We start from the raw sequence: 72,089 nt of genomic DNA on the forward strand, positions 1-72,089 counted from the left end.
ACACATCCAGATGTGGAAATTATTTTTCCAAGATCTGTTGAATAAATTGTTCATTGTTCTTGAGAAAACCCCTTTATGACTCAACACACTTTGCACCATCTCCATGTTGAAACCAGGCTTTAAATGAACTAGGAAACATTAGGATCCAAATATACTTTGCTCAAATAAAAAAAGTCTTGGAAAGAAGCAAGGATAGGGTGCACCTTGGAGGTAGCCCCTGCCCCAAATCCACAATGCAGGTGTAAAAATTGACCAGCAATACTCATAGGTCCCGATTCAATAAGCAGTTTTCAACAGTTTTCTAGCATAAAACTACTTGAGATGTTGCAGCAGTTTTGCCCAACTCATAATCAAGCGAAATTTAGCTCCTGTGCATGTCCGATAGATTCATCATAATTTACGCCAAAAAGTTGTGTAAATTATGACAGAATTGTATTCCAGTGCCCGATTAGAGTACATTCCTTGCGGCAGAGAATACCAGCTGAAAGATGTGCCAAATTCATTAAGCGATGCGCACCCCTAATGAATTTGGGGCCACTTACATCAACGTACTCTTCATCAACAAGACGTGTGTGCAAAACACCAGCCTTGATGAACCGGGGTTATAGTGAGCAAGGTCAAATGAATTTGCAGGTGGAAGTTTGCATCTCCACATGACAATCTAGATTGTATTGTTTGTGATGAGTTCGCTATGTCAAAAGGTAGCTCAACATTAGAAATAAACAAAAGTCTTTGTAATAGCTATCACAGCACCAATATATGCCGGAGAGGGGACCAGCCTCCGAAGCGCCGTCTCTGTGTGGCTTGCATAGATTGGCTGTTTTATATTGGATGTATAATATAAACTTCTGCTTTTCATTTCTACATGCCAATACTTGGATATTGGACATGTTGCTATTGTTTTGCAGCTTTATAGGGCAGACAGTCTGACGTTTAGTCCACACGTGATTGGTACTAAACGACCAGTGATGTACTTGAAAGGAAAGAAGCAATAAGTAGACATAAGTATAAAACATGTAAAAGCAATAGTGCATATACAGTCATATGTAAAAGTTTGGGCACCCCTATTAATGTTAACCTTTTTTCTTTATAACAATTTTGGTTTTTGCAACAGGTATTTCAGTTTCATATATCTAATAACTGATGGACTCAGTTATATTTCTGGATTCAAATGAGGTTTATTGTGCTAACAGAAAATGTGCAATCTGCATTTAAACAAAATTTGACCGGTGCAAAAGTATGGGCACCCTTATCATTTTCTTGATTTGAACACTCCTAACTACTTTTTACTGACTTCCTGAAGAACTAAAATAAAAATTACTTTTTATGTGCTGATTGTAGCTTCAACAAGGGTAAAGCCAACCAGATCAGGCACAACACAGCTGAAAACCGCAGCATACCGCGACTGTTGTGATTTTACCAAGCAATCACTTTATTTTGTTTTTTGTAACTAAAGTTTCATGTGCTTTAAAACAACATGGTTATTACAATTATTTGTGGTGTTTTGCTGGTGAAACAGCAGTTTCCTTGCAAAATTGTTTGATTATATAAAGAGCAATTTAAAAACCACATTACTTTCATGGTCACGCCGTTAGGCCTTGCCTAAATTTTTAAGCACCGAATGATATGTTGGTACAATATAAAGTTTATTGCTATTAGCTGGAGACTTCCTCGTGCATTATCAGCTGTTGTTATTCTCTTGTGAATCCACTGGAATGAAGGAAATGTTATTCTTTAAAGTAAAAATATATTTAAATCTTCATAATATTTTTTTTTTATAGCTTCAATGCCTGATGTACCAAACCAAGGTATTATACTGATCTTCATATTTTTAAAACATGATACTGAAAACCAAGCAATCCTTGACCTTTGAAGTGTCATTAAAAACTAGTTACCCAAAAGTAGGCTATTTTTTTCTTATTTATGGTAGATATACTATATATATTATGATTGATAATAAATAAAAACAATCTCTGCTCATACAATCTCAACCAAAATTTTCCAGACACAAACATTTTAGAAAAGTTTATTTCCATGTAAAATAACAATTGCATTTTTTCTTAGAGGTATTCATTGTGCTGTTCATCTTTAATTGCTCCTGTAAATTCATGAACACATTGACAGCAGACTTTCCGATTTGCACTTTCACACTGACAGATAAAGTGCTATAAAGTGCTATAAAGTGCTAACAGCCTGTGATCTGGATACACTTTATAGACTTTTGAAGAGTGAATTTTATGGACAAACTATAGATCTCATCGTTCCAGGAGGTGTCAACTCAGACACACTGTGGCCAGTTTCAAAGAAAGCCCTTCAGCTTAACAAAGTTTATTGCAATGATGTAGAATTTCCTTAGATGACAGCTCTAGTCATCTGCTAGAAGATGAGGGTAAAACACTCAAGACACGTGTCTGCAAAGAGTGTCTGATTCTGTTTTCTCTAAAGTCATGTGGCAAGGCTCCAGAGGTGTATCTAGGCTTTCTGGCACCCAGGGCAAGAATTCGGTTCGGCGCCCCCACCCCCGCCCCGCACACATGCGATTTCCACACTTAGCCATGCTCTCCCTAATGCTCTCAATGTTCAGTGAAAAACTGAAAAAAGCAGGAAGAGAAGCTCGTTGTCACAGGCCCATAAGTATTAAAATCGCACATGAGTGAAGTGTCCATGTGATGACTACTGGAACCTGCAGAGCTGAATCCTGACATTGCAGCTTCTGAATTCTCACAGTTAATGCACTGCACACTTTTAGGATTCTCCCGTACTGGTGGTAAGAGTACACGGTCATATGTCAGCACAAGCATGTGATTTGTATACTTCTGGCAACATTCCGACTAGACGTGCCCGGCTTCGCTCCGTTCATTTTCATTGAGTGAGGTCACACATGTCTAGTCAACATGTGACCGCATGTAAGTAAATTACTGGCATGAGAGAATCCTAACAGCGTTCAGTGAGCACTGTGAGAATTCAGAAGTCTGCAGTCACATAGAATATCTGCAGACTCAGCACAAACCTGGTCAACCCCTTTAATGTTCCTAACATAAATAAAAGCATGAGAAAAAGTCAGTATCACAAATAACATTTACATCCAGGTACCTTATAGATGACGTCGTCTCTGGAGTCGTTCTCCTTCTTTTCTTCTTCTTGTCCAGAACCCATGATAAGTTTTCTCATCCACATCTCATCTCTGCAGACTTCCATCTTCTCCACTTCTGCACCAACTCTCCACTCGATGCCCTTAAAAATGGAAGTGTCATTATAATGCTCCTAAATAAAAATATCTGCAATATACTGTCGCCTCACACTATTCCCCTCCCTCCTCATACTGTCTCCTCTAACATTCCACCTGTTGACCATACTGTCTCCTCATATATTTACCCCCTCACTCTCTATACTGTCTGCTCACACATACCCCCGACTCCCCATACTGTGTCTGCACACATCCCATCACCCTCACTCCCCATACATTTTTCCCATCACTGCTCATATTGTGTCCACATACATTTACCCGTTTCCCCCATACTGTATCATCATACATGCCCTCATACATACTCTTCATTTTGTGTCCTCAAATCTCCCCACACATATTAAATCCCCCATCTCCACTCCAAATACCACCACACATTAAAACCCCACACACATTAAGTACCCCTCATCCTCACTCCAAATCCCCCCAGTCATGAAATCCCCCCAATCCCCACTCCAAATCTTCCCACACATTAAATAACCTCCCATCTCCACTCCAAATCTCTCATTATATATCCCCCACTCCAAATCTCCCCACACATTATGTACCCCCCCACTCCAAATCCCGCCCCCCCATCTCCCATCTTCAGTGGTTTCTTCAGCTCCTCAGTGGAGCACACTTAGGGCTCACTCTCACTTGCGAGAGACTCACACGATTCTCGTGCGAGTCTCTCACATGAAAACCCGCACTGCCACCGGCATGTTCCTCATATTTCTCCCCCCTCACCCCCCCATATGTTCCTCATATTTCTCCCCCCTCGCCCCCCATATGTTCCTCATATTTCCCCCTCCTCGCCCCCATATGTTCCTCGTATTTCTCCCCCCTCGCCCCCATATGTTCCTCATATTTCTCCCCCTCACCCCCCATATGTTCCTCATATTTCTTCCCCCTCGCCCCCAATATGTTCCTCATATTTCTCCCCCCTCGCCCCCAATATGTTCCTCATATTTCTCCCCCCTCACCCCCAATATGTTCCTCATATTTCTCTCCCCTCGCCCCCAATATGTTCCTCATATTTCTCCCCCCTCACCCCCCATATGTTCCTGATATTTCTTCCCCCTCGCCCCCAATATGTTCCTCATATTTCTCCCCCTCACCCCCCATATGTTCCTCATATTTCTTCCCCCTCGCCCCCAATATGTTCCTCATATTTCTCCCCTCATATTTCTCCCCCCTCGCCCCCAATATGTTCCTCATATTTCTCCCCCCTCACCCCCAATATGTTCCTCATATTTCTCTCCCCTCGCCCCCAATATGTTCCTCATATTTCTCCCCCCTCACCCCCCATATGTTCCTGATATTTCTTCCCCCTCGCCCCCAATATGTTCCTCATAGTTCTCCCTCCTTGCTCCCCCATATGTTCCTCATATTTCTCCCCCCTCACCCCCCATATGATCCTCATATTTCTCCCCCCTCACCCCCCCATATGATCCTCATATTTCTCCACCACATGCATCTGTCTGCACCCTGGCCTTGCTCCTCACACACTGTCCTCAATTTACTCCCCCTGCTCCCTCCCTATCCATGAGACTGCACCCATCCCCCAATCTCACACATTCCCTTGCGCTGACTCCATATAGTGTCCCCAACCCCAACCATCCCTTCCTAGCCCCTAGAGCATGTCCTTACATTTCTTAAATCTTCTTTGGTGTCTTCAGCTCCATTGCCCTGTATGGAGCTGGAGCACTTACCACCAACCACAACACAGCCTCACTGCCTGCCTGCCCTGTGTCTTCGCCTCTGAAGAGCCGGCGAGTGACGTCAGCAGCGTGATCATGTGACCTGATCAAACTGCTGGCGCTTCACTGATGCGGAAGTGCAGGCGGCGTCAGGGCTTAGAGATCAACAAGTGAGTGTACTAGTGTCTGAAGACGCTAGCTCAATCCTTGGGAATCGACGTGCAGCACTTTTTCTGAGCCAGTTGTCAGTTTGATAGCTGGCTTAGAGAACGGGAGAATCTAAGTGTGGGGGGCGTCAGAATGCCGCCGACGGGGAGCCTCCTTCTGGACCGCCGCATCAGACGGCCTGATGGTGCCCCTCTGTGGGCTGCGCCCTGGGCAAATGCCCCGGCTGCCCCCCCCTGGATACGCCCCTGCAAGGCTCATTAAAGGGTCAATAGTGGCTGATTGCTACGTCCAATAGTTGGCCCTAGAGTTCCTTTCTGAAGAGGCAATTTGCATATTTAATTTCCCAAAGCAGCATTGCATGACTTATAAGACTCCTTACATCGGCATATTATGCATGAAAATTGCTTTTCATCAGGATTCAGGAGTCTAATGGCAGTTATTTCGTTCATTTAGTTGCATGGTTTAAATTTACACCACCCAAAGTGCATCAAACGAGCACCAAATGGTAACTATTTACCAATCGGCAGTCATTTGAAAACCAATTTACCTAGGCAGACAATGCTTCAGATGCGCTCTGATCAATCTGTAAATGATTGCTCAGTGCACATGGAGCACTCACCAGGGCCTAGCCCGTTGATCTCGATGGGAGTTGTCACGGAAGCTGTGACCCGGTCCGTTGCCCTGGGGATCCATGGCAAAAAGGGGATGAATGAACAATGAAATAAAGTTTATGAATAGTTCGTGGCGCCACCTGTGGTGTTCGGCAAATGAGGTGTTAGGCCGACGCTGCATGCAGATCCTCTGGGACTGGTGGTGGGTTGCAGCCAAGATGGTGAAGCTCCCCACAGGTGGAGCTGTAGTCCCAGGGCAGTGTAGATGTAGCAATGGAGGAGAAGCACAGGCGGTGTAGAGGCCGGTGCCCGGATGTAGTAGTGTGGGGTGTAGTGATGCGGGAATAAGTGGAGGACACCAGGGCATGTAGTTCCAAAGCTTTACTCACAGTCTGCAGTTCACACAGATGCCTGCCTCCGTGCGTGTCCTCTGGGTCCTGGGCTCAGTCAACCTCCAGGCAAGATAGGATGCTCCCTTCCAACACTCCGCCAACATGTACCTTTCTGAACGTCTCCTCTATAGCGCATTTAAGTGAAGTACTCCTAGTACTGAGTTACACTGGAGTGCCTCCTCACAGATGTTCCCAAGAACTCTACTTGTACGGCAGACAGCTGTAGCCTGTTTCGGGGACTCCTTACTCCTGAGTCCCGGCTCACTATCCAAGTTGCTGTTGTGCCCCCAAGTCTTAGATGGGAGTAGTGCATTTACAGCCTACTACTCCACCGGTGTCTGCTGCAGGACCTTCAGTATCCATACAACCTCGGGGATCGGGCCCCGGCCTTGCGCTTAGAACTTCTAGGCAGGGTTCTTCCTCTAACCCATGTCCTCTGTGTTCCCTTTTTCTCCTTCGTTCCGTACTAACCCTCTCTCTCATAGAAGGTCAGGTTTCAGTCTAATGTCTTTCTCCTTCTTTCCTTTCCTGTGCCAGCTGGCTCAGATCACTGACTCTCTCTCTCTCGCACTCCCTGACTGACTGACTGAACCTTCCCGCTCTTTATGTATTCTAAACTCCACCCGCCTCCCAGCACGTTTCGTGTTCCAAGCAGGGAAACACCAAAGGTGCTCTGCTACTCTCTAAGCAAGGAGCCGCAATGTGGCTTTGCTACACTACTTTGTGGTGAGGGGTGCAGGTGTTGGAGCGTGGTTAGGAGTTCCCACCTAACCTGGATGGTGGGGCACTACACCTCAGGAGGAGGTGCAGTACCTCTGTGGCGACTGAAGCCTCAGGGGCGCCACACACGGACTGACGTTTTTTCCAGGCAGAGAGAATTCTACTATGCAGCACAATAGATCATTTCACCTAATGAAAGAGCGTTTTGCTCATTCATCATTGCAAATGGATCCTATTCTGATTTGCAATTTCTCATTACTGTTCGATAGCCACAACATATGCAGGGATTGCGGCTGTCGAACAGCCATGATACGTGCAGCTGTGGGGACTCAAACAAATTTTTGGAGCACGCCGAAGACACTCGGTTATCACCCGAGAATGCTCCGATGACACCTTATCCCAGCATGTTTGGTCATCACTAAAGAAATGTACTTTTACATAGTCATCACCCACATCTACTTTACTTGAAAACATTTAGTCACCGCAGGATGATTGCACAATAGAACATCACAATCAGGAGCTCACACAGCACAGACATGTAAGTCTAAACGACTCATATAAAACTACATATAAAATTCATCAGACAGCCTGACTCATTTCATTTTTACTACCAGAGTAAATCAGTGTAAAAGTACAGGTACAGACTGAAACGAAGTAGAGGAGCAGCTTGTAGTTTTAAAGGGGTTGTTTGGTCTTAAAGGGAATCTGTCCCCAGGCTTTTCCCATATATCCTACGGTCACCACCTTTCAGCCCTGTGTTACAGCATTATGGAATTTTGTATATACGTTTCTAAACTGCCCTGCAAAACAAAAAAAGACCTTTTATTATACTCACCTATGGGGTGGTCCAGTCCAATGAACATCGTCGGTCTGGCTTCGGAGCCTCTTCTCTCTTTGCAATTGCTGTCCTCATTCTCCATCAGACCAGATTAACCCGTGGTGAGTATAATAAGGTTTTTTGTTTTATTTTGCAGGGTTGGATTGGAGACTTATATACAGCATTCCACCACAATTCTGTAAGGGCCCATGCACACATTGAGTATTTGGTGAGCTTTTTACCCCAGTATTTGTAAGCCAAAACCAGGCGTGGGTGAAAAATGCAGAAGTGGTGCAAATGTCTCTATTATGTTTTTCCTCTGAGCGCTCCACTCCTGGTTTTGGCTTACAAATACCGGGGTAAAAAATTCACCAAATACTCAATGTGTGCACATGGCGTAACACATAGTTGAAAGGTGGTGGTTGTAGGTTATATGGGAAAAACCTGGTGGCAGAATCCCTTTAAGCTACAAGTCTGCAGTCAGTCATGGGATCGCAAGTATGCAATTTGCATACTTTGGCCACCTTCCAACTAGACTGTATCCAGCTTCACTCAATTCACTTACATTGAGCGAGGCTGCACCAATCTAGTCGGCATGTGACCAAATGTATGCAAATCACATACTTGTGTTCACACTCCCACTGCTCCTGGCACCAGCACCGGAGAATGCTCACAGCGCACAGTGCGCCCAATTGACCGAACAACCCCTTTAAGAAAGTGGTATGTAAAATGCATATAATATCTCAAAATGAATACTTCACTATGTCTCATTTAATATGAACTTTCCATGTTATCCAACACGTCAATCTCCAGACAAAAAAAAGATTCAACTTCAACTTTCACGTTTTGGTTACAGTTCCAACACTACCCCGCTTCAACATAATCCATTCCAAAGTAAGTACAACTATAACCAATCAATTTGTCCACTTACAGCCTCCAATTTTTAAGATTGGTTGAATGGGCACATATGACACCTGCATGTATCTCGAGAACAGGGCACTATCGCCTACTGCACAAACGGACACTGCATTTGCACGACAATTTTCGTCTCTCCCATAGGAAAAAAAAATATTAAGAGAGACATTCACGCACGGCCACCTCTCCTTTCCTGACAGCGCATTAGAAAGAGCCACTGTTGAACCCATTGCTATCTGACAATTTTGGCACAGGCTGTTGATATGCCAAAAATATACTAGACATACCAAACCCCTTTAGCTTATAATTATCTTAAAAATGCAAATTCAGCAAGGGGAGATAGATTACATCCATTGTGTGCGGTGCACTAGATAAGAATAAAAAAAAAAGATTTTTTATTTCTTTTTAAACCAAGTAAACACTTCAGGTTGGCATTCGTGGGCCCTGTTTTTCTGGACTTTGTTGTGCTCTTACCTCTTGTATGCAAAGCCTCTATTTGCTTGTTGCACTGCTCCCTGTTTACCATCCTCTCTATGCGCTGTTGTCAAGGTCAATTTATCAAGACCTGTTCTTTGTGACCTTTATATTATACAATGTTATTTCCATGAAATGCTTCCCAAGAAGCAGCACTGTGCATTACTTGGCACCAACAAAGCTTTTTACAGTCTACCACGTACAATCGGTGACTACATGTTAGATTGATTTTTCCCATTGTTCCTGCTATTAGTCATACCTGTTGACATGTTTCACCTTGTAAAATGGGTTTCATCTCTGATGTACTGAAGAATCTTGCAAGCAAAAAAAGGGGGAGAAGCCAGCGCTGCTTGTGGTCAGAACGCAATACATAAAGTACACACTCTCCTGACCAGCAATCACAGATGAAGGGCAATACAGGCCCAGATACAGGTGCACAATTAAATAGACCCTGGGGCAGGGCTGGGCTGCTGTGTGTGCACAGCAGCCTAATCAATCACATTGAATACAGAAAAAATGGCGAACATAACCCAGCGTGCACGGCAACCGTGGTGGTCAGCCACAAACCAACATCAAGAAAAAAAAGGGGGAGAAGCCAGCGCTGCTTGTGGTCAGAACACAATACATAAAGTGCATATGCACATATTAATTCCACCCTGCCATGCCAAGGCAGTCTCATATGGGGCAGTCCTACTCTACGTTTTTCCAGATGTGTCCGGATCCCAGAATTCCAAGTGGCGGAAGTTCACGGACCGCCATATTGGGACACCCAAGTGATGGGTGTCTCAATATGGAAACTGCTGGTGGTACCAGCCTCTTGCGTGGTACCACCAGTGGAACACCATCGCACTACACACACACTCTGTATATGCTGTATGCACCACACACACACACTGTGTATGCCGTACGCAGCCTCTTGCGCGGTACAAGCAGCGGAACATCGTCGCGAACACACTACCACCGGGATCAGCCAAATGATTCACTGACCGCCGCCATCTTTGTAGAGGAGGAGCGCATGCGCACTTTTAATGTGACCACTGCTATCTGTCTGCACAAAGTTGGTGGCGGTCTGATTTATTGCGCCTGTGCAAATTCCACACAGGCGCAGTGAATCATTTGGCTGATCCCGGCGGCGGATGTGCGATGTGTCTACAGGCAGAGGAAGCCGGTCACATTAAAGGGGGTTTCCCACGAACAAAGTTCATTTTAAAAATTGTGTCTGACCGTGTACGGAGCATACCACATCTCCTGTGCAGGGGAGGAAGCAAAAGACAATGCTGACATTACAGCAGGGGATCACAAAAGATTCATTTTGTGAGGTAAAATATTTCACTAACTGTTTTTAACCCCTTTCTGCCATATGACGTACTATTCCGTCCATGTGCCCTGGGACTTAATTTCCAAGGACGGGATAGTACATCATAGCGATGAGCGGCACCCTCCGGGGGAGCACCGCTAATCGCGGCTGGGTGTCAGCTGATTATCACAGCTGACACCCGGCACTATGTGTCGGGTGTGGTCACGGACCGCCCCCGACACATTAACCCCTGGCACACTGCGATCAAACACGGACCGCCCCCGACACGTTAACCCCTGGCACACTACAATCATCCCTGAGACCCCCAGCACAGCGCGATGTGCTGCGCTGCTCTGGGGGCCTCCTTCCTTGCAGGTCCCCGGATCCAATATGGCCACAGGGGCCTGCAGAGAGGCAGCTTCCTCAGTGCCTGCAGAGAGCAGGTCGTGAGGAAGCCTACTGCAGTGCCTGTCAGATCGCTGATCTGACACAGCGCTGTGTGATGTGTCAGATCAGCGATCTGACACATGACAGTGATGTCCCCCCCGGGACAATGTAATAAAGTGGAAAAAAAAATGTGAAAAAATAATTTATAAAAAAATCGCAAAATAAATAAAAAAAAATATTCCCTAATAAAGTCATTTTTTGGAAATAAAAAAAACCAATAAAAGTACACATTTAGCATCGCCGCGTCCATAACGACCCGCCCTATAAAACTGTCCCACTAGATAACCCCTTTAGTGAACCCCTTAAAAAATAAAAAACAAAGCAAAAAACAATGCTTTATCATCATACCACCGAACAAAAAGTGCAATAACGTGCGATCAAAAAGACGAATATAAATAATCATGGTACCACTGAAAACATCATCTTGTCCCACAAAAATCAAGCTGCCATACAGCATCATCAGTGAAAAAATAAAAAAAAAGTTATAGCTCGCAGAATAAAGCGATGCAAAAATAATTATTTTTTACATAAAATTGTTTTTATTGTATAAAAGCACCAAAACATAAAAAAAGACAAATGAGGTATCGCTGTAATTATACTGACCCGAAGAATAAAACTGCTTTATCAATTTTACCGGACGCGGAATGGTGTAAACGCACCCCCCCAAAAGAAATTCATGAAATGCTGTTTTTTGTTTATTCTGTGTCCCAAAAATCGGAATAGAAAGCGATCAAAAAATGTCACATGCCCGAAAATGGTACCAATAAAAACATCAACTCGTCCCACAAAAAATAGGACCTCACATGACTCGGTGGGTCAAAATCAGCCTACTCAGGACAAATTGCAAAACAACTTTAAAATAAAAAGTTGGGGGCAAAAATATCATTTTTGTGGAAAAAAAAACATGATTTTTTTATTTTCACGCCCGGGCGTTATAAACTTCTGTGAAGCCCTTGGGGGTTCAAAGTGCTCACCACACATCTAGATAAGTTCCTTAGGGGGTCTAGTTTCCAAAATGGGGTCATTTGTGGGGGGTTTCCACTGTTTAGGTACATTAGGGGCTCTCCAAATGCAACATGACACCCGCAGACCATTCCATCAAAGTCTGCATTCCAAAACGTCACTACTTCCCTTCCAAGCCCCGACGTGTGCCCATACAGTAGTTTTCTCCCACATATGGGGTGTCAGCGTACTCAGGACAAATTGGACAACAACTTTTGGGGTCCAATTTCTCCTGTTACCCTTGGGAAAATAAAAAAATGGGGACTAAAAGATGATGTTTGTTGAAAAAATACGATATTTTTATTTTCACGCCTGGTGGTTATAAACTTCTGTGAAGCACTGGGGGGTTCAAAGTGCTCACCACACATCTAGATAAGTTCCTTAGGGGGTCTAGCTTGCAAAATGGGGTCACTTGTGGGGGTTTCCACTGTTTAGGTACATCAGGGGCTCTCCAAAAGCAACATGACACCCGCAGACCATTCCATCAAAGTCTGCATTCCAAAACATCACTACTTCCCTTCCAAGCCCCGACGTGTGCCCATGCAGTAGTTTTCTCCCACATATGGGATATCAGCGTACTCAGGACAAACTGGACAACAACTCTTGGGGTCCAATTTCTCCTGTTAGCCTTGGCAAAATAAAAAAATTTGGGGACTAATTGATCATGTTTGTGGAAAAAAATATGATTTTTTTATTTTCACGCCCGGGCGTTATAAACTTCTGTGAAGCCCTTGGGGGTTCAAAGTGCTCACCACACATCTAGATAAGTTCCTTGGATGGTCTAGTTTCCAAAATGGGGTCACTTGTGGGGGGATTCCACTGTTTAGGCACATCAGGGGCTCTCCAAACGTGAAATGGCGATCTGAATTCCAGCTAGTTTTGCATTTAAAAAGTCAAACGGCGCTCCTTCCCTTCTGAGCTCTGCCATGCACAGAAAACAGTGGTTTCCCCCCACATATCAGGTATCAGCATACTCAGGAAAAATTGCACAATAACCTTTGTTGTCCAATTTCTCCTGTTAGGCTGGTTTCACACTTGCGTTTTTTTTCGCGGTATTTTAGCGCTAAATAGCGCATGCGTTTTTTTTCCTATACTTTGCATGGGATGCGCTTATGTGCGCATACACATGCGTTTGTACGCGTTTTTCCGCGCATGCGTTTTTTTGCGGTATGCGCTCGGGCGCACAAAATGCATCCTGTTGCATTTTTTGGGTGTCCGACTTGCCTCAAAAAAACGCATGCGTGCGCAATGCGTTTTTTTACAGCAAGACACCCATTATAAGTCTATGGGTGCGCATATGTGTGCATTGGCATGCTTATGTATGCGTTTTTTTGCACATGCGTTTTTTTTTGTTAACCATGGAATTTAGGGGTTTGGGTTAGAGTTAGGGTTAGTTAAGGGGGGTCAGGGTTAGGGTTAGGGTCAGGGTTAGTTAGGGTTTGGGTTAGGGTTAAGTATGGTTTGGTTAAGGGTTAGGGTCAGGGTTAGGGTCAGGGTTAGGGTTAGGTTTAGGGTCAGGGTTAGGGTCAGGGTTAGGTTTAGGGTTAGGTTTAGGGTTACGGTCAGGGTTAGGGTTAGGGTTAGGGTTAGGTTTAGGGTTAGGGTCAGGGTTAGGGTCAGGGTTAGGGTTAGGTTCAGGGTTAGGGTTAGGTTCAGGGTTAGGGTTAGGTTCAGGGTTAGGGTTAGGGTTAGGTTTAGGGTTAGTTAGGGTTTAGGGTTTGGGTTAGGGTTAAGTATGGTTTGGTTTAGGGTTAGGGTCAGGGTTAGGGTCAGGGTTAGGGTTAGGGTTAGTAAAGTCATGGTTTGGGTTAGTGTGAGGGGCCACCTAATGTTTGGAAAAAACGCAAACGCGGTAAAAACGCACTAAAACTCATACAAACGCATAAAAACGCTGCGTTTTTTTCATGCATGCTCATAAAAATGCTTGAAAAAAATGCAGCAGTTGTATGCTTTTGTATGCGTTTTTTCAATGCGTTTTTTGCGGGAAAAACGCGCTGCAAAAAAAAGCAAGTGTGAAATTAGCCTTACCCTTGGTAAAATAAAAAAAATTGGACCTGAAGTAATTTTTTGTGAAAAAAAGTTAAATGTTAAACATTCAAAAAATTCCTGTGATGCACCTGAAGGGTTAATAAACTTCTTGAATGTGGTTTTGAGCACTTTAAGGGGTGCAGTTTGTAGAATGGTGTCACTTTTGGGTATTTTCTATCATATAGACCCCTCAAAGTGACTTCAAATGTGATGTGGTCCCTAAAAATATGTTGTAAAAATGAGAAATCGCTGGTCAACTTTTAACCCTTATAACTTCCTAACAAAAAAAAATTTGGTTCCAAAATTGTGCTGATGTAAAGTAAACATGTGGGAAATGTTATTTATTAAGTTTTTTGTGTGCCATATCTCTGTGATTTAAGGGCATAAAAATTCAAAGTTGGAAAATTGCGAAGTTTTCAAAATTTTTGCCAAATTTCTACTTTTTTTCACAAATAAACGCAAGTTATATGAATGAAATTTTACCACTAACATGAAGTACAATATGTCACGAGAAAACAGTGTCAGAATCACTGGGATCCATGGAAGTGTTCCAGAGTTATTATCTCATAAAGGGACAGTGGTCAGAATTGTAAAAATTGGCCCGGTCATTAACGTGCAAACCACCCTTGAGGGTAAAGGGGTTAAACAATACAGCTCAAACAGGACAGCACATGAGGGGAGAACACAGCACAGGAAGGAGAGCGACAGCAGACAAGGGGGATAGCACATGGGGTAGACAGGTCAAAGAAGAAAGCACAGACGGGAGAAGTCAGCACATGGGGAAAGAGAGAGTGGATAGGTGGGTGAACACATGGGGGGGGGGGGGATTCTCAACGCTGCAAAGCCTGCCCCCATCGTGACATTACTGCCCTCCCGATGCGATAGCATCGGGCCTCCATCTAGTTGTTATATAAATTTGTGATTGAGGATAATGTCACATATGCATGCATCTGAAAAGTGGAGTTGGACACTGGTGGGCCCTTGGCATCCCAGTCTGACACTGGTCACAACACCTGCCTTAATTTTATTTAAGCTAAACAACAGAACTCAAAAAACTTTACCTGAATTAATTTGTCAAGATACAGTGCATTTTTTTAATAGAGAACTCACTTTAATATGTTTAATATTTTAATCTCTATATGTATAATTTCTCTATATCTCTATATCTATATCTATATAATCTCTATATATAATTATCTATCTATATATATCCCTCCGTCAGGCGCAATAGATCTGACAGGCACGCAGTAATTAGTTTCACTTCTCTCTCCTTGCCCACTTATCAGAAAACCCCACCCCTCCTAGTTATCTCCTGACTCTACAGGCTCTGTGAAACCTGATATCACAGTGACTCAGCAGACCTTCTAGTGAGCAGATATCAACACTTTGGCTTCTCAGGCACATTGCGCCTGATTTCAACACAAATTGAAAGGTTAGTATTTTCTTTTTTTATTCATCACGATTGTGTATTTAGCTTGTTTTATGAAGGATTAATGCTAAGTTAGTGTACATAAGTACTGTTTTCTTAGACAAAAGGAGGGTGGCTTCTAAGGCACATTGCGCCCTAACACATACTCTTTCTCTCTTGCTTCAGATTTTCTGCTGCAATGGCCAGAAAACAGTATGATTCATCTAAACCCCTTCATTTAGAAGAAATGAAGATTTTTTTGTTAGAAGATGATGAGGAAGAACCAGCAGTAACTGAGGATTTAGAGGAATCTAGTGACATTTCATCTGAAGATGAGGTAGCAGAATGTAACACTGATTCTGGAACAGAGCAGGATGGTGATGACACTGATACAGAGGAAACAGACACAGATCTAGCTTATAATTTGGGCAAAGATAAAAATACAAAGGACGTCCCAAGGACGTTCCAGAACAAACACCGACTCTACCACCTTCTAAAAGACGCAGTTGTACTACCTGCTCATTTGTATCTGGTTTCAGAAGGCTTTCTAAATATGACTGCAAAATATGTAAAGAATCAATCTGCCTTTCCCATGCAACTTTCGTCTGCCAGCCTTGCTTTTCTAAGTGTACCTGTGCTGCTTCTGCTGCAATTGAAACCACTGAAGATGAGTAGAAAATAATTAAGTAACATCTAAGTGCAATATCCTTTAAGTTTTTTTCCATAATTTTATTTTTAAGCAATAGTTAAGTAAAGATAACTGGAGCCTATTTGGCGGTACTACCGAAAAGTGGTACTTTTAGTTTTAATAAGTTTATGGTTAATAAATGGGTTTTTTTTGCATCTGATTTGGTGTAATCTCTTTTAATACATTCCTATGAAGGTCACTGACTACTTCTATAGTCCTGAAATTGAAATATGTAGCTACTATAGGTGGTTTTCTGACCTGTGCTTGTCAGGCACATTGCGTATGAACTGAGGAGAATCTATATTGCGCCTGATGGAGGGTTAAATATATATATATAGATTGTGTGTGTGTGTATCACCAACTAATCACGAAGCAGCAGAGTGGGACGCGGAGGGAGAGCAGGGCTGAGGACGGATACAGCAGGACAGTGCATGGAGAGCGGGGCTGTGAGGAAGACAGTCTTCAGTACAGGGGCCGAATAGTGCCAGCACCCTCCCAGCCCAGTCCCGGCTCAGTCAGCGCTCCCCGTCACCAACCTTGCTATTCCCCCTCTCCCCTGCAGCTTCCCGGCCTAAATTTAGTCCCCGGTTTCTACTGCGGCCTACTACAGCGCTAGGCCACGCCCCGCAGGCCACCCAATCACACGCGCTGCAGCTCCGCTCTAGCTCCGCCCACTCCGGCAAGCTCCGACGACGCTGGCCACGCTAGGCCACACCCCCCACAGGCCGCCAAATCACATGCGCTGCAGCTCTGCTCTAGCTCCGCCCACTTCGCTCAGCTCCGCTCACTCTAGTCCAAAGAACAATCTACGCACCTCTCTCTCCTGGTCCCGGCGTCACCGCGTATGGTGCATGGAGAGCGGGGCTGTGGAGCAGGGGTCTCAAACACGTGGTCCGCGGGCCGCATGCAACCCCTGAGGCAAGCATCTGCGGCCCGTGGTGCACCACATGTGTTTACTCCCTGAGGCAGGGGGAAGGCACACATTCAGGAGCAGCAATGTCATTGGCTGTTCTGTGTGCACACACTGAGGTCACAGGAGGGGGAGGAGTCAGGGGTCACATGATCAGGGGCCTCAGTGTGTGCAGGACAGACGCTGCTGTCTGTGTGCTGGTTGTCATGGTACAGGATGAAGGTAAGTTTTTGCGTGGGGTCAAGAGGGGTTTACAGAGTGGATGGAGCAGAGCCCTGGGTGTTCGAGGTGTATGGAGCAGTGCCATGTGTGTTTGAGGTGTATGGAGCAGTGCCATGTGTGTTTGAGGTGTATGGAGCAGTGCCATGTGTGTTTGAGGTGTATGGAGCAGAGCCCTGTGTGTACGAGGTGTATGGAGCAGAGCCCTGTGTGTACGAGGTGTACGGAGCAGAGCCCTGTGTGTACGAGGTGTATGGAGCAGAGCCCTGTGTGTTTGAGGTGTATGGAGCAGAGCCCTGTGTGTACGACGTGTACGGAGCAGAGCCCTGTGTGTACGAGGTGAACGGAGCAGTGCCCTGTGTGTTTGAGGTGTATGGAGCAGAGCCCTGTGTGTTTGAGGTGTATGGAGCAGAGCCCTGTGTGTACGAGGTGTACTGAGCAGAGCCCTGTGTGTACGAGGTGTACGGAGCAGAGCCCTGTGTGTACGAGGTGTACGGAGCAGAGCCCTGTGTGTACGACGTGTAAGGAGCGGAGCCCTGTGTGTACGACGTGTAAGGAGCGGAGCCCTGTGTGTACGACGTGTAAGGAGCGGAGCCCTGTGTGTACGACGTGTAAGGAGCGGAGCCCTGTGTGTACGACGTGTAAGGAGCGGAGCCCTGTGTGTACGACGTGTAAGGAGCGGAGCCCTGTGTGTACGACGTGTAAGGAGCGGAGCCCTGTGTGTACGAGGTGTACGGAGCGGAGCCGTGAGTGTACGAGGTGGACGGAGCCATGTGTGTATGAGGTGTATGAAGCGGAGCCATGTGTGTATGTGGTGTACGGAGCCCTGTGTGTACGAGGTGTACGGAGCGGAGCCCTGTGTGTACGAGGTGTACGGAGCGGAGCCCTGTGTGTACGAGGTGTACGGAGCGGAGCCCTGTGTGTACGAGGTGTACGGAGCGGAGCCCTGTGTGTACGACGTGTAAGGAGCGGAGCCCTGTGTGTACGACGTGTAAGGAGCGGAGCCCTGTGTGTACGACGTGTAAGGAGCGGAGCCCTGTGTGTACGACGTGTAAGGAGCGGAGCCCTGTGTGTACGACGTGTAAGGAGCGGAGCCCTGTGTGTACGACGTGTAAGGAGCGGAGCCCTGTGTGTACGACGTGTAAGGAGCGGAGCCCTGTGTGTACGAGGTGTACGGAGCGGAGCCGTGAGTGTACGAGGTGGACGGAGCCATGTGTGTATGAGGTGTATGAAGCGGAGCCATGTGTGTATGTGGTGTACGGAGCCCTGTGTGTACGAGGTGTACGGAGCGGAGCCCTGTGTGTACGAGGTGTACGGAGCGGAGCCCTGTGTGTACGAGGTGTACGGAGCGGAGCCCTGTGTGTACGAGGTGTACGGAGCGGAGCCCTGTGTGTACGAGGTGTACTGAGCGGAGCCCGGTGAGTACGAGGTGTACGGAGCGGAGCCCGGTGAGTACGAGGTGTACGGAGCGGAGCCCTGTGTGTACGAGGTGTACGGAGCGGAGCCCTGTGTGTACGAGGTGTACGGAGCGGAGCCCTGTGTGTACGAGGTGTACGGAGCGGAGCCCTGTGTGTACGAGGTGTACGGAGCGGAGCCCTGTGTGTACGAGGTGTACGGAGGTGTGTACGAGGTGTACGGAGCGGAGTCCTGTGTGTTCGAGGTGTGCGGAGCCTTGTGTGTACGAGGTGTACGGAGCGGAGCCCTGTGTGTAAGAAGTGTATGGAGCGGAGCCCTGTGTGTACGAGGTGTACGGAGCGGAGCCCTGTGTGTATGAGGTGTACGGAGTGGAGCCCTGTGTGTACGAGGTGTACGGAGCGGAGTCCTGTGTGTTCGAGGTGTACGGAGCGGAGCCTTGTGTGTACGAGGTGTACGGAGCGGAGCCCTGTGTGTAAGAAGTGTATGGAGCGGAGCCCTGTGTGTACGAGGTGTACGGAGCGGAGCCCTGTGTGTATGAGGTGTACGGAGTGGAGCCCTGTGTGTACGAGGTGTACGGAGTGGAGCCCTGTGTGTACGAGGTGTACGGAGTGGAGCCCTGTGTGTACGAGGTGTAAGGAGCGGAGCCCTGTTTGTACGAGGTGTAAGGAGCGGAGCCCTGTGTGTACGACGTGTAAGAGCCCCGTCAAACATAGCGATCTCGCTAGCGAGATCGCTGCTGAGTCACAAGTTTTGTGACGTAACAGGGATCTCACCAGCGAGATCGCTGTGTGTGAGAGCGATCAGCGACCGGCCCCCCTGCCGGTATCGCTGATCGCTGTAGGAAAGCCCTGGACATTTTTTTGGTCACTGGTCTCCCGCTGGCCAGCACGCATCGCTGCGTGTGACAGGCGGGAGACCAGCGATCAGCTGGTAACTAAGGTAAACGCAGGGTTTCTAAGCACTGCACTGTGCTTAGAAACCCTCTGTGTACCTTAGCTACCAGCGCGCTGCTGCAGGGAGCTTGTAACTAAGGTTCACATCGGGTTTCTAAGTGACGCACGTCCCTTAAGAATCTCGATGTGTACCTTAGTTACCAGCTCCCTGCATCAGCGTGCTGGTAACTAAAGTACACAGCAATGCCGCACGCTCGGCGTCGCTGGTCCTGATCGCTGGTGAAGCTGTCTGTTTGACAGCTCACCAGCGGTCATGTAGCGACTCACCAGCGATCCTGACACGTTGATATCATTGTCGGGATCGCTGGTGAGTCGCTATGTGTGACGGGGCCCTAAGGAGCGGAGCCCTGTGTGTACGAGGTGTATGGAGCAGAGCCGTGTGTGTACGAGGTATGCGGAGCCATGTGTGTATGAGGTGTATGGAGCGGAGCCCTGTGTGTACGAGGTGTACGGAGCAGAGCCCTGTGTGTACGAGGTGTACGGAGCAGAGCCCTGTGTGCACGAGGTGTACGGAGCAGAGCCCTGTGTGCACGAGGTGTACGGAGCAGAGCCCTGTGTGCACGAGGTGTACGGAGCGGAGCCCTGTGTGTACGTGGTGTACAGAGCCCTGTGTGTATGAGGTGTACGGAGCGGGCCACTGTATGTACGAGGTGTACGGAGCGGAGCCGTGTGTTTACGTGGTGTACGGAGCCGACCCCTGAGTGTACGAGGTGTACGGAGCGGAGCCCTGTGTGTACGAGGTACAGAGCGGAACCCTGTGTGTACGAAGTGTACGGAGCAGAGCCCTGTGTGCACGAGGTGTACGGAGCAGAGCCCTGTGTGCACGAGGTGTACGGAGCAGAGCCCTGTGTGCACGAGGTGTACGGAGCAGAGCCCTGTGTGCACGTGGTGTACAGAGCGGAGCCCTGTGTGTACGAGGTGTACGGAGCGGAGCCCTGTGTGTTCGAGGTGTACGGAGCGGAGCTCTGTGTGTACGAGGTGTAAGGAGTGGAGCCCTGTGTGTACAACGTGTAAGGGCCCTGTCACACATAGCGATCTCGCTAGCGAGATCGTTGCTGAGTCACAAGTTTTGTGACATAACAGCGATCTCACCAGCGAGATCGCTGTGTGTGACAGCGATCAGCGACTGGCCCCCCTGCCGGTATCGCTGATCGCTGTAGGAAAGCTCTGGACATTTTTTTGGTCGCTGGTCTCCCGCTGGCCAGTACGCATCGCTGCGTGTGACAGGCGGGAGGCCAGCGATCAGCTGGTAACTAAGGTAAACACAGGGTTTCTAAGCACTGCGCTGTACTTAGAAACCCTCTGTGTACTTTAGTTACCAGCGCGCTGATGCAGGGAGCTGGTAACTAAGGTACACATCGGGTTTCTAAGTGACGCACGTCCCTTAGAAACCCGATGTGTACCTTAGTTACCAGCTCCCTGCATCAGCGCGCTGGTAACTAAAGCACACAGCGAGGCCACGCACTCGGCGTCGCTGGTCCTGATCACTGGTGAAGCTGTCTCTTTGACAGCTCACCAGCGATCATGTAGCGACTCACCAGCGATCCTGACATGTTGATATCGTTGTCGGGATCGCTGGTGAGTTGCTATGTGTGACGGGGCCCTAAGGAGCGGAGCCCTGTGTGTATGAGGTGTATGGAGCGGAGTCGTGTGTGTACGAGGTGGACGGAGCCCTGTGTGTATGAGGTGTATGGAGCAGAGCCATGTGTGTACGAGGTGTACGGAGCCCTGTGTGTATGAGGTGTACGGAGTGGAGCCCTGTGTGTTCGAGGTGTATGGAGCAGAGCCCTGTGTGTATGAGGTGTACGGAGCGGAGCCGCTTGTGTACGGGTGTGCGGAGCCACGAGTGTACGGGGTGTATTAAGTTTGAAAGGAATGCGGCCCCCCAGCTGGAATTTTTTTTTTATGTGCGGCCCATTTACTCTGCCGAGTTTGAGACCCCTGTTGTAGAGGGAGAGAGCAGGAGAGCAGGGCTGTGAAGGAAGAGAATGGGGCTGTAGACGGAGAGCGCGGGAGAACAGGGCTGTGAAGGAAGAGAACGGGGCTGTGGACAGGGAGAGCAGGGCTGTGAAGGAAGAGAAAGGGGCTGTGGACGGAGAGAGCAGGGCTGTGAAGGAAGAGAACGGGGCTGTGGACGGGGAGAGCAGGGCTGTGAAGGAAGAGAACAGGGCTGTGGAGGGAGAGAGCGGGAGAGCAGGGCTGTGGACGAAGAGAGCGGGGCTGTGGAGGGACATCGGGACATGGATGTAGAGCGCGGCTGCGGAGGGATAGAACGGGACGGCGGGTGGAGAGCGGGGATGTTAAGGAAGACAGCGGGACCCACAGTTAGGTACTATGCCCGGGCAACGCCGGGCTCTTCAGCTAGTACTGAATAAAAGTTACAGTATATATTCTCCAATTCGTCCCATTCTGTTTCCCTTCTCTAAGATTATTGATTTTTTTTTTTATTATGCCCTGAAACCTAAAACCATAGAATTCAAAGAAGGTGAACTTAGTATTTCTAATGACTATAATGCTTTGGTCACTTTGACATTTTTAAGGGTGTATTCACATGAATTAGCTTGAAAGGGATTGGATACAATCTTAGGAAATGTAAGAAATCCAGACACGACTTTTCAGAGGAAATTGGAGACTTGGAACATTTTAAAATCAAATTTCCCAGAAATATTCAGCAAAGCTAGTGACCTCGAATGTCAGAATACATCCATCAGATAAATTATGTGATGTCAGGGATGTTTTAGAGATAGCTTTTACCAGTGATCTTAAAAAAAAAAAAAAAAAAAAAAAAAGAACATGGGATCATCTTGTCAATAGGACAGCAGCAACCGCGGTATAGCATTAACTTACAGTGCTGTGCAAATTAATTGGGACAAAGCATTTTTTTAAGTAAAATCGTAAGTTGGTTACCAGTCAGTGATTCAAACCAGTTTTAACTGCTTTGACCAGGCACTCACACCTGTTCAAAGCCGTTAAAACTGGTTTGAATCACTGACTGGTAACCAACTTACGATTTTTCTTAAAAAAATGCTTTGTCCCAATTAATTTGCACAGCACTGTAGTATCAGGGTTATCGCGGGGATGTCACAATGTGTATGCACGATCTCTGCAACATACTTTCCTCCCAAAGGATATGGCCTCGAACTCTGTCCCCTTTTATAGGAGAGCAAAATCAGAAAACAAGGCCCGTGGCGCTTCGTTGCTGTACCCTTGATACAATGTGAAGTGTTTACATCCTGCCACAGGTATGATGACTGTAAATGCTAACAACAGCTTTATTAGTTGCATTTATCAGGAGCACTTGTGGAGACTTTGGACCCGCTGCCTATATTACCTTAGCAACTGAAGAGCCCATTATGGTAACACATGGTAATGTTTGCTCAGAACTGTCACTGTGTTCAATGATACTATTAAACCATAACGGTATTCTCATGTAAAATCAAATGGGAATTGGAAAGAGAACATCATTTGTGAAACAAACAATAGAATTATCATTCACCCGTTTTCACAAAGCTGCATCCTTATCATGTACTCCTGAGGGGTCGTAATGCTAGGTTATGTCTTCTTCAAAATATGTGAGGTTAGTAAAACTGCTCTGCTTTAGCCATTGCCATCATGACACTCTAGAGTGTAGCTTCTCAATCTTTTCCATATAGGTAGTACATACAGTGGGTATGGAAAGTATTCAGACACCTTTAAACCCAATTGAGCATCTCTGGAGAGACCCGAAAATGGCTGTTCACTGACGTTCACCATCCAGCCTGATGGAACTGGAGAGGATCTGCAAGGAAGAATGCAGAGGATCCCCAAATCCAGGTGTGAAAAACTTGTTGCATCATTCCCAAGAAGACTCATGGCTGTACTAGGTCAAAAGGGTACTCAATACTGAGCAAAGGGTCTGAATACTTATGATCATGTGATACGAGGGCTTTGCATGGATTAGGTGAGTTTGTAAGTATGGTTTAATTAAGAATAATAAAGGAGTCTGTGTCTTTATTTCAAATAAGGGATTTTTTTAATGTGTGTCTGTGTTTTCTTTACAATTTTACTATGGGGTTAGTAATAGGGGTGTCTTATCGACGCCTCTCCATTACTAACCTCGGGGCTTGATGCCACCTGAAAGGTGACATCATCCCGCCAACTATTACCCCATATGCCACTGCTACAGGGCAGTGGGAAGAGCAAGGCTATGTGCCAGAATTAATGCATCTGGGGCGGCTGAGAGCTGATGTTTGTTATGAATGGGTCACTGAGGAGGATGGTAGGAACAGGCTAAGCCACCAGAAAACCAGAGAGGTTGGTAACTAATTGGATTGCAGACCCCTGATCCTATCCACACAACTAACAGTAGCCGTGGAGCGTACCTACAATGCCCTAGATGCCTCAGCACAGCCGGAGAGCTAACTAAGCCTAAAGCAAGAAAGGTGAAATCTAAACTGCCCCGGAGCAGACCCCAAAAGGAATAGATAGCCCCAAACATATATTGTCGGTGAGACAAGATGAAGCACAAACGCATGCAGAAAAATAGACTGAGCAAATGATGGGGCCCAAACTGACTAGACAGGATAGGAAAGAAAAGACACTGTCTGCAATCACGCAAAAAACCCTGAAAAATCCAACACATCTGATATACACAAAAACACTGAAGTCACACGACTTCGCCCCCACTATATCAGCACTCCGGTATTAACTGGAAGCAAAGCAAAAGAGACCAATATAACAGGGGACTGAACAAACTGACACAAGCAGTAACATATGGAGCGGTGGTCCGGCACAACCCCCAGCAGGAGCAAGCTGAACCCACACAACAAGCAGAGATAGGCAAAACCAGATCAGATGCAAAGGATTAGCAAATGAATCACTTAGCTGAACAATACAGGAACAGGGCAGGAGACATCAGACCTCTGAATGCACAGGAAAGCAATCACCAGCAGGGATTGCAGGAAGTCTGCAGACTTAAATACTCCAATCCTTAACCTCAGATCTCCAATCGTCATCATCATCATCAGGTGGCAAATCTCTGTCAATCTAGCCAGCTCCACTACCTCCAGTAACCACCGGAGGGAGCAGGGGGAGCTTCGGCTCAGAAGTCAGAGCCTGGGAATTCACAAAAGATGTTTTTAGCCTTCAGCTGTCTGCATAGCCATTGCTGGCTATTAATTATAGGGGGACCCCACTCCATTTTTTCCATAAAATAACCTTTTATTCATTAAATACATGTCGAGAATTTTGCACACGCACTATACTAATTATATTTGTCACTGACATGTATATACCTAACTATTCTATATGGATTTACTGTATGTAATAAATCTCTTCTATCCTGTCGGCTCCTGCAGTGATTTTACAGAAGCCGACAAATGAATTACTGGCTATTCTTTTAATTGGCTCTGTATGAACTATAAAGACATATATATATATATATATACATGTGTTTCACTAACATATATATATATATATACACATACACCTATTCTATGTGTATATACAGTATCTATTCTATTCCAACCTTTCACTCTGTGATTATACTGTATGCGGCAGATCAATTGCCAGCTATCTATCAATCTATGTTTTGAAGTGTTAATGACAGAGAACTGTTGTATGTAATAGCTCATGTTAGAATGGCATTGCATACGGATGTCATACGGATACTAGATGCAAGGACATCGCATCATCGCATTGCAAATGCAAGAGTTAATTCCATAAGTTCTCCGCAAGCTATGTAGTATTCATGTAAAATCAATATTTACATCCAGTGATCAATTGATGAGACATCTAATCTGCTTATTGGTGTTTTCTTTCTTTTCTTTTCCACCTACACCAGATCTTCACAATGACTTATCCCAGCTACTACTGTTCTCTGTACGAGATGTCTCCTGCTCCTCACTGTTTCAGCAGATCACACCTTCCCTGAAAATAACAATATTATATAAATATAATATATGCTTCACATTGCTCACCTGTAAATAAACATGCACTAAACTATTAACAAATAATTAGCCACTATGCACCAATCATTGAAAAGATAATAAGACCACACTGTGAGCTCACCCATTAACAAGTTAATGACCTCACCCAATAAAATATACACTCATTAGCAACTATGCACCCTCCTATTAAAATTTTAAAGGAAATTGGCCCCCTCCTAGACTAATAACACCAGCCCTCAGCCACACCAGAAATGGTGAATCCATTAGATTTAGTTTTTTTTTGGTTGATGTCAGCTGTGTAATGTCCACCGACATCAAGCCCAGAGGTTAGTAATGGAGAGTTGTTTATCTGACACCCCCATTACTAGCCTTGTATTCAAAAGCAATAAACACACACACACGTCCTTTAATTGTAAAAAAGCATTCCCTGACAATTACATTCTTTTATTCATGTATTACCTTTAAAAAATAAAATAATCCAAAGGGGTCCGCCGTAAATCCATCCCACGTCCCACAGTGATTCCCGTCTCTGCTACATTCGGATGCAATGCTGAGCAGTGATATCAGTAATGTGACCACTCAACACGGCAGCTGGAACATGCAGAGAGTAGCATGTGATTCCGGCTGCAGTGACAAACGCTAATGTCAGTAACCTTTCGCAGTTCAAAACCGATGAACTGTGATAACCTTACTGATGTCACCGCTCGCAACTTGAGAAATTTCTAATATCAATGACTAACATACGCAAACCCCTACTATTAAAATAAATACTTTATTACTTAATCTAATTTTAAGACTGTGTAGTGACCTCCCTGGATGACTACTACACGCACATTTTCATATAAAAATATTGTGTTGGGTATAGTTTGGGGCACATCTTATCCTGCCACACAATAGTGTCAGTAATCTATGATTATGTTTATTGTGAAACTACATTTGTATATAGATTAGGGCCCACTAGGGGTATTCAAGGGACAGCTGCTGAGGAGCTGGATCGCCACTATCTTCTGTCTAGGGTGCCAACCTCCACTGTTAGGCAGAGTCTCAGTAAATGGGTGTCCAGTAGGGTGAGTGAGCTTTTTCCAGGATCATCCACATTGTCTATATATGTTTTTAGTGTTTTTCTGTAATAAGAAGCTGTAATATCTCTGCTGTACTCTTCCAGGATGTGCCATTAATGAGGAGAGACTGCTATCTACTGGTCAGCCGAAATCAAGCGGAACCAAATTTTGCTGGAAGATTTGCAAGGCTGGACTGAATCAGATGACTCACAGGGAGGACATATAAATGAACTGGGCACCAAACCACGAGGAGATTTGACGCCAAGGAAGAGAGCGAAGAACCCGTGCTTCAGAGACACCCCTGAGACGAGCGTGAAAGGCCTCAGTGGGAAGTCTGCGCCATCCAGGTGCTTGTCACCACCTGGCAGCATCCGGATTCCCCACAGAAGACCTCTAAGTATCGCCTACACTGGTCACAGTGTAGGCGATCAGTATGCGCCCTGCCCTGGTTAAGCCCTCCAAGGCCCGATGTCGCCTGAAAAAGTCGAGGCCTAGTCCTCTCCGCCCAGAACATAAGAGACTTCAGTGGATGGTCAAGCCAAGAAGATCTGTGAAGGGGCTGCGACAGGCGAGGCCCGCCGGCGATTGCCTAGAAACAGAACGAGTGAACGTCACTTACAGCTATCATCCACTATATCGGTGTTAGCTGATATTGAGGTGTCAAGTTGGGAGGAGGTCAGTTGGTGCTTGGGCAGCGCAACGGACTTTGATAGACTACATCAGAAAGAGACTTGCGGCCTAGTGAGAAAACCCGGTGACCACGGGCCAGAGCTTTAGAGAGAACTTATGTGGTGACTCCCATGGCTGGGTGCACCACATTTTGTGAAAAAGAACATTGACTTTAAATAGTTAAAGACGTTCTTTGTTATTCTAAAATTATTGTTATTCTTTCTACTGAAAATTATAGAATTATATCAATCCGTGACTGTTTCCTGCCTCATGATCTCCGCTCATTGCATCCAGACACCTGCATTACAATCCGTTTGTGTGTCTGGTGCACCGTTAGTCCATTTTTTAATTATTGATTAATAAAGTATTGATTTTGATAAGGGTTTGCACATTGTAGTCATTCCATATGAGACCTCTCTGCTCCTTACCAATAGTTCCAATTTGTCTTTATTTAATCAACCATATGATGCTATTAATATGAGTCCTTTTAATCAGTGCAACATGTATGGTCACAATGATCGCAACAATCTGGAGGTTGCATGGAGCCATAATATGGTTGACTGTTAAACAACAGCATAACCCTTATGACAATGGTGTAACTTAAATATTGAGGACCCCAATGCAAAAGCTCCAATGGGGCCTCTAATTATTGCAAGTATTTAATAGTAATGGTCTTTTCAAATGAGCCAAAGGGACTTAGGCTCCAGGACCTGGTATGATTGCAACCCCTGCATTTATTATAGTTACCCCTCTGCCTTTTAAGCTTTAGCCTAGCATTGTGGAGTGCATCATTCAGGACAACATACTGGGTCTATTTGCATTGAGAATACCTCCTATTCCTCGATAGGTTAAAATTATAGGTGCCAAAAAAGTAATATAATAGCTTAAGAGACTAACTATAAGCTTCAGAAATGACACTGAGCACAAGGCAATTATGACATGAATTAAAGGAAAATTCTGCTTGAATATGATTGTTCTATATGTGAAATGTGTTAAGGGGATAAGGAGCCGTTTACCAGCTTCATAAACTAGTGACAGTATAAAAATAACATAAATCAAATGGACTTTAACAAATGCTTATTAATGGCATCCATCTAATTGAAGTGTTATCTAGAAAACCAGATGTAATGCGCGGAGACTGATCTGACGATCCACTCCCTGCTAAGTGCTCATCATTAACATGTACCCAGAGTGTTTGGCAATTTAATATGTTTGAATTAAATAATGCTTAAAAATAATCTGAACATTGTGTCAAGGATGTTCGTGGTGGAAATTATTCCCATCAACCTACTGTGTATTTTTGTAAGATCAGTATTAGGGTATGTTTCCACTTGGCGTCCTTGCAGCGCTTTGAACGCAGCGGAAAGCCCGCTCCACCCTCAACGCCGCCTCCTTCTGTACGCGTGGTGATTCCAGATGTGCTCATTGAACACATCCGGAATCGCCGCATCGTATACAAAGAGTAGGCTATTTACCTTGCGGAGACTGAGCGTCTCCGCAAGGTAAACAGACATGCTGCGGTCTAAAAAGACGCGCCACATGTCTCCTCCACTATGCTGTAACATCTTGACGCTACGGATTGAACGCTGCGGCTGTAGGCAGCGTTCAACCCACAGCTAATCCGGATGTAATGCGGCAATTGGAAACATACCCTTGTATCTTCTCAACGCTGGCATCGTCATTTCAGAGGTAGCATTCAGAACAGCCAGGGGAATATTTAAAGCACCCCCTATATTAAATGTGACACTGACTATACAGTTCTAAAATATAGTCACTACCCAATGTCCTCTGTTTTGTTGGCTGCCTCCCCATGGTCTGAGATCATTACTCTGTACTCATCTGCAAGATGGTCGCAGCAGAGGCATGAGCAGGGTCGGCGTTAGAGGCAGGCAGACCAGACAGCTTCCTAGGGCCCCCGGTCCTCCAGGGAACCCAGCCAGTGAGCCAGTGGCCTCTATGGAGCTCCTGAGTAAGTGGGGCTCGGCGCCACCCCCTTTACGCATTCAACTTATCGGTACCATAGACAGTTGAAAGCAGTGATGGAGGAGAGAGCGTCAGATGACTCTCCCTCTCCCATCACTCCCCCTCTGCCTCTGACTGTGTTTTCCAGCAGTGGAGCTGATGAGACGCTGAGATACACTGCAGAAGACAGATCAGCAGGGGAACGAGGAGGAGAGGTAAGTATTGTGTGTGTTTGCATTACTGTGTGTGTGTCTGCTGCACTATACTGTATTGTGTGAATGTGTTTGCTGCACTATACTGTGTGTGGGGGGACTGCACTATACTGTACTCTGTGTTTGCTGCACTATACTGTGTGTGCAGGGGCTGCATTATACTGTGTGTGCAGGGGCTGCACTATACTTTGTGTGCAGGGGCTGCATTATACTTTGTGTGCAGGGGCTGCACTATACTGTGTGGGGGACTGCACTATACTTTGTGTGGGGGGACTGCAGTATACTGTGAGTGGCGGGTTGCACTATACTGTGTATGGGGGACTGCACTATTCTGTATTGTGTGTGTGCTGCACTATATTGGGTGTGGGGGTACTGCACTATACTGTATTTTGTGTGTTTGCCTGCTGCACTATACTGTGTGTGTGAGGGGGAATGCACTATACTGTATTGGGGACTGCACTATATTGCGTGGGAGGACTGTGATATATTGTGTGTGCGGGGACTGCACTATACTGTGTGTGCGGGGACTGCACTATATTGTGTGTGGGGGGATGACACTATACTGTGTGGGGGGGACGGCACTATACTGTGTGGGAGAACTGCGATATACTGTGTGGGGGCTGCACTATACTGTGTGTGTGGGGGACTGCATTTCTGATCTATTCTCCAGAGTTAAAGGTGCTTGCTGGTTTACCTAGCTGGACCTCAGGGGGACGTATAATCTTATTCGCATTAAAAAGGGGGATGAATGGAAGACGGCATTTAATACTCCGGAGGGACATTTTGAGTACCTGGTGATGCCTTTTGGGCTCACTAATGCCCCTTCTGTCTTCCAGTGCTTCATGAATGATATTTTCCGAGATTTTGTGGATAAATTTTTGATCATCTATCTGGATGATATTTTGATCTTTTCCAAGGATTGGGACTCTCATGTGGAACATATTTGGACTGTGTTCCGGATTTTGAGGGAGAATTCCCTGTATGTCAAGTGATCAAAATGCCTTTTTGGTGTACAGAGGATTTCATTTTTGGGAATTATTTTGTCTCCGTCAACTATTGAAATGGACCCGGCCAAGGTACAGGCCATTTATGATTGGGTTCAGCCCACTTCTTTGAAGGCCCTCCAGAAGTTTTTGGGTTTTGCTAATTTTTATCGTAAATTTATAGCTAATTTTTCTGGTATTGCCAAACCATTGACTGATTTGACTAAGAAGGGTGCTGATGTGCTGAATTGGTCTCCGCAGGCTGTTTCTTCCTTTCAGGAGCTGAAGCGAAGGTTCACTTCTGCCCCGGTTTTGTGGCAACCTGATGTCTCACTCCCGTTTCAGGTAGAGGTGGACGCTTCTGAGATTGGTGCAGGAGCTGTTTTGTCCCAAAAAGATCCTGTAACATCTAAAATTAATTCCTGTGCTTTCTTTTCCTGAAAGTTCTCCCCATCCGAACGTAACTATGATGTGGGGAATCGGGAACTGTTAGCCATGAAATGGGCATTTGAGGAGTGGAGACATTGGTTGGAGGGAGCTAAACATCAAGTCGTGGTCCTTACTGACCACAAGAATTTGATTTACCTGGAGTCGGCCAAACGCTTGAATCCTAGACAGGCTAGGTGGGCCTTGTTTTTCACACGTTTTGATTTTGTGGTCTCTTTTCTTCCGGGCACTAAGAACGTCAAGGCAGATGCCCTCTCTAGGAGTTTCTTTGCTGATTCTCCTATTGTGACCAAGCCTGCTACCATCTTAGGTGAGGGGGTAGTTCTTTCTGCCATCTCGCCCGATTTGAGACGTGCTCTGGAAGAGTTTCAGGAGGACAAACCTGAGCGTTGTCCCATTGGAAAATTGTATGTTCCTGACCAGTGGAGGAAGAGAGTGATGTCTGAGGTTCATTGCTCCGCATTGGCTGGTCATCCAGGTATTTTTGGTACTAGAGATTTGGTGAGTCGGTCTTTTTGGTGGCCCGCCTTGTCTCGTGATGTCAGGAATTTTGTGCAGTCCTGTGGGACCTGCTCCCAGTCAAAACCTTGTTCTCGCTCTAATGGGTTGTTGATGCCTTTGCCGGTGCCCAGGAGGCCATGGACCCATATTTCAATGGACTTTATCTCTGATATGCCTGTCTCTCAGAGAGTAACTGTTATTTGGGTGATTTGTGATAGATTCTCTAAGATGGTCCATCTTGTACCACTCCCTAAGTTGCCATCTTCCTCAGAGTTGGTGCCCTTGTTTTTGCAACAGGTGGTTCGCTTGCACGGGATTCCTGAGAACATTGTATCGGACAGAGGAGTTCAGTTTGTTTCTAGATTTTGGAGGACTTTCTGTTCCAAGCTGGGAATTCAGTTGTCCTTCTCCTCTGCGTTTCACCCTCAGACCAATGGGCAGACGGAGAGAACAAACCAGACTTTGGAGTCGTATTTGAGATGTTTTATTTCTGCTGATCAGGATAATTGGGTTTCATTTTTGCCCTTGGCCGAATTTACTTTAAATAATAGAGCTAGTTCTGCCACTTTGATGTCACCTTTTTTTTGTAACTTTGGGTTTCATCCTCGATTCTCTTCAGGGCTAGTGGAGTCTTCTCTCCACTGTGGTGGATAGAATGCACCAGATCTGGGACCAAGTGGTGGATAAGTTGTCTCTCTCCCAGGAAAAGGCCCAGCGGTTTTCCAACCGGCATAGGACCATTGGTCCCCGGTTTAAGGTGGGTGATATGGTTTGGTTGTCATCAAAGAATATCTCTATGAAGGTGGCTTCTCCAAAGTTTAAACCTAGATTTATTGGACCTTACAAGATTTTGGAGATTCTTAATCCGGTCTCTTTTCGATTGGCTCTTCCTGTTACATTCAAGATCTATAACGTGTTTCATAAGTCTCTGTTAAAGAGGTTTGTTGAGCCAGTAGTTCCTGTGGTGGCACCTCCTGACCCTGTATTGGTTGAAGGTAATGTGGAATATGAGGTTGAGAAGATACTGGATTCTCGTCTGGTTAGACGGAGACTCCAGTATTTGGTTAAATGGAAGGGTTATGGCCAGGAGGATAATTCTTGGGTCCCTGCATCCGATATTCATGCCGAAAGATTGGTTCGTGCTTTTCATCGGGCCCATCCTGATCGCCCTGGTGGCGTGGATGAGGGTTCGGTGACCCCTCCTCAAGGGGGAGGTACTGTTGTGAGTTCATTTTCCCCTTCACCTTTGATGTCTGATGAACTCCCTCTGCTGGTGAAGAGAGGTAGTGAAATTGATTGGGATGGGAAGAACCTGTTATTTGAACAGGCGAAGTGTGATTGGACATCTGGAATTTCAGAGTGCATATAAGGCAGCTGACGCCCTGCAGGGTTTGCTGGTGATCCTTTCTGCTCTGAGCTCTGGCATCCAGTTTTTGTTCCTGTCTACTGAAAGCTAAGTTTTGCCCTGCTATTATTCCATGAGATTTTGTCTGGTATCCTTAGTGTTTGTATTCAGCCAGTCCTGGTTGGGACTGGCTGAATTCCATTTTTGTCTCTGATCAGTTGATCTCTTTGCTCTGTTTTCAGAATATACCTGAGTGCTGATATAGTGATTTTGAAGTCTAGCGACTTCAGGGCCTTTTTTCCTATCAGACGGTTGGGACATTTTTGTAGGGTTTTTTGCAGATTGCAGCCAGCATCTTTTCTGTCCTGTCCTATCTAGTTAGTTGGGCCCCATCGTTTGCTCAGCCTGTCTTTCTGTCTGTGTTTGTGTTTTCATCTGTTTTTCACCGACAATACATGTTGGGGGCTGTCTATTGCTTTGGGGTCTGCTCTGGGGCAGTTTAGATTTCCCCTTTCCTTCTTTAGGCTTATGTAGTTCTCCGGCTGTGACGAGGGGTCTAGGGCACCGTAGGAACCCCCCATGGCTACTGTTAGTTGTGGTGAATAGGATCAGGGGTCTGCAATCCGATAGCTACCAACCTCTCCAGTTTTCTGGACTTAGCTTGTATTTTTGTTTTCTCCTCCTCCGGTGACTCATTCATAACACTTATACATGGTTATTAGACCGCCCCTCAGTCATCTTTTTTCTAGACTAAATAATATTTATAATCTTAATTTTGCTAATCTCTCTGGGTATTGTAGTTCCCCCATTCCTTTTATTAATTTTGTTGCCCTCCTTTGTACTCACTCTAGTTCCATTATATCCTTCCTGAGCATCGGTGCCCAAAACTGTACACAGTACTCGTCTAACCAGGGATTTGTACAGAGGCAGTATAATGCTCTCATCATGTGTATCCAGACCTCTTTTAATGCACCCCATGATCCTGTTCGTCTTGGCAGACGCTGCCTGGCACTGGCTGCTCCAGGTAAGTTTATCATTAGCTAGGATCCCCAAGTCAACGATTTAGATGAAGGAATTGAGGGTAAACTGATTACATTTGCTGATGATACAAAGCTAGGAGGGATAGCTAATACTAGAGAAGAGAGAGAGAGGATTCAAAAAGATATAAATAAACTGGAGCAGTGGGCAGCAACTAACAGAATGGTCTTTAAAAGGGAAAAATGCAAAGTACTACATCTGGGCAATAAAAATGAAAAATGCTTATACAGAATGGGAGGAATAGGGCTAAGCAACAGCACATGTGAAAAAGACTTGGGTATACTAATAGATCACAGACTTAATATGAGTCAACAGTGTGATGCAGCAGCAAAAAAGGCAAATGCAATTCTAGGATGTATTAACAGAAGCATACAGTCTAGATCACATGACGTCATTATTGCCCTCTACTCCTCTTTGGTCAGACCTCATCTGGAATACTGTGTCCAGTTTTGGGCGCCACATTTTAAAAAAGACATCAACAAACTGGAGCAAGTTCAGAAAAGAGCGACCAGAATGGTGACCAGTCTGCAAACCCTGTCTTATGAGGAAAGGTTGCAGGATTTGGGAATGTTTAGCTTGCAAAAGAGAAGACTGAGAGGAGACTTAATAGCTGTCTACAAATATCTCAAGGGCTGTCACATTGTAGAAGGACCATCTTTATTCTCATTTGCACAAGGAAAGACTAGAAGCAATGGGATGAAACTGAATGGGAGGAGACACAGATTAGATATTAGAAAAAACTTTTTGACGGCTAGAGTGATCAATGAGTGGAACAGGCTGCCACGAGAGGTAGTGAGTTCTCCTTCAATAGAAGTCTTCAAACAGAGGCTGGACAGACATCTGTCTTGGATGATTTAGCGAATCCTGCTTTGAGCAGGGGGTTGGACCAGATGGGTCCCTTCCAACTCTACGATTCTATGATAAGTCCTTCTCCATGTCAGATTTACCCATTGGCTTCCCATTTATTGTGTAATGGTGATATTGATTCCTTCTTCCCATGTGTATTTATCATTTATTTTATCATTGTATTTTACATTTCTCATTGTTAAACCGCATCTGCCACCTTTCTGCCCAAGTTTCCAACTTATTCAGATCCATCTGTAGCAGAATACTATCTTCTCTTGTATTGACTGCTTTACATAGTTTTGCATCATCTGTAAATATTGATATTTTACAGTGTAAACCTTCTACCAGATCGTTAATAAAAATGTTGAAGAGAATAGGTCCCAACACCGACCCCTGCGGTACCCCACTGGTCATAGTAACCCAGTTAGAGAATATACCATTTATAACCACCCTCTGCTTTCTATCACTAAGCCAGTTACTTACCCATTTACACACATTTTCCCCCAGACCCAGCATTCTCATTTTGTGTACCAACCTCTTGTGTGGCACGGTATCAAATGCTTTGGAAAAATCAAGATATACCACGTCTAATGACTCATCTTGGTCCAATCTATAGCTTACCTCTTCATAAAAACTGATTAGATTGGTTTGACAGGAGTGATTCCTCATAAACCCATGCTGATATGGCGTTAAACAGTTATTCTCATTGAGATAATCCAGAATAACATCCCTCAGAAACCCTTCAAATATTTTACCAACAGTAGAGGTTAGACTTACTGGCCTATAATTTCCAGGTTCACTTTTAGAGCCCTTTTTGAATATTGGTACAATATTTGCTATGCACCAGTTCTGTGGAACAGACTCCGTCGCTATAGAGTCCATAAATATAAGAAATAATGGCTTGTCTAACACATTACTTAGTTCTCTTAGTACTCGTGGGTGTATGCCATCCGGACCCGGAGATTTATCTATTTTAATCTTATTTAGCCAGTGACACACCTCTTCTTGGGTTAGATTGGTGACCCTTAATATAGGGTTTTCTTTGTCTCTCGGCATTTCACCGAGCATTTCATTTTCCACCGTGGAGAAGAAGGTGTTTAATATATTAGCTTTTTCCTCGTCATCTACAACCATTCTTTCCGCACAATTTTTTAAGGGGCCTACACTTTCACTTTTGATTCTTTTACTATTGATATAGTTGAAGAACAGTTTGGGATTAGTTTTACTTTTCTTAGCAATGTGCTTCTCTGTTTCCTTTTTGGCAGCTTTAATTAGCTTTTTAGATAAAGTATTTTTCTCCCTATAATTTTTTCGAGCTTCAATGGTGCCATCTTGCTTTAGTAGTTTAAATGCTTTCTTTTTACTGTTAATTGCCCCTCTTACTTCTTTGTTTAGCCACATTGGGTTTTTCCTATTCCTTGTCCTTTTATTCCCACAAGGTATTAACCTCTTACAGTGCCTATTTAGGATGTTCTTAAACATTTCCCATTTATTATCTGTATTCTTATTTCTGAGGACATTGTCCCAGTCAACCAGATTAAGGGCATCTCTAAGCTGGTCAAACTTTGCCTTCCTAAAGTTCAGTGTTTTTGTGACTCCCTGACAAGTCCCCCTAGCGAAAGACAAGTGAAACTACACAATATTGTGGTCACTATTTCCTAGCTGCCCAACGACCTGCAGATTTGTTATTCTGTCAGGTCTATTAGATAGTATTAGGTCTAAAAGTGCTGCTCCTCTGGTTGGATTCAGCACCAATTGTGAAAGATAATTTTTTTTGGTTATTAGCAGAAACCTGTTGCCTTTATGTGTTTCGCTGTTAGGCGCCGAATGCATGTGCCTGCGAATGACTCATTAAGGTCCCCTCCCTCTGATATTACGTGTGTGGATAGGGACTTAGTCATAGAGTCAGCGCCAGTCAGTGGCGTGCTACAGGCCACTGTTCACATCTTACAGCACTAGCGTCCGACAGTGCACCCCCTCTTGGGCATTGACGTGTGGCGGCTGGGTTGGTCGCCGCACAGCAGTCAGCAGCACTTGTTGGCATCCGCGGTAGCGACGCCGCACGCACGATAGGTCTAGATGGACATTGACCCTGAGTCTTGGGCCTAGTCCTGTGACCGTATACCGTGTGTGCACACCGCTGAGACCTGTGAGGTCAACAGGCTCTGCATTTATATTTATACATTAGGCGTCTCTGTGAGATTAACAGAGCTCGCCAGCGCACATCGGGTGATGTATAACCCGCGTGTGCTATACCGCCATATAGCGCGTCTGCCATTATATAGCAGCAGTTTAACACCTCTGCACGGTGGACCCTGGGCAGCGAACGTACTTTCTGTAATTTAATATTTAGTGCGTTCCGCCGTCCCTAACATTTGCAGGTCTCTGTTTCCCAGTTAATATCCTGGTAGTTAAAGTCCCCCATAACAAAGACCTTATTATGGGTTGCAGCTTCATCTATCTGCATTAGTAGTAGACTCTCCATGATTTCTGCTATATTTGGGGATTTGTAACAGACCCCAATGAGAATTTTGTTACTATTTTTCCCTCCTTGTATTTCGACCCATATGGACTCGACATCCTCATTCCCTTCACTAATATCCTCTGTTCTGCCTTCTTCCACGTATGATGCTGTGTGGATTCCAGCATACGGCTAAACCTTTCATCCACTCCCAGTAACAAAACTGTGTGGGTGCTTAAGTCTATTATTTATTGGGATGATATGGACAACAATGGGAGATGATAACAGATGGTGTAGTAGAACACAGTAGATGATATCAGAGGTTGTTGAACACAGTTATGGATGATTCAAGGATTGTTGTACACAGATATGGATGATTCAGGGATTGTTGTACACAGATATGGATGATTCAGGTAAAAACTATAAGAAACAGATAATGCAGCATGTCAGTACTGGCAGACAATATCACAGTACTACCACAACAGTAGCAATGATACAGGATGCTGTTATATCGATGGCATGTATTATATAGAAGCTGAGCAATGCAACATACACAGCAGTAAAAGAGAAAGAGATATCTAAAACAACCAATGGCTGCCAGCTTTGCATTCACTGACCAGAGGATGCATATAACTATCATGCAGTGTAATAGCATTACAGGAGCTGAACATGCATTGCAAATATAATGGGGGACTGCATTTTGGCTGCTAACACAGATGCATAGCATAGTTTACATAAATGCATTAAACCTTACCGGAATCCGCTTGTTATAAGCAGTGGTTTTGCAGAGATCTAAGCACATGTGAGATGGTTACATGCTGCAAAACTGGGAAGGAAGAAGGGCGGTTCTGATCAGTTAACCATTTAGGGAAACAGAAGATTCAAAACACATGAATAAGAAAGAGAAAGGCAACTTATTACACCTACTGGCGATAGCTGGAACAGCACTTAAAAAATATCTTGCTGCACAGAATGGGCAGAACATCCTCCCTTAAAGTGGACTTTAGACAATACTTTACACTTTACATCCCCTCCAATTTTTACAATCCTTTCTAAACAGACTGTAACCCTATAAGTCAACTTCCCAGTCATAGCTTTCATCTAACCATGTCTCGGTTATTCCCACTATGTCATAGCTACCTGTAGATATTTCTGCTTCTAGTTCTTCCATCTTGTTTGGCACGCTTCTGGCGTTTGCGAGCATGCAGTTTAGAGAATTTTGTTTTGTTCCAATCTCCTCTGTGTGGATTGTTTTCTTATCTCCCTTCTGAGTACTTATGTAATATTTCAGTTTTTCTTTGTTAATAAATTTTCAAAATTGTGTACATTTCTGTTTTTTCAGTCAAGATGGGGTGCAGAGTGTACATTAATGAGGAAAAAAATGAACTTTTTTGAATTTACCAAATGGCTGCAATGAAACAAAGAGTGAAAAATTTAAAGGGGTCTGAATACTTTCCGTACCCACTGTACATTATACTCTGAAGGGGCTGCATTATACTCTAAGGGTATGTGCACACGTTTCGGATTTGTTGCAGATCCGCAGCAGATTTCCTAGTGATTTACAGTACATTGCTATTCTATGGGAAATAAAAACCGCTGTGCACATGCTGGGGAAAATCTGTGCAGAAGCGCAGCGGTTAATTTTCCGCAGCATTTCAATTCTTTGTGCGGATTCCGCAGCGTTTTTACACCCATTCCATTATAGAAATCCGCAGGTGTAAAAACGCATGCCCAATCCACAATAAATCCTCAGAAAAAACGCTCGGATTTTGACCTGCGGATTCTGAGAAAATATGCAGATTCCGCACACGAATCCGCAACGTGTGCACATACCCTAAGGGAGCTGTAGTATACAGGGCTGCTTTAAACTCTATCAAGGACCTTGGGGAATGCATTTAACTATATGTACTATTTGGGACCTGTATTATACTGTATACTGTATAATATCTGTACCAATCATTCTTCCTCAGATGGAGTAAAGGTAGGTGCACATGGTCAGTAAGCGATGCTGGTTGGACGTTGTGTACTTGTGCAGCGTCCAGGTGTTACAGCATGGTGGATGGGATTTCAAGAAATCTCATGCCCACTATGCGTGCACAGATGCCCACGGCTCACCCACGGACACGGACATGCGGCACGTCTCTCCAGACCGCAGCATGTCTATTTATCTTGTGGAGATGCCAGCCTCCACAAGCTAAATTTCACCCATACAATGTATTGGAAGCGGTGAATCCGCACGGTTCAATGAACACATGCGGAATCACCTTGCGTTCAATAGCCGGCAGCGCTTTGGACGCAGCGGACTTGTACTGCGTCCAAAGCGCTACCTAATACTGAACGTGTGCACATACCCTAAAAAGGCCAGGAAATAAGCGTTGAAAGACTTCAATATTGTCAATCGCGCTTGTTTAGCGTCCTGAACTAAGCGCATGTAAATACAACTGAAATGTTTCTGTGTGATAGTGTAATTTGTGAGCATTTATGTGAGCACTTTAAACTTTTGTCCAGGGCTCCACTTTGTCTAAAACCGGCCCTAGGCATGGGGAGCACTGTGGAAGTCTGAATCACCCCTCACTTGGTGATTTTTCTGCCACAGGATGGACATTGAAATATTGCATTGAATAGAATGGTAGGGAAGTCTACAGTATACTGTATATATTTATACAGTATATGCACAGAGGATATTAAAAATCTACACACCCCTGCTAAATGCCAGGTTTTTGTCATGTAAAAAAAAACCAAGAAGAATCAGAAATGATATTACTTAGAACTGGACATCACTCAAAAATTCTTGAAAGAACAAGAAGAAAATTGGTCCGGGAGGCTGCCTGAAGGTCTACAGCAACATTAAAGGAGCTGCAGGAATTTCTGGCAAGTATTAGTTGTCTACTGGATGTGACGACAATCTCCCATTTTTTTCATGTGTCTGGCCTATGTGGTAGGGTGGCAAAAAGGACTTTTTAATTTTTTTTTACAAAGAAAAGCATCCAAGCTTGGCTATGTTTTGCCATAACCTGAAAAAAAAACAGTATCAGTCAGAACTTCAGTGATTGTCTTCCTGATTTGTTACGGTTGGTAGGGAAACCAAATTAACATTAGCGCAAGGCTGTCAGGAAATTCCCAAAAATGTCATACTCACCATCATGCTACATATTTTTATTCCAAATCTGTAATCTGTAATTCATTTACAGACTGACACAAAGAGTGGCTTATTTCTTTTTAGGTTTTTATATTTCCCTATATACCTACATTTTTCAGATCATTGCCTATAACAACATTGATTTAAAGAGGTTGTCCACTACTGAAAAGTCCCGTCTTAACATCTAAAGTATCCCACATTAAATAAAAAAACATATACTTACCTCCCTCATGCCCTGATGGAATAGTGAAAGTTGCATCTGATCAGTGGCCACAAAGTTATGAGACGGCAGGTTGATACAGTGGCGACATCAGAAAAGTTGCACCGGATTAGAAGGGAAGTATATTTTTTTATATTTTTGTGGAGCTCTTTAGGCCTTTTTCACACTTCAGTTTTTTGTGTCAGTCAAAATCCGCCAAAATGGCGGAAAGCGGATCCGTTGCTAAACTGATGTGAACGGATGCCACCGGACCGTTTTTTTGACGGATCTGATGAATGAAGAATTTTAAAGGAACCGTAGCCCGGGGAGAGGAGAGGGAGAGAGAGAGAGAGAGAATTTTTTCCGTCTGCCAGAACTGATTTCAGGGTTAAATTTCCAGCTGACTTTCTTCCTCCGGGCATGCGCACTCTAAAATGCGGATCCTGCAGGAAAAAAAACGTTGCATGGTCCGTCCGGGCATTTCGGCGGACACAAAAAATTTGGCGGATCTGCAAAAAAACGGATCCAACGGACGGCCATCCGTCAAGATCCGCCGGTAATGCATCTCATGGCCAAGAGAGGCGCTGTTTCTACAAAAATTGTTTCTTTTTTTTCATAATCTCACATAATTTCTTTTGCTTACACTTTTACTGATGTAGTCAAAGTGTATCTGTCTATGTAATTAAGGAAATACAGCCCTCCTAAGACTTGTAGGTGCATGGATGGGATCCTATCCCCTTAAATCCACTAATTAAGGAATCCAGCACGTTTCTCCCAGTGATGATAGTTGTGTATACTCTTTTGCTGCCTCTTTACTTATTATTCATGTTTTGGTCCTGTTTTGTACGTTTATGTCTGATGAAGATGAAGGTCAGTTAGACGGCTAAAAGTGTTGTCTGGTCAAAAATGAAAAGTCTGCAGTCATTCTGTGTAACTGTAGACTTGTGAATCCTCCCAGTGCATGCGCTGTGCGCGGCAAAGATTTGCCGCTCTCTGCATCGGGACCGGTTGTTTAGTTAGAATTTTGGATAACTAAAGGAGGAAGACCTGTGAAGACTCAGACGTCAAGGTTAGATTTCAGAAAGGCAGATTTTAAGGGATTCAGAAAGAGAATTGGAGGGATCCAATGGCTGGATCCATCCAGGAAGGATGGGAAATCTTGTAAAATGAAATTCTCAAAGCACAATTGATAACAATTCCAAAAAGAGGGAAGAATAGGAAGCATTTAAGGAAGCCAGGATGGATGAACACAAAACTTAAGCACATGCTAAAAAGGAAGAAAAAAATGTTTATAAAATGGAAAGAGGGAGGCATATCTAAAGAAGAATATAATGCTGTCTGCAGAACCTGCAGGGCACAAATCAGATTAGTAAAGCTGACAATGAATTGAGACTTGCAAGAGATGTCAAAAGCAATAATAAAGGATTTTGTGGATATGTCAAAAGTAAAAGAAAAGTCAAAGATGCTATAGGATTTTTACAGGATGAAAATGATGAAATGGTAAGACAGGATGTTGAGAAGGCCGAACTTTTAAACTCCTATTTTGCATCTGTTTTCTCTCAGAAAGGAAATGTAACACCAACTGTTCTTCACTGTCCTATTAAGGGAATAGAAGAATCCAGGATATCTATAAACAGAAAGATAGTGAGGAAACACTTAGCTAAACTAAATTAATTCAAGTCTCCAGGTCCAGATGAATTACACCCAAGAGTACTGAAGGAGATAGGAGAAGACACTTTTGAACCCCTCTCCATAATCTTTGAAAATCTTGGAGAACAGGAGAAGTCCCAGAAGACTGGAGAAGAGCAAATGTTGTTCCTATCTTCAAAAAGGGGAAGAAGGTGGACCCAGGCAACTATAGGCCGGTGAGTCTGACTTCTATACCAGGAAAGATCTTTGAACAAATTATTAAACAACATGTATGTCAGTACCTGGATAAGAATGAAGTGATTAAACAGAGTCAGCACGGGTTTGTAACTAATAAGTCATGTCAGACTAACTTAATTTCCTTCTATGATGGAATCACTGATTGGGTGAATCAAGGATATGCTGTTGATATAGTATATCTTGACTTCAGCAAAGCATTTGACAAAGTATCTCATACAGTCCTTATTGAAAAAATGACTAAGTATGGAATGGACAAGGCAACTGTTAGGTGGATTCATAACTGGCTTAGTGATCGGACCCAGAGAGTGGTCGTAAATGGCTGCACATCCAGTTGGAAGAATGTCTCAAGTGGGGTACCACAGGGCTCTGTCCTGGGCCCTGTATTGTTCAACATCTTTATCAACGATTTAGATGAAGGAATTGAGGGTAAACTGATTAAATTTGCTGATGACACAAAGCTAGGAGGGAAAGCTAATACTAGAGAAGAGAGAGAGGATTCAAAAAGATATAAATAAACTGGAGAAGTGGGCAGCAACTAACAGAATGGTTTTTAACAGGGAAAAATGCAAAGTACTAGATCTGGGCAATAAAAATGAAAAAAGCATATACAGAATGGGAGGAATAGGCCTAAGCAACAGCACATGTGAAAAAGACTTGGGTATACTAATAGATCACAGACTGAATATGAGTCAACAGTGTGATGCAGCAGCAAAAAAGGCAAATGCAATTCTAGGATGTAGTAACAGAAGCATACAGTCTAGATCACGTGAAGTCATTATTGCCCTCTACTCGTCTTTGGTCAGACCTCATCTGGAATATTGTGTCCAGTTTTGGGCACCACATTTTAAAAAAAGACATCAACAAACTGGAGCAAGTTCAGAAAAGAGCAACCAGAATGGTGACCGGTTTGCAAACCCTGTCTTATGAGGAAAGATTGCAGGATTTGGGATTGTTTAGTTTACAAAAGAGAAGACTGAGAGGAGACTTAATAGCTGTCTACAAATATCTAAAGGGCTGTCACATTGTAGAAGGATCAACTTTATTCTCATTTGCACAAGGAAAGACTAGAAGCAATGGGATGAAACTGAATGGGAGGAGACACAGATTAGATATTAGAAAAAACTTTTTGACAGTAAGAGTGATCAATGAGTGGAACAAGCTGCCACGAGAAGTGGTGAGTTCTCCTTCAATGGAAGTCTTCAAACAGAGGCTGGACAGACATCTGGCTGGGATGATTTAGCGAATCCTGCTTTGAGCAGGGGGTTGGACAAGATGGCCCAGGAGGTCCCTTCCAACTCTACGATTCTACGATTCTATGATATACAGTATATACTCCCAAGCAGAACCCGTCTAGTAGGCTTGGCCTCGCTCAGTACACATATATTGAGAAAGGCCACGCCCAATAGACAGGTTCTGCCTGGGATAATACATATCTGGAGGCCGACAATGGCAAATCCTTGCAACGTACAGTGCGTGCACTGGGAGGATTCACAAGTCTGCACTCACACAAAGTGATTGCAGACTTTTCATTTTAGACCAGACAACAATCTTATCCCATGAATGCCAGATTCCTTAATTAGTAAAGTGTATCTGCCACCAGAAAACAAAATACAAAGCCCCATTTAGATGTCCGTGGAACATGATCCTGAACTGAACTTGACAGGATCATATCTATCTGTGCGTGGATTGAGTTACATGTACATCTGAATGAATCTTTAATGGTATACATTAAGACCTGATGAAACTTTCACTGCCTATTACTGAAATTAAAACAATAATGTAGGTTCATCAGTATGTATTATCAAATATGGTGACGGATCCAATTTAAACGTAAATTCTCGACCAATTACGTAATTCTTATGACAAGTCTTCATGTGTATAACTGGCATTATAGAAGTTGTTATTGGGTGCAATAGCTAAGCAAGTTGGAATGCATCATTTTACACGTCGTTAATTGACAGGTGAGTGTTCATAAGTACACTAGCTATCGATCTAACCCGTGTAAATATGCCAGTGATCAGCCAAAGAACAAGGAAAAAAAACCTGGTCCGTTGGCCAATTGGATCATTCATCTGGGCCGATTGGAGAGCTCATCCGGGCCATTAATTCATTATTGTTGAAAGCACATCACCCAGTGAAAACAGGGAATGTGCTGGCAGCAATATGCTTGATGTATAGGGATATGTGTAATGATTGTTCTGTCTACATACAATTGTCGTGGAACTGGGCATTAAACGGGCATCCATACACTATCATCTAGTCAATGAGTGCTCAAAAAAGGGGAGATCAAAATAATCATCAAAATTTGATACAGGAAAGATGTATATCTGTACCGTGCAATCTTGCAATGTGTTACCATCTTTTCAGTTAGCCATTAAAAGGTATCAACCACTGAGGGCTCTCAATTCTGAGTATTTTTCCATCAAAATTTGGTGACCTAATGCAATAAGGCTTCATTTGAAATTTTGCTATGGGGTCCATCATCATAGAAACCTGTCACACCCCAAGCTTGTCTGATTAACATTTAATAAAAGTAGTTAGTTGGAGAACTTTTTAATTTATTTTCATAAATTGTGCCATTCATTATTAATTATTTAAAATAAAATTACCCTGACATTTTGTAACGACTGGCAATTGCAAATGTTCAAACACTTAGGTGATTAAGTACAATGAGCGATGTTAGATTCAAACCTGTTTTGCTTCATAAAGCCTCAGTCACATTTGTGGTGATAATTAGAAGCCAAGCGGGAAGCATATGCTGTATTTTCATTGAGGTGTGCAAGAGAACGCCCACTGACAAAAGAACAACAGCTCAGGAAAACAAATGATACTTCGTCGGTGTAATGAAACGCTTTCAATTGGAAACTTGTCAGTGTCTGTAAACAACTTAGCGAAATCCTCTAATGTGCCCTTAATTACGCTCCACGTCAGCTTCAGGCCCTTTCATATTCTGTGTAAACAGAGCCACACCCGCTCATCTTACACCAAGTGCAGACATTCCCAGGAAACTGCTCCAGAGGTTTGGGTGCAGGTTATTAAACTAATGAAGATGAGTAAAAGTACCAAGCCTTGTTTACGCATCATACCTATTGCTGGAAACTCTACGTCAAGGGTGCATGCATGAGGCCCGCCATGCCATGATGTGGCTCAGAACGTACATGAGCACTACAGAAGTAAGAAGAATAGGTGGAGAGATGGCCATCCTCACTCAACTATTTCCATGAAGAACCATACACTACAATGAGATACATGTGTGGATATTTTGTCTTTTCTTGAATAATCAAAAAGGGAGCTGGAGCCCCCTCTTCTTACCAATGGGCTAAGGTTCTATCCAGCAGTGTATTAGAGGAGACTACTATTTTCAGTTGTATTGAAAGTCTTGGACGCTGCACAACCTGACAATATGATCCCCAGATCATATTGTGTGCATTCCTGCCCTGGAGAAGACCAATACCAACCAATGATGCTGAGTGAGATTGAGATGCACCAACTATCTCGTCCAAAAATGCTTTAATTTTTGATGGAGACTGAAACTGGACACTTTAGGCTACGTTCACACTAATGCAGTGCGCTCCATTCAGCATTACAGTATGTTTTTTATCTGCCATCTCTTATCTCAGTAATGGGAAAGTATGTCTTAAGAATTTTGATAATGACTGATCAATCCTGGTAGAGAAAGAAGCAGATTTCACTGATAAAATATCTTACAAAGATGCTTATTTCCATGTGTATTATCGATTTATGAAATAAAAATTAAAATGACGGTTACTCTTTAAAAAAAAAAAAAAAATTTAAATATAAAAATTAAAAAAATAAGCAACAAACACACTGTTGGGGTTGGCGGATTGCACTAAATTAAAATAAATTATAAAGTGCAATCGCAAACTTGGGTCCACTGTGCAGAGATGTTTAACTGCTGCTAGTGAGCAATGACAGAAACTAAACAGCGAGCGATTGCTTGAACACACTGTTAACGCCACACAGTGTGAACGGAACACTTAGTACCACGCTCCATTACTTCACAGAGCGGTACTGAACAAAAGAATACTAAGTGCAATAACTTGTTAAACGTCACAAGGATAAAGCATGAGAAACTTATATGACGCTAGATATAATACCCTCTAGGCCAGTAGTCCCCAACCTTTTTTGCACCAGGGACCGGCTTCAAGCAAGCCCATTCTTCCATGGCCCGGCAGGGCGGGGATGGGAGGTGTGGCAGGGGCGGGGCTTTGGTCATAAGTGAGCAGGGCTATGGACAGGGTTGTAGTTTAGTAGTGCATACTTATCATTTAATTATAACATTTATAACCTGAATGTGACTCAACTCACCAAAGGTTTTGAATGAGTGGGAGTTTCCCTGTGTCAGTGGGAGCACTGGGCTTGTTTTTCTGCAGCAAGATGGTCCGATCTAGGGGTGATGGGAGGCAGCGACACCCTTGTATGCATGGCTCAGCTCACACCCTTGTATGCATGTCTCTGCTCCCACCCTTGTATACCTGGCTCCGCTCCCACCCTTGTATACATGGCTCCGCTCCCACACTTGTATACATGGCTCCGCTCCCACCCTTGTATACATGGCTCTGCTCCCACCCTTGTATGGATGGCTGGGCTCCCCTGTCCTCCCCCATCATACTTACCCTCACACCGTCGCTGAACTTCCCTGCATCTCTATCCTGGCACGTCAGCTTCTTCCTGTGCAGAGTGGTCACGTAGTACCGCTCATTAAGGTCATGAATATAGATGCCATGCCTATGGGAATGGAGTCGCATCCATATTCATGACGTTAATGAGCAGTACTACGTGACCACTCAGCACTGGATGAAGCTGCCGTGCCCAACAGGGATGCAGGAACTGAGGGTGAATATCGATGTCTTCTGGAAGCCGGCGGTTACAGCTGTCACTACAGTGCTACAGCTGCCAGCTCCCCTTGTGTTATGAATGGGAAACTGAGGAGGAAAAAAAGACAACAAGCTAAGTCTCAGAAAACCAGAGAAGTTGGTAACTATGCAGATTGCAGATCCCTGATCTTACCCGCACAACTAGCAGCAGTCGTGGAGCGTTCCTACGTTGGTCCTAGACACCTTGTCACAACCGGAGAACTACATAAGCCTAAAGCAGGAAAAGAGGAAAACTAACTGCCCCAGAGCAGACCCCAAAGGAAAGACAGCCCCCCACATGTATTGAAGGTGAAACAAGATGAAAAAACAAGCAAAGGCAGAAAAATAGGCTGAGCAAACAATGGGACCCGACTAACTAGAAAGGACAGGAAAGGAAAGACACTGTCTGCAATCTGCAAAAATATTGTCCAACACTTCTGATAGCAAAATTAACCCTGAAGTCACTAGACTTCAAAACCTATATCAGCACTCTGAAATATTCTGAGACAGAGCAAAAAAGAGGCCAATCTAATAAGGGACAAAAAGCAGATTGGCAAATACTGATTAATAGGAGTGGAATTTTAGCATAGCCCCAGCAGGGGCAGGCTGATTACACAAAAAACTGAATTGACCAACAAGCGCAAGTGTGAACATTAGCAAAAAACAAACTTAACTTGCGAAGACTGGAAGAGAGCTGAAGTCCAGGACCTGAGAAGCAGACTGAATCACCAGCACCCGGATAGGGCGTCGGCTGTCTTATATCCAGTCTGATACTCCAGAGATCCAATCGTTATCTTCCTCATCAGGCGGCAGATCACAACCACTTAAACCAACCGCACTACCTCCTGTCACCACCAGAGGGAGAATGGAAGGGGAACTCTCAACTGGTGGAGCAGAAAATGAGTTCATGACAGTACCCCCCCTTGAGGAGGGGTCACCGAACCCTCATCCATGCCACCAGGCCGATCAGGATGGGCCCAGTGAAAAGCATGAACCAATTTATTGGCATGAATATCAGAGGCAGAGACCCAAGAATTATCCTCCTGGCCATAACCCTTCCATTTGACCAAATACTGAAGTCTCCGTCTAACCAAACGAGAATCCAATATTTTCTCTACCTCATATTCCATATTGCTTTTAACCAATACAGGATCAGGAGGTGCCGCCACAGGAACTACTGGCTCAACAAACCTCTTCAACAGTGACTTGTGTTGTGAGCTCATTTTCGGGTTTGCCTCTGGCTTCTGGTGAGGGTTATGGAGCAGGCTGTGCTGACAGAGGAGTAGTGAGTTCTCTATCTGGACTCCCTCTGTTGGTGAAGGGAGGTAATGAAGCTGATCTAAATGGCAGAGACCGGCCACCTGAGGAAGAGGACTGCGATTGGACATCCGGAGTTTCTGATTGGATTTAAGGCAGCCGACTCCCTAGTTTCTTGCTGGTGATTTTCCTGACTGTGGCTTCTGGTTTCCAGTTTGGTTCCTGCCTTCCTAAAGCTAAGTTTTCTCTGCTATTGTTCATATGAGTTTTTGTCTGGTTTACTTAATTTTTGTGTTCAGCCAGCCCTGGCTGGGACTGGGCTGAATCCCCATTTTGTCTCTGATCAATTGATCTCTTTTGCTCTGTCTTCAGAATATACCTGAGTGCTGATATAGTGATTTGAAGTCTAGCGACTTCAGGGCCTTTTTCTATCAGACGTGTTGGACATTTTTTTGGGGCAGGGTTTTTTGCGTGATTGCAGACAGCAGCTTTTCTTTCCTGTCCTTTCTAATTAGTGAAGGCCCCATCGTTTGCTCAGCCTATCTTTCTATCTGTGTCTGTGTTTTCATCTTGTTTCACCGACAATACATGTTGGGGGCTGTCTATTGCTTTCGGGTCTGCTCTGGGGCAGTTTAGATTTTCCCTTTCTTTCTTTAGGCTTATTTAGTTCACCGGCCATGATGAGGCATCTAGAACCACCATAGGCACGCTCCACGGCTACTGCTAGTTGTTGTGGATAGGATCAGGGGTCTGCAATCCACTAGTTACCAACCTCTCCGGTTTTCTGGGCTTAGCATGCTTCTTGTTTTTTCCTCCTTGGTGACTCAATCATAACAGAATCACCAACCATACCGCAGATTCTAGGGTACTCAAAAGCAGGAGAGAATTGTAAAAAAAAAAAAAAAAAAAAAAAAAGGAGTGTCAGAATTTTTTTTTTATATATGTATATTTTCTCCTCTTTTTCTCTGGGGCTGTAGGAGGATTCTTTTTCTTTTTTCTTTTTCTCCTTGATGGAGATTAAGCAATTGTCTGATCGTGTGGAGCAGCTCGCTGCTGAAGTGCGGGGAATTTCCGCCTATCTCACTCATTCACATGCTGTTGAACCAAGGATCCCTGCTCCTGATGTGTTTTCTGGGGATCGGTCTAAATTTTTGAATTTTAAGAATAATTGTAAATTATTTCTTGCCTTGAAGCCTAACTCATCGGGGAGCTCTGCACAGCAGGTTAAAATTGTCATCTCCTTGCTGCGTGGCAATCCCCAGGATTGGGCGTTTTCTTTGACACCTGAAGATCCTGTTTTGACTAATGTGGATGCATTTTTTCAAGCCTTGGGGTTGTTATTTGATGAACCTAATGCTATTGATCAAGCTGAGAGAGCCCTATTGGCATTGAACCAGGGTCAGGATCCTGCAGAGTTATACTGTCAGAAATTCCGAAAGTGGGCAGTCCTTACTACATGGAATGATAGTGCATTGGCAGCTCTCTTTCGGAAGGGTTTGTCTGAGACTTTAAAAAGATACTATGGTGGGATTTCCTGTTCCCTCTGGTCTTGACGATTCTATGTCATTAGCCATTCAAGTTGATCGGCGTTTACGTGAGCGCAAGACTACATGGGAGGTGCTGCCACATTTTGAACAAATGTCTGAACCGATGCAATGTGATGGAGTTTTGTCTAGGGCGCAACGTCAGGAGTTTAGAAGGTGTAATAAGCTGAGTGTTTTCTGTGGAGATGCCTCTCATGTTATTTCTGTCTGCCCTAAATGAGAGAAACGTTTTGCACACACATTTGCTGTGGGTGGTGTGCAACCTAAGTTTCTTTTGGCAATTACTCTGATCTGCTCCTTATCCACATTTTCAGCGAAGGCTTTTGTGGATTCAGCCTTGAATCTAATGGACTTGGATTTTGCTAAACATTGTGGTTTTCCTATGACACCTCTGCGGACGCCTATTCCTTTGAGGGGTATTGATGATACTCCTTTGGCGAAGAATAAACCTCAGTTTTGGACCCAGGTGATAATGCGGATCGCCCCAGACCACCAAGAAAATTGCAGATTTTTGGTGTTGCATAATGTACATGATACCATTGTTCTGGGTTTCCCTGGTTGCAAATCCATAATCCGGTTTTGGATTGGAAATCTGTGTCTGTGGTGAGTTGGGGTTGTCGGTGTGCTCTTGGCGACACTCCTGTTTTCTCAACTTCTCCCCAGTCGCATGATGTTCCTGACTATTTGGCTGATTTTGATGATGTATTTAGTGAGAGCAAGTCTGCGTCTTTGCCCCTCATAGGAGTTATGACTGTGCAATTGAGTTGAGACCTGGGTGTAAATTTCCCAAGGGTCGACTTTTCAATTTATCTCTACCCGAACACGAGGCTATGTGATCTAATATTAAGGAGTCATTGGAGAAGGGTCATATTAGACCATCCTCTTCGCCCTTCGGTGCTGGGTTTTTTTCGTGGCCAAGAAAGATGGTTCATTAAGGCCTTGTATTGACTATCGTTCCCTCAACAAAATTACGGTTAAATTTCAGTATCCGTTACCCCTGATTTCTGACTTATTCTCCAGAGTTAAAGGTGCTTGCTGGTTTACTAAGCTTGTCCTCAGGGGGGCGTATAATCTTATTCGCATCAAGCATGGGGATGAATGGAAGATGGCGTTTAATACTCCGGATTGACATTTTGAGTACCTGGTGATGCCTTTTGGGCTCACTAATGCCCCTTCTGTCTTCCAATCCTTCATGGATGATATTTTCCGGGACTTTGTGGATAAGTTTTTGATCATCTATCTGGATGATATTTTGATCTTTTCCAGGGATTGGGATTCTCATGTGGAACATGTTCGGACGGTGTTCCGGATTTTGAGGGAGAATTCCTTGTATGTTAAGGGATCAAAGTGCCTTTTTGGTGTACAAAGGATTTCATTTTTGGGATTTATTTTGTCTCCATTAACTATTGAAATGGACCCGGCCAAGGTACTGGCCATTTATGATTGGGTTCAACCCACTTCTTTGAAGGCTCTCCAGAAGTTTTTGGGTTTTGCTAATTTTTATCGTAAATTTATAGCTAATTTTTCTGGTATTGCTAAACCACTGACTGATTTAACTAAGAAGGGTGCTGATGTGCTGAATTGGTCTTCAGAGGCTGTTTCGGCCTTTCATGAGCTGAAGCGGAGGTTCACTTCTGCTCCGGTTTTGCGGCAACCTGATGTCTCACTTCCTTTTCAGGTGGAGGTAGACGCTTCAGAGATTGGTGCAGGAGCTGTTTTGTCCCAAAAAGATCCGGTGACGTCTAAAATGAATCCCTGTGCCTTCTTTTCCCGAAAGTTCTCCCCATCTGAACGCAACTATGATGTGGGGAATCGGGAATTGTTAGCCATGAAATGGGCATTTGAGGAGTGGAGACATTGGTTGGAGGGAGCTAGACATCAAGTTGTGGTCCTCACTGACCACAAGAATTTGATTTACCTTGAGTCGGCCAAACGCTTGAATCCTAGACAGGCTAGGTGGGCCTTGTTTTTTACGCATTTTGATTTTGTGGTCTCCTTTCTTCCAGGTACTAAGAATGTTAAGGCAGACGCTCTTTCTAGGAGTTTCTTTGCTAATTCTCCTATTGTGACCAAGCCTACTACCATCCTAGGTGAGGGGGTAGTTCTTTCTGCCATCTCGCCCGATTTGAGACGTGCTCTGGAAGAATTCCAGGAGGACCTGAGCATTGTCCTATGGGAAAATTGTATGTTCCTGACCAGTGGAGGAAGAGAGTGATGTATGAAGTTCATTGCTCCGCATTGGCTGGTCATCCAGGTATTTTTGGTACCAGAGCTTTGGTGAGTCGGTCTTTTTGGTGGCCCGCCTTATCTCGTGATGTCAGGAATTTTGTGCAGTCCTGTGGGACTTGTTACCGGTCTAAACCCTGTTCTCGCTCTAGTGGGTTGTTGATGCCCTTGCCGGTGCCTAAGAGGCCATGGACCCATATTTCAATGGATTTTATTTCTGATCTTCCTGTCTCTCAGAGTATGACTGTTATCTGGGTGATTTGTGGTAGATTCTCTAAGATGGTCCATCTTGTACCACTCCCAAAGTTGCCATCTTCCTCAGAGTTGGTACCCTTGTTTTTACAACAGGTGGTTCGGTTGCATGGGATTCCTGAGAACATTGTATCGGACAGAGGAGTTCAGTTTGTTTCCAGATTCTGGAAAGCCTTTTGTTCCAAGCTGGGAATTCAGTTGTCCTTCTCCTCTGCATTTCACCCTCAGACCAATGGGCAGACGGAGAGAACAAACCAGACTTTGGAGTCCTATTTGAGATGTTTTATATCTGCTGATCAGGATGATTGGGTTTCATTTTTGCCCTTGGCCGAATTCGCTTTAAATAATAGAGCTAGTTCTGCCACCTTGATGTTGCCCTTTTTCTGTAACTTTGGGTTTAATCCTCGATTTTCTTCAGGGCTAGTGGAATCTTCATCCTGCCCAGGTGTTGACACTGTGGTAGAGAGAATGCAGCAGATTTGGGACCAAGTAGTGGATAAGTTGTCTCTCTCCCAGGAAAAGGCCCAGCGGTTTTCTAACCGGCATAGGACCATTGGTCCCCGGTTTAAAGTGGGTGATATGGTTTGGTTGTCATCAAAGAATATCTCTATGAAGGTGGCTTCTCCAAAGTTCAAGCCAAGATTTATTGGACCTTACAAGATTTTGGAGATTCTTAATCCGGTTTCTTTTCGATTGGCTCTTCCTGTTACGTTTAAGATCCGACCATAACGTGTTTCATAAGTCGCTGTTGAAGAGATATGTTGAGCCAGTAGTTCCTATGGCTGCACCTCCTGACCCTGTATTGGTCGAAGGTAATGTGGAATATGAGGTAGAGAAAATACTGGATTCTCGTCTGGCTAGACGGAGACTCCAGTATTTGGTCAAGTGGAAGGGTTATGGCCAGGAGGACAATTCTTGGGTCTCTACCTCTGATATTCATGCTGATAGATTGGTTCGTGCTTTTCATCGGGCCCATCCTGATCGGCCCGGTGGCGTGGATGAGGGTTCGGTGACCCCTCCTCAAGGGGGGGTACTGTTGTGAGCTCATTTTCGGGTTTGCCTCTGGCTTCTGGTGAGGGTTATGGAGCTGGCTGTGCTGACAGAGGAGTAGTGAGTTCTCTATCTGGACTCCCTCTGTTGGTGAAGGGAGGTAATGAAGCTGATCTAAATGACAGAGACCGGCCACCTGAGGAAGAGGACTGCGATTGGACATCCGGAGTTTCTGATTGGATTTAAGGCAGCCGACTCCCTAGTTTCTTGCTCGTGATTTTCCTGACTGTGGCTTCTGGTTTCCAGTTTGGTTCCTGCCTTCCTAAAGCTAAGTTTTCTCTGCTATTGTTCATATGAGTTTTTGTCTGGTTTACTTAATTTTTGTGTTCAGCCAGCCCTGGCTGGGACTGGGCTGAATCCCCATTTTGTCTCTGATCAATTGATCTCTTTTGCTCTGTCTTCAGAATATACCTGAGTGATGATATAGTGATTTGAAGTCTAGCGACTTCAGGGCCTTTTTCTATCAGACGTGTTGGACATTTTTTTTGGGCAGGGTTTTTTGCGTGATTGCAGACAGCAGCTTTTCTTTCCTGTCCTTTCTAGTTAGTGAGGGCCCCATTGTTTGCTCAGCCTATCTTTCTATCTGCGTCTGTGTTTTCATCTTGTTTCATCGACAATACATGTTGGGGGCTGTCTATTGCTTTGGGGTCTGCTCTGGGGCAGTTTAGATTTTCCCTTTCTTTCGGCTTATTTAGTTCTCCGGCCGTGACGAGGCATCTAGAACCACCGTAGGCACGCTCAACGGCTACTGCTAGTTGTTGTGGATAGGATCAGGGGTCTGCAATCCGCTAGTTACCAACCTCTCCGGTTTTCTGGGCTTAACTTGCTTTTTGTTTTTTCCTCCTCGGTGACTCATTCATAACAGACTTGTGAAATACGTTATAGATTTTGAACGTATCTGGAAGAGCCAATCGAAAAGAAACAGGATTAAGAATCTCCAAAATCTTATAAGGTCCAATAAATCTTGGCTTAAATTTTGGAGATGCAACCTTCATAGGAATATTCTTGGACGACAGCCAAACCATACCACCCACTTTAAACCGGGGACCAATGGTCCTACGCCGGTTGGAAAAACGCTGGGCCTTTTCCTGAGAGAGTGACAACTTATCCACCACTTGGTCCCAAATCTGCTGCATTCTCACAACCACAGTGTCCACACCTAGGCAGGATGAAGATTCCACTTGCCCTGAAGAGAATCGAGGATGAAACCCAAAATTACAGAGAAAGGGTGACATCAGAGTGTCAGAACTAGCTCTATTGTTCAGCGCAAATTCGGCCAAAGGCAAAAATGAGACCCAATCATCTTGATCAGCAGATATAAAACATCTTAAATAAGATTCCAGGGTCTGGTTTGTTCTCTCAGTCTGCCCATTGGTCTGGGGATGAAACGCGGAGGAGAAGGATAACTGAATTCCCAGATTGGAACAAAAGGCTTAACAGAATCTGGAAACAAACTGGACCCCTCTATCGGACACAATGTTCTCAGGAGTCCCGTGTAACCGAACCACCTGTTGTAAAAGCAAGGGCACCAACTCAGCGGAAGATGGCAACTTTGGGAGTAGTAGAAGATGGACCATCTTCGAAAATCTATCACAAATCACCCAGATAACAGTCATTCTCTGAGAGACAGGAAGATCAGAAATAAAATCCATTGAGATATGGGTCCATGGTCTCTTGGGCACCGGCAGGGGCATCAGCAACCCACTAGAACGAGAACAGGGTTTAGACCGAGAACAAGTCCCACAGGACTGTACAAAATTCCTGACATCACGATATAAGGCAGGCCATCAAAACGACCGACTCACCAAATCTCTGGTACCAAAAATATCCGGATGACCAGCCAATGCGGAGCAATGGACTTCAGACATCACTCTCTTTCTCCGCTGGTCAGGAACATACAATCTTCCCATAGGGCAACGCTCAGGTTTATCCTCCTGAAATTCCTCCAGGGCACGTCTTAAATCGGGCGAAATGGCAGAAAGAACTACCCCCTCACCTAGGATAGTCGTAGGCTCGGTCACATTAAGAGAATCAGCAAAGAAACTCCTAGAAAGGGCGTCTGCCTTAACATTCTTAGTGCCCGGAAGAAAAGAGACCACAAAATTAAAACGCGTGAAAAACAAGGCCCATCTAGCCTGTCTAGGATTCAAGCGTTTGGCCGACTCCAGATAAATCAGATTCTTGTGATCGGTGAGGACCACAAATTGATGTCTAGCTCCCTCCAACCAATGTCTCCACTCCTCAAATGCCCATTTCATGGCCAACAATTCCCGATTCCCCACGTCATAGTTGCGTTCAGATGGGGAAAACTTTAGAGAAAAGAAGGCACAGGGATTCATCTTAGAAGTCACAGGGCCTTTTTGGGACAACACAGCTCCTGCACCAATCTCAGAAGCGTCCACTTCCACTTGAAATGGAAGTGAGACATCAGGTTGCCGTAAAACTGGAACTGAAGTAAATCTCCGCTTAAGCTCCTGAAATGCTGAGACAGCCTCAGGAGACCAATTCAGCACATCAGCTCCCTTCTTGGTCAGATCAGTCAGTGGTTTGACAATACTAGAAAAATTACCTATAAATTTACAATAGAAATTAGAAAAACCCAAAAACATCTGGAGAGCCGTCAAAGAAGTAGGCTGAACCCAATCATAAATGGACGGTACCGTGGCCGGGTCCATTTCAATAGTCGATGGAGACAAGATAAATCCCAAAAATGAAATCCTCTGTACACCAATGAGGCACTTCGATCCCTTAACAAACAGGGAATTCTCCCTCAAAATCCAGAACACAGTCCGGACATGTTCCACATGGGAATCCCAATCACTAGAAAAGATCAAAATATCATCCAGATAGATGATCAAAAACTTATCCACAAAGTCTCGGAAAATATCATTCATAAAGGATTGGAAGACAGAAGGGGCATTAGAGAGCCCAAAAGGCATCACCAGGTACTCAAAATGTCCCTCCGGAGTATTAAACGCCATCTTCCATTCATCCCCGTGCTTGATGCGAATAAGATTATACGCCCCCCTGAGGTCAAGCTTAGTAAACCAGCAGGCACTCTTAATTCTGGAGAATAAATCAGACATCAGAGGTAACGGGTACTGATATTTAACCGTCATCTTGTTAAGGGAACGATAATCAATACACGGTCTTAATGAACCATCTTGCTTGGCCACAAAAAAAAAAACAGCGCCTAACGGTGATGAGGATGGTCTAATATGACCCTTCTCCAACGACTCCTTAATATAGGATCGCATAGCATCATGTTCGGGTACAGATAAGTTGAAAAGCCGACCCAGGCATCAACTCAATTGCACAGTCGTAACTCCTATGAGGAGGCAAAGACGCCACATACCGCCCCCCGTTAAGCACAGCACGTCCGCGGGCTGAAAAGGAAGCAAAGATGGACAAATACAGGAACATACAAAATTTTTGTAATGCTAAATAAACAGTTCTTATCTAAACTTCCCAATGTGGGAGGCACTCATTCTTGAACGTTGCAAATAATTTTAACTAACTATCTATATTCTAATACAGTACCTATTTCAAAAGTGCTATTGGCAGTAACTCACTACCACTTCAAGTATTACCAGTAACACATTTCTTCATCATCTCTTCTTTCACCTTTTCTACTTCCTATTGTTAATCTTAAGTGACAACTAGAGTTGAGCGATACCGTCCGATACTTCAAAGTATCGTATCGGATGGTATCGGCCGATCTTTAAAAAAAGTATCGGTATCGCCGATTCCGATACCGGAAGTCCCATTCAAGTCTATGGGACTTCCGGTATCGGAATAAGAAAAACCCTTTCCTGCCCTTGTACAGCCTCTCTGGGGTCTGTACGGGCCTTTCGGGGGGCTGTGCCGGCCTGCCAGGGGGTCTGTGCAGGCTCCGGTGGTCTGTGCCGGCCTGCCGGTGGTCTGTGCAGGCTCCGGGGGGCTGTGCAGGCATCGTCCGATGGGACTACAAGTCCCATCGGGCGATGCCTGCTACCATGACAGTGATTGACACATTAGCCAATGATGGGACAGTAGTAGTCCCATCATCCGGCTAATGTGTTAAATGTAAAAAAAAAAATAAAAAAAAAATTACATGCTACATACATACAACATGCATACTACATACATGCTACATTCATACTACATACTACATACATGCTACATTCATACTACATAAATACTACATGCAACATACATACTACATATATACTACATGCATGCTACATACATACTGCATGCTACATACATACCACATATATACTACATACATACTACATGCATGCTACATGCTACATACATAACACATATATACTACATGCATGCTACATACATACTGCATGCTACATACATACCACATATATACTACATACATACTACATGCATGCTACATGCTACATACATAACACATATATACTACATGCATGCTACATACATACTACATGCTACATACTACATATATACTACATGCATGCTACATACTACATGCTACATACATACTACATGCATGCTACATACATACTACATACATACTACATATATACTACATGCATGCTACATACATACTACATGCTACATACTACATGCATGCTACATACATACTACATGCTACATACTACATGCATGCTACATACATACTACATGCTACATACTACATATATACTACATGCATGCTACATACATACTACATATATACTACATACATACTACATGCTACATACTACATGCATGCTACATACATACTACATGCTACATACTACATATATACTACATGCATGCTACATACATACTACATACATACTACATACATACTACATGCATGCTACATACATACTACATACATACTACATATATACTACATGCATGCTACATACATACTACATGCTACATACTACATGCATGCTACATACATACTACATGCTACATACTACATGCATGCTACATACATACTACATGCTACATACTACATATATACTACATGCATGCTACATACATACTACATATATACTACATACATACTACATGCTACATACTACATGCATGCTACATACATACTACATGCTACATACTACATATATACTACATGCATGCTACATACATACTACATACATACTACATACATACTACATACATACTACATGCATGCTACATGCATGCTACATGCATGCTACATACATACTACATGCATGCTACATACATACCACATACATACTACATGCTACATACATACCACATATATACTACATACATACAATACATTCATACAATACATACATAGACATACAGTACATATAACATAGAGTAACATACTTACCAATACTTGTCACATTGTTCCCCGAAGCCATTGTCTATTCCGGGATAAATATTAACATAACAAACCACAAAAATACTCACCCACGATCCGAAGCAGTCCACGAGTGTGTCCCACGACGATCTTGGGTAGAGAACTGCAGCATCAGATGATGCTGCCGTTCTCTACGGGCTGCAGGAATCCAATGACGGAAGGTAGGTATCCTTCCGCACTGTATTCCTCCGCCACTTAAAAAAAAAAAAGTCCCTAGTCTCACTTTATGCCATTGCTGTGTGGGAAATTCCCACACAGCAATGGCATAAAGTGAGACTAGGGACTTTTTTTTTTTTAAGTGGCGGAGGAATACAGTGCGGAAGGATACCTACCTTCCGTCATTGGATTCCTGCAGCCCGTAGAGAACGGCAGCATCATCTGATGCTGCAGTTCTCTACCCAAGATCGTCGTGGGACACACTCGTGGACTGCTTCGGATCGTGGGTGAGTATTTTTGTGGTTTGTTATGTTAATATTTATCCCGGAATAGACAATGGCTTCGGGGAACAATGTGACAAGTATTGGTAAGTATGTTACTCTATGTTATATGTACTGTATGTCTATGTATGTATTGTATGAATGTATTGTATGTATGTAGTATATATGTGGTATGTATGTAGCATGTAGTATGTATGTGGTATGTATGTAGCATGCATGTAGTATGTATGTAGCATGCATGTAGCATGCATGTAGCATGCATGTAGTATGTATGTAGTATGTATGTAGTATGTATGTAGCATGTATGTAGCATGCAGTATGTATGTAGTATATATGTAGTATGTATGTAGTATATATGTAGTATGTAGTATGTATGTAGCATGCATGTAGTATATATGTAGTATGTATGTAGCATGCATGTAGTATGTATGTAGCATGTAGTATATATGTAGCATGCAGCATGTATGTAGTATGTATGTAGTATATATGTAGTATGCATGTAGTATGTATGTAGTATGTATGTAGCATGCAGTATGTATGTAGCATGTATGTAGTATGTATGTAGTATATATGTAGTATGTATGTAGCATGCATGTAGTATGTATGTAGTATGTATGTAGCATGCAGTATGTAGCATGTATGTAGTATGTATGTAGCATGCATGTAGTATGTATGTAGCATGTATGTAGTATGTATGTAGTATATATGTAGTATGTATGTAGCATGTAGTATGTATGTAGTATGCATGTAGTATTTTTTTTTTTTTTTTTTTAACATTTAACACATTAGCCGGATGATGGGACTACTACTGTCCCATCATTGGCTAATGTGTCAATCACTGTCATGGTAGCAGGCATCGCCCGATGGGACTTGTAGTCCCATCGGACGATGCTTGCACAGACCCCCGGACATCAGCACAGCCCCCCGGCAGGCCGGCACAGCCCCCCGGCAGGCCGGTACAGACCCCCACAGGGTGCACAGACCACCGGCAGGCCGGCACAGCCCCCCGGCAGGCCGGTACAGACCCCGGGCAGTCCACACAGCCCCCCGGCAGGCCGGCACAGCCCCCCGGCAGGCCGGCAGAGACCCCCGGAAGGCCCGAAATGACGGCGCATCATGATGCGCACACACCGCGCATCATGATGACGTCAGGCCGTCAATCAACTGAACTTCCGATTCCGATGCCGAATTCCGATATTGAAAAAATATCGGAAGTCGGTATCGGAATTCCGATACAGCAAGTATCGGCCGATACCCGATACTTGCGGTATCGGAATGCTCAACACTAGTGACAACCGCTGATGCCTGGTTCGTCACCTGTCAATTTTTAAATCTTTATTCAAATATTAAAGCATTAGTCTAAACTCTATAAAGCATTCACTATTTACTTTTTCTATCAAAAATGCTAGACATTATTAATACGTGCAACATAGACATTGATCCAGCCAAGATGTCTTGAAATGTCCTTATTATCAATGAGGTAGTCCTTATATTCTTAAAAGACTTATGTAAAACCAAGAAAGGGCACCTAAAGAGGTGCAACTATTTACATTACAGTTCTGGATCATTCAGTGTCCATGATCTCCACAGTTCAGTAAGAAAACCGCTGCCAAAAAAACTGTGCAACAAATTGGAATTAACAATGAAACATCATGATAACAAAAATAGAAAAATAGAAAAAACAGGCACAATGGTGCAAATACCCTCTTGGGTAACAGAGTTAGTTATTTATCTTTAGTGTTGGTGGTCCCCTCCTGGCGTGCTGGAAGCCGATGACTTGGGCTGCTTTCAAGGAAGAACTTCTGGACATCCTCTTCCTGCTTGTGGGTTCACATAGGACGAGGTGGTGGCAGCTGGGTGGATGGCTGCCTGAGGTACAGCGGGTGCAACTACCTGAACCATAGGGTGGCTGACAGAAGTGGATGTAGCCTGTCTGACCTTGGCAGGTGTGATCACTACAGTGGGAGGTATTCCTGCCAGTGGGACATGGGCCTTCTCTTTCTTATAGGCCGCAATGAAATCTTCGGGGATTCGGCGTATGTTCATGGCGTACCAGCCACGCAACCCCTCATGCCGGGTAAAAGTAACGTATTCCCCCGGTTGCAAGTCTATTGCAAGGTGTCCCTTCCGGAGGTGTGACTCCACATGTCTCCTACTAAAGAATAGGTCACTGATCCGCTTGGGGTCTGCAATGAAACCAAATGATGATTCACATTGAGGACCTGTCCCCATCCGGCTGAGTCCCGGGGACCGTACCTTTTCCTTCTGGTCCAGATCAGTGCCCAGCACAGTCAGCCTCCGCTGTTCCCGCTCTCTGCTCGGCTGCCAGCTGGCGGAGGGTCTGCTGACAAAAGGACTCCTTCTCCTCTTCCTCCTCCCGGGATCTGCTTTTACCCACCGTGGACAAGGGTACTACCACTAGGGGTTCAGGTGTTTCCCCCTAGGGCTCAGAGTCCTAGTCCCAGACAAGGTCCAGCACGACCTGTCCGGACGCTGCAGCAGCTACACACCGCGAGGCCTTCCCAGGTGTAGGGACAGTGGACGTACCTGGGCCTTCACGCAATGCTCCGGCTCCGGTGCAGGGTTAGAGCGGTAATCAACGGCAGGAACATCCACCGGAATAGTCCAATTAGTTGTCGGCGGCGGCAGGGGAGCAGATGGCGGCTCAGGGTCTACAGTGGTCTCCGGTGGGACCTGCGCAGCCGTGCTAGGTCCAGGCGGGAGCACAGCTTCTTCCTACTCAGCTCCCGGGCCCTATGGTAACTCGTCCTGGCAGGCCGCGACCAATGGTAATTGTAGCATGGAGGTGGAGACAGGCGCTGCCGGTAACATTGCAGCAGCCGTCACTTCCACCTGTGCGGTGGCGGCAGGTACCGCAGGTGAAGGTACTGGTATTGCAGCAGCAGCGGGTTCCAATGGGAAGGGTACTGGGATTGGAGGTGCCGATGGCGTAGGCCCCTCCCGGGCGTGCTGCCAGTTCAACATCCAGAGCGCCTCCTGCCTCAGCCGTAGACGGTTGGTCAGCTGGGTGATTTCAGCCTCCAGCTGCTGGCGGTCCATCTTGGAAGTCGGATCGGAGCCTTCAGCCAATGCGCTGGGGAGGTTCAGCTCAACCTCCTTGCGCTCTTCGGGCCTCCCTCCTTCTTCCATCATGGCATTCTCTCTTCCTTCTTCTTCTTGTCTGGACTCTTTTCCCGCCACAGGCTCTCGCTCCTCCTTCTTCCTACTCCTCCATACCAGGCCAGTATACGAACCCCTCGGGGGGTGGGCCATGTTGCAGTTGCATAGAAGTTCAGGCAGGGGAAGCCCAGGAAAGTTTGCGGTCTTTTCTTAGGACCACCCATATTGTCACTCCCTTCTTCCCCGCGCTGGCGGCCATTTTTAGAGTCCATTTAACAGTCTATCAATTTGGTTATTCTGCATATTCTCAGCAATGTTTAAGTCCAATAAATCCTAGGCACACAGAACCTGGTGGCACCAGGCTTCATCATCCTGTTTGTGATGCCAAAAAAGGGTCGCCCTCCCAGGGCTGTGGGGGTACTCGGTACCTGGCCCGATGAGCTTCAATGGGAGATGTCACGGCAGCTGGGACCCGGCCCGTGGCCCTGGGTGCCCATTGTAAAAGGGGAATGTTCAGTGTGCTTATGATGATTAGAGTTTATGAATGAATGAGTCGTGACGCCACCTGTGGTGTTCGGCAATGATGTTAAGCCGACGCTGCAGACAGATCCTCTGGGACAGATGGTGTGGTGCAGCAATGATGTTGTAGCCCTCCACAGGCAAGGCTGTAGTCCCAGGGCAGAGTAGGTGAAGTGACACTTTGATGGTGTAGTGTCGGGCGCAGGGGATGTAGCAGTGCTGGGCAGGTTGACGCAGGAATAAGTGGAGGACACCAGGGCATGTAGTTCCAAAGCTTTACTCACAGTCTGTTGTGGCACAAGAGCCCACATCTGTGCCATGTCCTCAGGGTCAGGAGCTCAGCCAACTTCCAGGCATGATGAAGTACTCCTTTCCAACACTCCGCCAACATATGTGCCTTTTCTGAACGTCTCCCTCTTAGCGCCTTTAGTGAAGTACTCACAGTACTGAGTTACACTGGAGTTCCTCCTGTCAGATGTTCCTATGAACTCTACTTGTACAGCAGACAGCTGTAGCCTGCTTCGGGGACTCCTTCCTACCTAGTCCCAGCTCACACACGTTGCTGTTGTGCCCCCAAGTCTTGTGTGGGAATAAAGTGGTGACAACTTCTATTCCTCCAGTGTCTGCTAGTATCCATACAACGTCGGGGACCGGACCCCGGCCTTGCGTTAGAACTTGGGAAGGGTTCTCCTCTAACCCTATCCTTAGTTCTCCTCTTCTCCTCACGTTCCGTACTAATCCTTTTCCTTCTTATGGAGAGTCAGGCTTTCTATCAATGTCTCCTTTCCTGTGCCAGCGGACCCAGGTCACTGAGGTCGGCTGCAGCACTTCCTTCATCCATCCCACTCAGGGGATCTTCTTTCACAGACTGACCTCGTCAGACTCCTGTAACAAACTGACTAAATCCTACACTCTTCCAGCTCTTTTAGTGCAGACTAAACTTCACCTGCTTCCTAGCACACTTCGTGTTCCAAGCAGGGAGCCACCAAAGGGTGCTTTGCTACACTACTATGTTGTGTGTGATGCAGGTGTTGGAGTGTGATCAGGTGTCTCCACATTACCTGGATGGTGGGGTACCACACCTCAGGAGGAGGTGCAGTACCTCTGTGGCGACTGAACCCTCAGGGGCGCCACATTGGACTTGCCCAGTAACTCATCTGTGCTAGCCGCACACATGAAGGAAACTGGTGCTAAGCCAAGAAACTAATTGCCCCCACTGACGCTGACTGCCTGCCTATGAGTACAGTTCGAGAGCTTAGACAGACTGCAGACAGAATGGTAGAGTATCCACACCCCACAGTATCCACAGCCAATCCAGAGCTGCCACATCACCAGAGCAGCTGACATCCGAGCACCAATAGGATAAAGCCATATCATGAACATGCTGAATAAGGTGATCTCTGGACTTAGACTCCAGAATGCAAGGCTGCCCCTGTATATCACAGGACACCATAGACTTAGCTGAAGAGCCAGCAGTAACCAAAGGCATACCACGAGCCTGAGCAAGACGCTGGGACCGACATCTGCGCTGAGTAGTGTGATCTCTGGACTTAGACTCCAGAACGCAAGGCTGCCCCTGTATATCACTGGCCACCATAGACTTAGCTGAAGAGCCAGGAGTAACCAAAGGCATACCACAAGCCTGAGCAAGATGCTGGGACCGACGTCTGCGATGAGCAGCACTCGCAGCGACCGAACCAGAATGGGAGACCACAACACAAGGCAAAGCTTGGGATCTATCCTGTGCAGCGGGAGAATCCCGGCACCTAACACATACAGTGGCATGTAAAAGTTTGGGCAGCCCTGGTAAAAATGACTGTTATTATGAACATTTAAGCAAATTGAAGATGGCCTAAAGTTAAAAATGACACATTTCCTTAGTATTTATGCCAAAAAAATATTATTATTTTTTACATTTTAAAAATTACTAATAGGAAAATGGGTCAATGCAAAAGTTTGGGCACTCTTGGAGATCTGTTTGCTCAGATAACTTTGACTGACCAAGCAAGGTTTCAGACCATAATTAGCCTGTTAGGGTTATGGCTTGTTCACTATCATTGGTAGGAAAGGCCAGGCAATGTAAATTTCCCAGCTTTATAAAAACCCAGCCTCTTCTAATCTTGTGCCAAAAAACTGCAACTATGGGTTCTTCTAAGCAGCTGCCTAGCACTCTGAAAAGGAAAATGGTGGAGGCCCACTAAGCAGGAGAAGGTTATAAGAAGATAGAAAAGTATTTTCATGTTACCCTTTCCCCAGATTAAAATGTAATTAAGAAATGGTAGTTAAAAGGAACAGTGGAGATAAAGATAGGGTCTGGAAGACCAATAAAAATTTCAGTGATAGCTGCTGTACGATTGTTGGAGAGGCAAATCAGAACCCCTGTTTGACTGAAAAAGATCTTCAGAAAGATTTAATAGACTCTGGAGTTGTGGTACATTGTTCTACTGTTCAGAGACCACTGCACAAATATGGCATTCATGGAAGACTCATCAGAAAAAAAACTTTCCTACCTCTCCTAAAATTATGCATCAGAAGTATGTAAAACAACATCTTAAAAAGCCTAATGCATTTTGGAAACAAGTCCTGTGTACCGATGAGGTTAAAATAGAACTCTTTGGCCACAATGATCAAAGGTATATGTGGAGAAAAAAGACCAAAAAGACCAACCATTAAGCATTTTGGTGGATCAATCACACTTTACAGTTGTGCTGCAGCTAATGGCATGGGGAACATTTCAAAGGTAGAGGGAAGAATGTACTCATTTTAACAAATTCTTGATGCAAACATAACACCATCTGTAAAAAAGCTGACGTTGAATACATGTCAAAATCCACAATAGATGACCTCAAAAGGCGCAAGCTGAAGGTTTTACAATGGCTCTCACAGTCCCCTTATAATAATAATAAATAATAAATTTTATTTCTATAGCGCCGACATATTCCGCAGCACTTTACATTTCAGAGGGGATTTGTACAGACAATAAACACTACAGCATAACAATAATCACATAGATTATAACAAATACCAAGAGGAATGAGGGCCCTGCTCGCAAGCTTACAGTCTATGAGGAAAGAGGTAGACATGAAAGATGGGTGGTAACAGTGGCCCTGATTGTATGGACCAGTCATAATGTTAAGTGTGTAACAGTACAGACACAGAGGGCTAATGGATGCATAAAGCATGTGGGAACATGATGCGGGGAACCTGGTTATGGTAAAACTTTTAGCTGTGCCACACAGGGATAGATTAGGTTAATGTGTTGAGGCAATAGGCCAATCTGAATAAATGCGTTTTCAGAGCACGCTTATAATTGTGGGGATTGGGGACTAATCGTATTGACCTGGGAAGTGCATTCCAAAGAATTGGTGCAGCACGTGTAAAGTCTTGGAGACGGGAGTGGGAGGTTCTGATTATTGAGGATGCTAACCTCAGGTCATCAGCAGAACGGAGGGCGCGGGTAGGGTGGTACACTGAAACAAGGGATGAGATGTAGGGTGGTGCTGAGCCATGGAGGGCTTTGTGGGTGAGGGTAATAAGTTTATACTGAATTCTGGAGTGGATGGGTAGCCAGTGTAATGACTGGCACAAGGTAGAGGCATCGGTGTAACGATTGGTGAGGAATATGATCCTGGCTGCGCAGCATTCAAGACAGATTGGAGAGGGGAGAGTTTGGTAAGAGGGAGACCGATTAGAAGAGAGTTACAATAGTCGAGACGAAAATGAATAAGAGAAACAGTAAGAGTTTTTGCAGAGTCAAAAGTAAGAAAAGGTCGAATTCTAGAAATGTTTTTGAGGTGCAGATGACAAGAGCGAGCCAGTGAACGGATGTGGGGGCAAAGGAAAGCTCGAAGTCAAGTATGAACCCAAGACAGCGGGCATGTTGCTGGGGAGTAATAGTGGAACCACACACAGAAATGGCAATGTCGGGTATAGGTACATTAGCAGAGGGAGGAAACACAAGGAGTCCAGTCTTTGACAGGTTCAGTTTCAGATATAGTGAGGACATGATGTTAGACACAGTGTTTAGACAATCGCCGGTGTTTTCTAGAAAGGCTGGCGTGATGTCAGGAGAAGAAGCATATAATTGGGTGTCATCAGCATAGAGATGGTACTGGAAACCAAATCTACTGATTGTTTGACCAATAGGGGCAGTGTACAGGGAGAAGAGGGGGGGTCCTAGAACCGATCCTTGGGGAACCCCAACAGTAAGGGGAAGGTGAGAGGAGGAGGAACCGGCAAAAGATACAGTAAAGTAGTGGTCAGAGTGATAGGAGGAGAACCAGGAGAGAACGGCATCCTTGAGGCCAATGGAATGGAGCATAGTGAGGAGGAGCTGATGATCCACAGTGTCGAATGCTGCAGAGAGATCCAAGAGAATTAGCATGGAGTAATGACCATTTGATTTAGCTGTTAGTAGATCATTAGAGACTTTAGTGAGGGCAGTTTCAGTAGAGTGTAAAGAGCGGAAACCGGATTGGACAGGGTCGAGAAGAGAGTTATCAAAGAGATAGTGGGTAAGACGGGAGTGGACCAGGCGTTCCAGGAGTTTAGAGATGAAGGGAAGATTAGAGACAGGTCTATAGTTAGCAGCACAGTTTTGGTCGAGAGATGGTTTTTTAAGTAGTGGATGTATGATGGCATGCTTAAATGAGGAGGGAAAGATACAAGAAGAGAGAAAGAGGTTAAATATTTTAGTTAGGTGAGGGGTGACAGCAGGGGAAAGGGACTGGAGGAGATGTGACGGAAATGGGTGACTGGTGCAAGTGGTTGGGCGAGAAGATGCAAGGAGCCTGCTTACTTCTTCTTCTGTGACTGGTTCAAAATCAGAGAGTGAGCTAGATGCAGTGGGGGAGGGAGGACGGTGCATGGTATGAGGTGATTGGGAGATAATTTCATGTCGAATCTGGTCAATTTTTTCTTTGAAGTAATTGGCCAGATTGTCAGCTCGGAGCTCCGTGGTTGGGGCCTGTACTCTTGGGTTGAGTAGAGAATGAAAAGTGTCAAAGAGACGTTTTGGGTTATTGGACAGTGAGGTGATGAGGGTGTTGAAATAGGTTTGCTTGGACAGGTGAAGGGCAGTGTTGTATATTCTAAGCATAAACTTATAATGGATGAAATCTTCGTGTAGATTGGATTTTCTCCACAGACGTTCGGCGCACCTGGAGCACCGCTGTAGGAAACGTGTTTGCAGGGTGTGCCAGGGTTGTCGCCGTCTGTGTCGTGGTGTTCTATTTATAGGGGGTGCAAATTCATCCAGGGGACTTTGAAGTGTTTCATTGTAATGCTTCAATGCAGAATCAGAGCATGAGAGAGAGGAGATAGGGGCCAATGAAGACTGCATATTCTGGGTGTTAATGGCCTGTATGTTTCTATAAATATGGACAGTGGGGGTGACCTGAGCAGCCTGGCAGTTCTTGATAGAGAATGAAAGAAAATTGTGGTCAGAGAGCGGGAGAGGGGAGTTTGCAATATCATCCACTGTACAAAGCCGAGAGAAGACCAAGTCAAGGGAGTTTCCGTCGTCATGCGTTGGAGAATTAGTAATCTGCGAAAGGCCAAACAAGGAGGTTAGAGATAAAAGGTGAGTAGCAAATGGGGAGAGGGGAAGAGCAATGGGGATGTTGAAATCTCCCATTGTCCTGATGTCACAGGAGAGAAAATGTGGAAGCCAAGTGGCAAAATGATCCAGGAACTGATGGAAGGGGCCGGGAGGACGATACACCACCGCCACTCGCATGGAGAAGGGGGTGTAGAGTCTGACGGCATGGACCTCAAAAGAAGGGAAGACTAGTGAGGGTAGTTGAGGGATAACCTGAAAGGTACATTTTGGTGATAGGAGCAGACCAACTCCTCCACCTGCTCTATTGTCTGATCTTGGGGTATGAGAGAAGTGTAGTCCCCCCGTATGAAAGAGCAGCAGCAGCGGTAGTGTTTCAGTAAGAGCCAGGAGGTTAAGAGAATTAGAAAGGAAAAAGTCATGAGTGAAGGAGAGTTTGTTACACACTGAGCGAGAATTCCAAAGTGCACAATTAAGAGAGACAGATGGCATGCTATGAATAATAATAAGATTAGAGGGGTTTCTGAGTGTAGCAGTTGGGGGGTTTGACTTTCTATAACATGGGGGACCAGGGTTGGGAGCAATGTCTCCTGCGACTAGGAGGAGGATAGAAAGAGTGAGCAGATGGTTAAGTGATTTGTGAGAGCGTCTCTTATGTTGAATGGTGGGACTGACTGGATCTGTGCAATTTAACAATGTGAAAAGAGCCTGAGTGCTATACATAGGAGAGGAAAGGAGCGAGGGGCTGGTATGGATGGAGTGTAGAGAGTTAATGCCAGGGCGGTGGATGTGTGTGAATGCAGCGGCAAGGATATAAATTACACAAATGCATATGGTATATACAGTGGGGAAAAAAAGTATTTAGTCAGTCAGCAATAGTGCAAGTTCCACCACTTAAAAAGATGAGAGGCGTCTGTAATTTACATCATAGGTAGACCTCAACTATGGGAGACAAACTGAGAAAAAAAAATCCAGAAAATCACATTGTCTGTTTTTTTTTCATTTTATTTGAATATTATGGTGGAAAATAAGTATTTGGTCAGAAACAAAATTTCATCTCAATACTTTGAGATATATCCTTTGTTGGCAATGACAGAGGTCAAACGTTTTCTGTAAGTCTTCACAAGGTTGCCACACACTGTTGTTGATATGTTGGCCCATTCCTCCATGCAGATCTCCTCTAGAGCAGTGATGTTTTTGGCTTTTCGCTTGGCAACACGGACTTTCAACTCCCTCCAAAGGTTTTCTATAGGGTTGAGATCTGGAGACTGGCTAGGCCACTCCAGGACCTTGAAATGCTTCTTACGAAGCCACTCCTTCGTTGCCCTGGCGGTGTGCTTTGGATCATTGTCATGTTGAAAGACCCAGCCACGTTTCATCTTCAATGCCCTTGCTGATGGAAGGAGGTTTGCACTCAAAATCTCACGATACATGGCCCCATTCATTCTTTCTTGTACCCGGATCAGTCGTCCTGGCCCCTTTGCTGAGAAACAGCCCCAAAGCATGATGTTTCCACCACCATGCTTTACAGTAGGTATGGTGTTTGATGGATGCAACTCAGTATTCTTTTTCCTCCAAACACGACAAGTTGTGTTTCTACCAAACAGTTCCAGTTTGGTTTCATCAGACCATAGGACATTCTCCCAAAACTCCTCTGGATCATCCAAATGCTCTCTAGCAAACTTCAGACGGGCCCGGACATGTACAGGCTTAAGCAGTGGGACACGTCTGGCACGGCAGGATCTGAGTCCATGGTGGCGTAGTGTGTTACTTATGGTAGGCCTTGTTATATTGGTCCCAGCTCTCTGCAGTTCATTCACTAGGTCCCCCCACGTGGTTCTGGGATTTTTGCTCACCGTTCTTGTGATCATTCTGACCCCACGGGGTGGGATTTTGCATGGAGCACCAGATCGAGGGAGATTATCAGTGGTCTTGTATGTCTTCCATTTTCTAATTATTGCTCCCACAGTTGATTTCTTCACTCCAAGCTGGTTGGCTATTGCAGATTCAGTCTTCCCAGCCTGGTGCAGGGCTACAATTTTGTTTCTGGTGTCCTTTGACAGCTCTTTGGTCTTCACCATAGTGGAGTTTGGAGTCAGACTGTTTGAGGGTGTGCACAGGTGTCTTTTTATACTGATAACAAGTTTAAACAGGTGCCATTACTACAGGTAATGAGTGGAGGAAAGAGGAGACTCTTAAAGAAGAAGTTACAGGTCTGTGAGAGCCAGAAATCTTGATTGCTTGTTTCTGACCAAATACTTATTTTCCACCATAATATGCAAATAAAATGAAAAAAAAACAGACAATGTGATTTTCTGGATTTTTTTTTTCTCAGTTTGTCTCCCATAGTTGAGGTCTACCTATGATGTAAATTACAGACGCCTCTCATCTTTTTAAGTGGTGGAACTTGCACTATTGCTGACTGACTAAATACTTTTTTTCCCCACTGTATTTGTTGTACTTCTATTGTACAGGTGGTAGATGTATATAAAGTTCTTACCTGTCTCCTGCCCTGTCTAACTGCCATGTTATAACTGCCAGTACTTTGATACATGTACTTCGATTACATGTGCATAAATGCCCCCTGCATAAATGCCTTCCCAAGTTATGTCTGACTATATAGGAGGCTAAGGCTTAGATTTTTTTTTTGTGCTCTCTCTCTTCTCGTTAATCAATCAAACTAAATTGAGACAGCAGGACCCAATAAAATGTTGTGGTCAGATAATCAGATGTCCAGCACTACATGGATTATAGAGCACTTTGAAAAGTTTATGGACCTCACAACTAGTGTTGAGCGATACCATCCGATATCGTGAAATATCGGATCGGATTGGATGGCACCGATATCCAAAAAGTATCGGATATCGCTGATTCCGATACCGGAAACCAATGCAAGTCAATGGGACAGAAATATCGGAATTAAAAAAAAACCCTATCTTTCCTTGTAGGTTAATTCTACATGAAGAAAAACAAATAATAATGTAGAATGTATTGGGGGAGGTGGAGGAGACATAAAGGCATAGAGGTTTAGCCCAATCAAATGGAATAGCAGGAATAATTTTTTTTTTTTTAAAGACGTTCGGAGTTACAAAGATATTGACTATGTTAACCTTTTTTATATTTTGTCAGATATGTATGTTTCACTACTTCCATGCTCTTCACCTTCTTTTTTACTTTTCCCACACTTTCTCCTCCATGATCTTCAGCAGCAGCAGCAGCAGCATCTTTTTCATCAACTTCTTCTTCACCTTATTCATCTTCTTCTTCTTCACCTTCTTCCTATTATTCTTTTTTTACATTCTTCATATTCTTCTTATTCAACTATTCTTCTTTATATTCTACTTCTTCATCTTCTTCCTATTCTTCTTCATCATATTCTTATTTGTGACAGGCATTCCTGTAGTTGTTATCTATAAAAGTTTGAAGATTACACCTTCCGTTCTGCCTGTCACAAAAGATTTACAACAGGATTTATCCGCGTTCAGTTTGGCCTCCAGCAGCAGGCATTTTCCAGGGGCACCACGAGGAGGAACGGACTCAGCCCCATACACTGCTTAGTCTTCTTCTGCATATAATTTAGATAATATCTTTTGCTCTGATTTTTATTCTTATGCTTAATGTTCTTCTGCTTTTTCTTCTTCTGCTTTTTGTTTTTCTGCTTCTTGGTCTTCTGATTCTTGGTCTTCTGTATCTGGGTGGTTGTCTTCATTTTCTTTGTCCTCTTGGTCATCTTCTTCAGGGTCATCTTTTTGGTCTTCTTCAGGGTGGTCTTCCGGGTCATCGTCTTCAGGGTCATCGTTTTCGTGGTCGTCGTCTTCTTCGGGGTGGTCTTCAGGGTCGTCGT

General features: G+C 44.6%; 2 long non-coding RNA genes across 2 annotated transcripts; both read left to right on the plus strand.

The window, feature by feature from the left end:
* Positions 1-15,045: 15,045 nt before the first annotated feature.
* Positions 15,046-16,050, plus strand: LOC141050865 (uncharacterized). The gene is made up of 2 exons (XR_012220547.1): positions 15,046-15,226; positions 15,389-16,050. It is a non-coding gene; the product is annotated as an uncharacterized lncRNA (long non-coding RNA).
* An 863-nt stretch (positions 16,051-16,913) lies between these two features.
* Positions 16,914-27,425, plus strand: LOC141050864 (uncharacterized). Its single transcript, XR_012220546.1, has 3 exons — positions 16,914-17,022; positions 22,548-22,630; positions 26,481-27,425. It is a non-coding gene; the product is annotated as an uncharacterized lncRNA (long non-coding RNA).
* The last annotated feature ends 44,664 nt before the right edge of the window (positions 27,426-72,089 follow it).

This window comes from Dendrobates tinctorius, unplaced genomic scaffold (genome assembly GCF_039654945.1).
Source record: "Dendrobates tinctorius isolate UK_male_01 unplaced genomic scaffold, ASM3965494v1 ptg000154l, whole genome shotgun sequence".
Taxonomy (NCBI): Eukaryota; Metazoa; Chordata; class Amphibia; order Anura; family Dendrobatidae; genus Dendrobates; species Dendrobates tinctorius.